Genomic DNA, 68,881 nt, shown 5'->3' on the forward strand with positions numbered 1-68,881 from the left:
CGATCAAGTGAGTGCCTCCCACCACCACCACCGGCTGTTAGGCCTATGGGCCCGGGCTCGTTAACGGATAGGCCTAACGGCGGTAGCACATCCTCGGAGCAGTCCACGTCCACGCGCACAATCGCCCAGTCGAGCGCACGAACGTTAAAAATGCACACCAGCACGGAAAAACGTGTACAGCAGACGACACGCGGCACGAACGGCAGGTTCAGATCGCAGAAATGAGCGCCTCGAGCACCACACTGGCCCCAGCTGCCCCGAATTCCGTTCTCGTACATTCGATGGCGCTTGTTTCGACCGGGAACGGCTGCCTTAACGTACAACTAGCACATGATAAAATATAGCACACACATGAGGTCATCCTTAATTCTAATTAACTCTACCTTTGACGCGTCATGGAGCTTCCCGCTTTCGCCGGCACCCCACCACCACCACCACCGGCTGTTAGGCCTATGGGCCCGGGCTCGTTAACGGATAGGCCTAACGGCGGTAGCACATCCTCGGAGCAGTCCACGTCCACGCGCACAATCGCCCAGTCGAGCGCACGAACGTTAAAAATTGCACACCAGCACGGAAAAACGTGTACAGCAGACGACACGCGGCACGAACGGCAGGTTCAGATCGCAGAAATGAGCGCCTCGAGCACCACACTGGCCCCAGCTGCCCCGAATTCCGTTCTCGTACATTCGATGGCGCTTGTTTCGACCGGGAACGGCTGCCTTAACGTACAACTAGCACATGATAAAATATAGCACACACATGAGGTCATCCTTAATTCTAATTAACTCTACCTTTGACGCGTCATGGAGCTTCCCGCTTTCGCCGGCACCCCACCACCACCACCACCGGCTGTTAGGCCTATGGGCCCGGGCTCGTTAACGGATAGGCCTAACGGCGGTAGCACATCCTCGGAGCAGTCCACGTCCACGCGCACAATCGCCCAGTCGAGCGCACGAACGTTAAAAATGCACACCAGCACGGAAAAACGTGTACAGCAGACGACACGCGGCACGAACGGCAGGTTCAGATCGCAGAAATGAGCGCCTCGAGCACCACACTGGCCCCAGCTGCCCCGAATTCCCGAATGGGGCGCTCGCGCGTGGGCTTCTGGGTAGTCACCGCCGTCGGGCAGCGCTCTCCGGGCTCGTTGACGACGCGAATAGAGCATTCTTGGCGGCGACGTGCAATGTTCGCGCTCGTCGCTACGAGTGCACAAAAATTGAGAAAGCTGCCACGCGCCACCGACCTGTGCGCACCCGAACTCGTATGGACCAAGAAAACGCAACCTACGTATCCATCCGTGGATCGCGCCGTGTTTATTTACTTTTTTTTTTCTGCTGTGGCTTGGAATCGGGAAGAAATCTGGCCCCGCCAGGTACCGACGCCGGTATTTCCAGAGAGGGGAGGTTAGCGTATCAGATGTCTTTTGAAACCCCCCTCCCCCCCGCCCTTTCCCTTTGTTTTCCCGCCCTAAATTTTTACACATGCACAAATCAAGAGGTAGTCAGAACATCTAGACAAACCTCCCCGTTCCCCCCCCCCCCCCCCCCCCCCCCCCTTACCCCTCTTAATCCGCCACTGGGCCCCGCGAACGGCTCGCTTATCCTTTTGAGATCGCGTGAAAGCTTTCTCGAGAGGCCGTTGGCTGTGTTTTTCGTGAAAACCCAGGGAGATGCAGACGCGCATTTTTCGGTCCTGTTCAGACGGCGCATTCATTTCACGAAACTCGTTTCGCGAGTCAAGTTGCGCCAGAAAAATGCATCGTGTGAAAGGGCCTCTAAACAACACACAATGGTTGCACTATACTTGAGTCTGCCCGAAAAGAGCTGGATTGTCTTCTGCTTCCCCATAGTACCCTCAACTTTTGAGTATTCGCCAGATTGAGCGAAAAGTTCGTACTTTGTGATTGGTTTTTCACTGATGTAATATTTGTTGTTCGAGAGCGTCGGGATTTTGTACAAAAACCAGCCCCAAAACGTCTTGGACCCATTATAACGACCTCTTCCACGACGGGAAACCCGTTGGTGCCAGAGCCGGGACTGAGCGGGACGGGGGAAACGCCGGCTGCGTCAATGGCGGCCGATCTCCCGCAGACGGGTGGACGGATGGGAGTATTTTCAACTCCCATTTCGTCTTGCGGAGGGTTGTCATACGAGAACTCCAGTTTAAAATGGGAGTGAAATCAGGTGTTGTCGCTTTTATACCTCGTCTCTTAGCGACCAGAGTAAAGTGGTGGTTTCTAGTTTTTATACTCCCATGTGCGGGAGTGAATGCTTTAGGCTTGGGAGTTTAATCGGTATCTTATTCTTTAAAACCCCCATCCGGGCTACTTTTCGTGGGTATACTTCGGTATCCGGCCCGGAATCCGCCTTCAAAACGGGGACCCTCCCTAATGAGGGGGAGAGGGAGTGAGTCTCACGCTGATTGCAGCGATAACGTGGGGAGCTTTTGGTGGGTGGGGTGGTCCGCTCCGTATGCTAAGAAGGCTGCGGTCATTATGGTAGAGAGGAAGGGGGAACGGACGGGTTATTATGGTAGAGAGGAAGGGGGAACGGACGGGTCTCGGGAATGTGTGGAAGGGTTGGAGGGGACAGGTGGGGTGGGAGTGATACGACCTCGGGCGACCTCGTCAAGCGCTGTTAGCGACCGAAAAGTAAACTTCAAGGCGTCTTGGCTTGACTACGCCAAATGGTTTAGCTCGGCTAGGAGAAAAATACATCGGCTAGAGTGACGGCGGAGAGCCGCGAGGGCGGCGGATGGCGCTTTCGACTTCTTCATGTCGGGTCGGATCTTGTTGGCTATTCGAAAGTGACGGCGCTGTTCCCACGACCGACAAACCGCGCTGTCAACGCGAACACGACATCGGCGATTGTGTGCATTTTATGCGAAAATTGTATTGTGTTAATTCCGTTCCAGTTTCACAAGTAATGTTTCTTTGTGCGTGTGTGTGTGTGGACGTGCTAGGGCTTGTGCATTAAACAACCCAGACTCCGGTTGAATGCGTATCGTCCCGTCGACCGTTTCACCCCGCGATCGCGTCGGCCGCTTTTATCATCATCCTCCGTGATCATCCGCGCGAAGCTCGCCTTGCACCGGTAGACGTGCTCAGTCGCCCACTTTGCCGATGGTGGTGACGTACAAAACCACCGATGAACGCACGTATGGTTGTCACGCAGCGCTCAGTTCCGCGCAGCCCATACATTTTACCAATGATCCAAACTCGAATACGAATACCCCAGAACCGCGCGAGACGGCAAAGCCCGCCGAGGAGCCTCTTTGCTCTCCTACTTCTGCGTGTTTTCTCGTACTATGTCGGCTTTGCGGAGTAAGAAAAACAAGGGGAAAATAAAAAAATAAAAGTGAAGGGCAACCACACGCGCGTCTCTTCGTTTTATTATTTGTGTCCCCGTCTCGGATTAATAATGAGTCGTTCTCCGTCTATACTCAGTTTCACCTTATGTTGTACCGTAGAGAAGGCCAGAAGCGCGAGCTCATAGCGTTGGCAGCTGCCCTTGTTGCACGAGAACTTGTACCGTCGAGCTGTGCTCTAGAGCAAGGAGCTCGCGCTTGTAGCCTTTCCTGCGGTACAACACTAGGTGAAACAGAGTATAGCCTGCGTTTTTGACACGAGTTTGTGACGTGTAAGCAACGCAACTCTTCACACTGCTTTTATTTATTTATTTTTTTCCGCTGCGGATTTTTTCAATTTTTATTTGTGCCTGGTTCTGCTACTCTTCTGCTCTCGCCTCCCCTCCCCTCCATAAAAGAACGGCCCACACAATAACGTGTTCCAGTAGCCTGAAGCAAGTCACTCTCCTATTCTTCACCGTTGAAATATTTTAGGCTGTACAACAGTAATGTGTGCACACTGAAAAGTAACTTCTTGCTGCAATGTTTGTCGTTGAATATTGGATCACCAGCACAAATATTACTTACCGATGAGTGCCCAGGACAGCTTAAGAGAGACCAGTGCACCCTTCAATGGTTCAAACCACTGCTTCATGCACCACACAGGTGACTGTGGCATAGTGACAAGCACAACCAGGGTGCTTGCTGTTTAATGTCAGAAACACTTTGGAAAATGCAGTTACCACATGACCCTGAAGTCCTAGAGAACCTTAAACCTTGGTGCCATGCAAAATAACTAAGCTAAAGAAACCGCCAAGGAAGAGTCACAACAGGTGCAACCCACAGGTTATCGTGACTCCACATACCGGGCCGGGCAGCTGTAAATCAGCGAGCAGGTGTCATAGAGTAGCTGCCACTGCAAGCGGTGCAGTGTCTCATAAAAAGGAACGGTTGCTGGAGAAAGCTCCCATGAATGCAAAGTCTGTGGTGAGCTTGGAGTAGTGATGGTGATCCTGAAGCAAAAAGGATTCAAGCCAAGACTGTTCCTGTGTTCCATGACATATGGCATCCTCCCCTTACCAGAATTCCTGGCTGTTATTTTCCTTCCTTACGTGTGCGTGCCCCCATCAGCAGCAGTAGTAATAATTGCACGTTGCTTCGACAGGACGTGCTGATGTGGAGGGGCCTGGTGGCAGAGTGTGTTAGCCCACTGCAGCTCGCAGTGTGTGGAGCGAAAACTTGCACTGATCGCCCCTGCCCGTTTTGACCTGGATGAGCACTGCACCTACACATGGGCGTGCATTACTGCTATATGAATCATTTTAAAGACTTTGGGCTATCGGTTGTACCCGCACTAGTCAAATTTCTCACATAGAGCGTGACAAAGTGTCACCATGCGCTGCCAGAACGACCTTCCTTCTTCTCGACAAATAATGTCCAATTTTCTTTGTTCCTGCTAATTTGGCAGTCGAGTAAAAGAGAAAAAAAAAAGAACTACTTTTGTGTGTGATGGGAAACGTATAAACCTCTCCATATACCAGGTTTACCTACAGCCACCTGAAAACATTGCACCTCTTCAAGTGTGAAAGAGGGTAGGCCTGCATGCAATCCACTACACTCTGTTTCACATTAATTTGGGAAACTGTAGAAACTGCGGCGTCTGTGCAAGCCGGAGGAGTCTGCTGTGAAATTAGCACACTTGGGAAGAACATACCCCATGTACCTAAAGACATTAGATGGTTTTAAAAAGGCATTCATACTTCCAGTCGGCTTGCAAACTCTAGCAAAAATGTTGGTTTGTACCATAGAAGTTTCAATTTCCCCTGCTTGAACTACTAGGAAAATAACTTCAAATTCACAATAGTGCTGAACGCAACTAAAACACATGGCGGAACGGTGGCCCGAGTCGGCTAGCACGTCTCAGCTCCGGGCATGTGGAGCGAAAGCTTGCGCTGCAGAACCTGGGATCGTGGGCTAAATCCCAGCACTTGCTCATTTCGATCTGGACAAGGATCATACCAGTAGGCGTTTGTGTAATCACTACTACATGATGCACGTTAAAGATCCCAGGCTTTCGGTCATACTGCCCTGGCTAAATTCCTCATCTACAGCGGCAACTTGGCACCATTCGAGGCAGGCCGACCTTTCGCTGTCTAAACATCCTCAACACAATGCTACTTTTTTTTTTTAACTGAAACACGTACAAAAGAAAACATGCCTATGACCTTGTACAGTAATGCATCGAACTGTTTGTGAATGCTTGTGATACACAAACGGGCAAAAGGCAAGAACAAGAGCATGCACATTCACACTGTGGCAGCAAATACACCACAGCAGCCTCCTTTGCCGTTGTTGCCATGGCGGATGGAAGAGCAGGGCAGCGAATGCCGATATGACTGAAAACATTGTAAAAGTTATTGCTTTGCTTTTAATAACAGTTCAAAAAAATTTAGATTAATAGCTTTTCAAAACAAAGCCACGGTAGCAGTACTTTTTGGCGCAGATGGAACAGTCTGCCGCGATGGTGAGGAAATGCTGTAGCCGTTGCCTTTTGCAAAGTTATGGAGAAACACAGCACAGATCATTCCACTCGGAGAGAAGACGCACCCATGAACCAGAGCACTCAGACGGGACTGTTCCTCGGTGCGTCGTCTGCGTCAAGAAACGAGCTGTACAAATGATTCGTTAGCATGCAACATGGTTCCAAATCTCACATTTAAGCTATTTCAGGTGCAAATTTAGAAGTGGGGGTTAGCAAGCAATGCCATACTTGATGAAGAGATTAACAGGGCACAATTGTGCAACCATCTCCTGTGCAAAGGAAACAGAAAACTGAAAACAAGCACATAAACAATGTGCACAGTCAGTCTGCTCTGGCAACAAAACAAAAAAAGCTTTACACCAATTTGGATCGGAACTCATTGAACCCCCTAGATTATGCATATTCAAGGCATTTCGTCGACGAAAAACAAATCCGCCGCCTCAAACCCAGTGCTTGCTAAGCCTTCCAAAAAAAAAAAAACAAGGGTGCTTACATTATTGTTGATATTTGTGGCAGCGTTATACACCAACTCATGTTTACAAACAAACCGGAGCGCCCCTAGCGGACGCCACCGGCGCCGCGCATGCACGATGGAGTGTGGGCAAGAAGCTTGCCGTCGCCCATAAACAAACCATTGAAATGCGATGTTGTTGGCGTTGGTGTGAGTCCCCCTGCCCTTTTTCGCGTTTGAATCGTTGATTCTACGTCTTCCTGGCAATGTCTGACTACTTGAGCGGCCTCAACGAAATTACCGGGGCTCGTTACACCGCAAAACTTTGCGTGAATAATGCGACATGCAGCGATTCATTCCGCGCGGACGCCGCAGAATGCATGCTTAAGCCTGATTCGCATGATAAGATTTTGCTCGCAATTTTCAGTTGCAACGTCGCTGGGGCTGCAAAAGCATGAACCATAACTGAAATGGTCGACGTCAATACTGAAAATCGCAAGCACAATCAGACCAAGTGAACCAGGCATAACAAGTCAGTGACGCCCACTGGTAACAATGATCAACATCTCCTTGTACCTACTGTCTATATCGAGCCTGCTTAACAACCTTCAGACTTCAGTCTCTTGAGGCCTGCACTTCTTATCACAAGTACCAGGCCAACATTCGGTCTACGGGCCGGTGTCGTCTAAAAGAGGAGATGACAAGCAGAAACGTTTGAAAGAGCACACAACAGTGCGAACGATCAGGCGGCCGCTTAACCTGAAGACGCACTCAGCGTAGTCCGCAGGTGATTCGTACAACTTGACGGTTTTCTGGCGTTCATGTTCATCAAATAAATCTGATGACCACAAGTATCCGTGAACTCAACCCAGAGTGCTTCCCGCCCAAGCAATCGTGGTCCGGCGGCGTCTGGTTTTCCCTCTCAACGGCACATATCCACGTTCTCGGACGAACCGAGCACAAGAATACTGATTTTCAAAGCTTTCTCGACTCTTTTGGTACAGGCCCAGTCGCAGAGTTCTGACGAGAGAGCAGGTTTTTGTCCGGTTCCTTTCAAAACAATGCAGGAATACACGTCTCACATGGGGTACTTTCGCCCACAGCCCCAGACCGAAAGTGCGCCCCACACGCCACCACCGCGGTGTGACGTAACAGAGCCGAGTTTGTGTATACAGAAGAGAGGGCGGGGGGACATATAAGTCACATACCTGCCTTTTAGATGTGGCACATGGGACAGAACGCTTGGTACGTTCAGAAGTAAGTTGGATGTGATCAATTATATCCGTAAATAACAATCGCACATTTGTAATTCGAGTGGATGGCCATATTTTTTGCTCCAAAAAACCCACCCTGGCAGGCGCTCGACAAGTTGCAGTCGGAGAAGAGTTCATTTGTTACGTCGCTTGCTTCGTATCCCACAGACCACAGGCCACGCTACTTCCAGGCTGGCGCGATTATTGGCTTTGCCACTTGGCGATGCCAGCACGTCACTACTTGGCCCTCTGAGACGCCCCAGGACCGGCCATGACAGCCACGGCTTCGCAGTTGCGTTCAGGTGGACGCGCCAAACTTCCATGGAGCGGCACTGCTCTAGATTGGCATTTATCTGGTGGTCTCATTGCCTATGCTCCATCCCACAAGTTGTCTGCAGCAGGTGCAAAGGCACGAGCACGTTGCTTTCAAACGTGCCATTCTTGCGCAAGTGCTCATGCAAACAAAGCTCACTGCAGTCCTATGCCCCCGTGCCCTCGCCTTCGTCTTTGCTGCGCACACCCTGCGAGACCGAGTATAGTCGACATCTATGGCTGGTATCAGCACAATTGAAAGCGCGATAAATCTTAAGCTGTCTCTAGGTTCGTATGTAAGAACAATCGTGCATTTGCGTCAAGGATCGAGGGAACCAACTATGAGTTTTGCAAAGTATGAAATCGGAACCATATTAGTCTCTCGTGCAATAGACGTAGTAGCCGGAGGCAGTGCCGCCAGTAGGTGAAATTTCTCTGGACGTAATAATGGAATACCTATGCTAGGTGATTAACGCATGAAAGGAGCAGCAGACAACATACCGAGCCCAAAACAGCCATTCATGCGCTGCACAAACGAACAGCATCACACAAGCAGTAAGGAGGGGGCCGCTAGATGTTTAGTACAGCCCACCACAAGGTACAGCTGAAAATGGCGAAATGCCCGCACTTGGCTCGTGCCCTCTCCTTCGTTCGCCCTGCCGAATTCCGTGAAATTGCCCAGATGCACATAGACAGCACGGCAATCGGACAACATGACGCCACCCTGAAAGCCCCAAGTTGAATGATGTATAGCCATTGACAGGTGTCACCACAAAAATAAGAGTTGCAGCTGCTTGCTTTGGCTTCAATGGTACAAGCTGTGCCAACAGCTCCATCGACCTACTTTGCACAGCTAATACAACCAATGCTAGACAATGATACAATTAGATAGCCAAAGCGGTGCAAGTGACAGCACTCCTAAGCCCCATATTTATTGCTGTAGCAGACACATGGGCCATAGTCGCTTGCTGTGTTCGCTATAGTTAGTAATAGCACCCGAACGGCAGCATGGCCTTGCAGTTGTCCCATCTATGGCACAAGCTTATTGCCTTCAAGAATGCTTTGGAATCTCGTAAGCTTGGAGCATGATGGGGCCTAAAGCCTGTGCAGCCAAAGCACAACGGGAGGTGACGAGCGGGTGCTGGAGGCCTGCCTGCTTACCTACAGTGACACGGGACAGGTTTATGAACCTCCGAAAGGATGAGTTCACATGAAATTCACAACCGTTGCATTGTGGATATCGCATTATTTTTGTGTCTGCACGCAAGGGCAACATTTGAGACGCCACGCAGAGTGCTCGCTCATTGCCCGGCAACATCAACATGACTTTTGAGGCGGTTCGCTAGCTTCCGAGCGGCAGGTCACAGCTGCTGTATTATATTGAGTGGTGCCATCTACCCGAAGTCAATGAAAGTGTTCCCTCCCCGCTTCCCACTTTGCTGTTGGCCGGCGACTGACGAGCCTGACCTTCGACGCCCAAGTCGGTTTTCTCCGGTTTCCCCAATGTGCCCTCATGGCACATCATAAATCGAGCGATCCAAAGGCGGTGTACAGCTGAGGAGCAGAACAACTGCCGGAGTTATTTGGCCGAAGTCCGAAAATCGTTTCGTGGCCACTTTAAAGACCAGCTTTGCTACGCACAAGCAATCGAAAGGATACAAACGTTTAGATATGCCCAACTACCTCGCATAAGGGTGGGTCCAGGAGCCGCCACTGAGAGCAGAATGGTCGACATCCCGCAGGCCAGCTAGGCTTGATGTTTACAAGATCACGGCCAGTCAATCCGGTTTTGGTGGCGTGTCGTCATGTACACAATTTTGTGCTGCACACACGACTGGTTGGATTGTTTTCATCACTACAGAGCATCGCTCGTTAGAGAAATCGAATGGCTCTTCTTAGTGCTTGTACAGTCGGGGACAAGAGTCCCCAGGACGGGTGAGCTGTGACTGAAACGCATTGCTGTGCCATCTGCCGGCTGGTTGGCTGGTTTCGAGATTACACAAAAGCGCATGCGCGTCCTACTGTGCCTGCAAACATGTGTGTTTTCCCGCTGGTCTGCGGCGCGGCGCCTAACTCGGAATCAGGCGCGTGGTAGGGGCTCGGAGATAGCGCTTACTGACACGGCACCTATAAAGCAAGAAGTCACGGCAGCTCAACTGAGCGATAAACTCGACTGGTTATAAAGCAAGGTGAGCTGACATGGCGAAATGCGGCGCAATGTCGCAGGCGGTATCTCCAGTTTCGGAATGTGCAGCAGATGCTCGTCAGCCGCAAGCGCCATCTCCGAGGCAGTACCACGCGCCCAATTCCGAGTTAGGCGCCCTGCCACAAAATAGCGGGAAAACACACGTTTGCGGGCACAGTAGAACGCGCATGCGCCTTTGTGTGATCTCAAAACCAGGCGACCCGCCGGCAGATGGCAGAGCAATGCGTTTCAGTCGCAGCTCGCGCATCCTGGGGACTTTTGTACCCGGCTGTACAACTCACCGCAGGCAGGTTAACTTTACCCTGACGAAACATCCATGAAACCTATATGGCAGTTTTTTTGCATTAGCAAACCAACACACCAATCTGACTGGATTTCGCAAGCAACAAAAGTCTGGCTCCTCTACGAGATGATGATCATCCTTTTGGTGCTCACGGCTTTCAGTGGTGGATAATTGTACGCACTCAAAGATCTGTACACCTTTGATGACTCGCATGTAACGAAACTGGTCTTAAAGACTGGAGATCAGGTGGTCGTGGATATCCGTCGACTCGCAGCCACAGCTCACTGTCTTGGACATGTCACCACTCCCAAACAGACCTCCAACAACATTCTAACTCCCCTTGCAACAGTAGTGGAAACCCCAGCACAAGCACACCGGAGGAGCACTTTCAAGTACAGCACCTTCCACAGGAATACAAGGAAGGCACGCAACCAAACAAAACAACAAAGCACCTCGGTGATGGCTCGCTACCCTTCCTGGAAGAAACAGATTAGTTGCAGGCAGTATGACAGGCACGCCCGTAAGAGACCATGTTGGAATCTAGGCTTCATCACTTTGCTTATGGTGAATTCCCCTCACAGTTCTCAAGCGCTCCCAAAGCGCTCCATTTTGAGCGCACATATTCCGCTTGCAGATCTGGCTGGACTTGGTCATCTTCCGCTCATAGATCTCTGGCAGCTCCCGCTCATTGGAGCGCCTCCAACTCCACCGAACTAGATCTACAGGATTTCAGAGATCTACATGCAAGTTGACAGAGCACGCTACGTCATTTCCCCTCCCTCGGCGGTGGCTCCACCGACGGCAATCGCTGTGCACGCCTTGCCGCTTCAAGGCGGCCGAAAGGTATGCGACGGTGCCGAATGCGGAAGTCTTCCTCGTTATTTGTGACATGGGCTCCGTGGTATGTATAATTTCGTCCGGCCTGTGTTGTGTGTTATTTCTGCAGCTAAGCAGTGACAGTTGTCACTGGTCATCGGAAAGATCAGTCAGCTGAGGCGTCGGTGGGCTTGTTAATTTCAAGCAGCGGCCATTTTGAACGGCCGAGGGGAGAGCAGGGGGGGGGGGGGGGGGGGGGGGAGGAGTCCCTCTAAAAAGGCGAGTTCATCTTCCCCTCGTCGTTCCGATGCGGGGCCCACAGAGCGGAATTTCGCCTCCCTCGCGGATTTTGGAAAGCACTCCAGATCTACGAGTGGAATTCACCATTAGTTTGAGAATCCAAAAAATAAACGAATGTGGACAAATGCAGTTTTGTTTTGCTCTTTGTATTTCCTTAAAATCCTCGTGACTAGGAATCGCAGTGAACAAACAGAAAAGAAGATAAGATAATTAGACGCAGGGTAATATGCAGCCTCTTATCTTCGACGATATCCGTCGTTCCGCTCTCGCTCCTCAATAGATTGCCGGCAGCTTCCCCGGAGGCGACGCTGACGCTTTCCGGACATGCGGGAAGTAAAACATTTGATCAAAGCGGGGCTCTTTGACAAGGCTGAGTCACATGTTCCTTGCAAAACGAACTTCACTTACTGACGATGTTCTCGAATGCCGACGTCAGAGCGCGCTTTCAAAGCAACAAGCGCACACCTTTTGTGGTGTTACGCGGACAGCAAGAACGCGCGCTGCCCCAACAAGCAGTCTCGACAACGCAACCGTTTGTTTCGTTGTGGGATACGACAACAGATTACATAAAAGCATACCTCCGCAGGCACGATTTCAGCTACAGCTACAAATCGTGCCAGGTGCGCAGAGAAAGAAACGAACGAGAAGACGTTTCGAGCAAGAGTTTTTTGAAGAAAGCGATTGTTATTTCTGCATCCTTAAATACTTCTTACTGTACTAATATAGAGATTGCCTGGAAATGCTCGAAAGTTGACCATGGAAGTGAAAGCGAACGTACCGACTCATCTCGCAGCACAAAAGTCGCCATCTTGACATTCCGATTTGGATTTGGATTGGATCGATGAATGGATGATAACGGCTGGTGACCAGTGTTGCCGAGATGCTCGCTTCTTTTCTTTTTTTTTTTTTTTTTCTGATTGCAATCCAATTTAACATTTTTTTCAAGATTTTCTAGATTCCGCCGGGGCAATTTCTTAACTTACTGGTAGCCTTTTTAAAACGTGTTAAAATTATTTGTGAAAATTTAAGTGAAAAGTAAACCAGATCATGGCTAATCAACACCTCGCTTGCCTTTACGATTTTTGTCCTTGTGATCCGGAGTTTGAGCTTTCCTTCTGTTCGTTTTGAACGAAATCATAAGGCTGGAAATGCCCGAAAAACAATTTACGCAGGTTAACAAACCTTCTAATCTCTGTTATTCCCCGACACGTCGTCAAAATCCCGGGCCCTGGGATTTGGAAGATTCGTTAGGCCTAAGGATTGTTGGCCCGTCGGTCACTGGGATAATGGCTTAATGTGCCATATCAGCGGAGTCAGCATGTTTTCTGATGGGCTTAAGCGGCTAAAGCCAAGGTGCCATGCTGGTTGCCGCACCGCGGCATTCAGGCAGTTGTGGAATACGGGAGAATGAATTTCGAGCGAACGCGTTTGTTTCATCGATACGTCTTCCCACGTTTTGGGGACATTTCTTTTGTTGCGACGTTGCCATGAATATGCATGGCACCCTTGGTTTGAGATAAATAGGTCTGGTTGCGACAACGTGTACGCCGCTACGTTTAGGTAGTTTAGTGACACCGGGTTCTGCGTACTGCGAAGACTTGTCCCGATGACTCTTGTTGCTGTCTATCCAATCACTCTGATCCAACGCAAGTGTGGTGACTGTGCTAGCCCGCGTATTTGATGTTGTTCTGTCATAGCAAAACTCCCTTCACCAGCAAGCTCACTGGAGCAAAGGCTACGGACCATACAGAGTTCACTGGAGCTAAGGCTTTCGGCAAACCGTTTCCAAATCAAGGATTTGTTAGAAATAACATAAATAGCACAGACGTTCGGTAAAACCGAGACTTTGTCTTCGTCTCGGGTGTACCAAAGTGTTGAAAAATTTTGTTTTCTCATTTGTAAGGGCTGTTACTTTTCTCCTGTGCTTTGGATATCTAGATGGTAGTAGTGTGTCCGTGATAGTTTGTAGCACCACACTTGCGTTGGATCAGAGTGATTGGATAGGCAGCAACGAGAGTCATCGGGACAAGTCTTCGCAGTACGCAGAACCCGGTGTCACTAAACTACCTAAACGTAGCGGCGTACACGTTGTCGCAACCAGACCTATTTATCTCAAACCAAGGGTGCCATGCATATTCATGGCAACGTCGCAACAAAAGAAATGTCCCCAAAACGTGGGAAGACGTATCGATGAAACAAACGCGTTCGCTCGAAATTCATTCTCCCGTATTCCACAACTGCCTGAATGCCGCGGTGCGGCAACCAGCATGGCACCTTGGCTTTAGCCGCTTAAGCCCATCAGAAAACATGCTGACTCCGCTGATATGGCACATTAAGCCATTATCCCAGTGACCGACGGGCCAACAATCCTTAGGCCTAACGAATCTTCCAAATCCCAGGGCCCGGGATTTTGACGACGTGTCGGGGAATAACAGAGATTAGAAGGTTTGTTAACCTGCGTAAATTGTTTTTCGGGCATTTCCAGCCTTATGATTTCGTTCAAAACGAACAGAAGGAAAGCTCAAACTCCGGATCACAAGGACAAAAATCGTAAAGGCAAGCGAGGTGTTGATTAGCCATGATCTGGTTTACTTTTCACTTAAATTTTCACAAATAATTTTAACACGTTTTAAAAAGGCTACCAGTAAGTTAAGAATTTCCCCGGCGGAATCTAGAAAATCTTGAAAAAAATGTTAAATTGGATTGCAATCAGAAAAAAAAAAAAAAGAAAAGAAGCGAGCATCTCGGCAACACTGGTCACCAGCCGTTATCATCCATTCATCGATCCAATCCAAATCCAAATCGGAATGTCAAGATGGCGACTTTTGTGCTGCGAGATGAGTCGGTACGTTCACTTTCACTTCCATGGTCAACTTTCGAGCATTTCCAGGCAATCTCTATATTAGTACAGTAAGAAGTATTTAAGGATGCAGAAATAACAATCGCTTTCTTCAAAAAACTCTTGCTCGAAACGTCTTCTCGTTCGTTTCTTTCTCTGCGCACCTGGCACGATTTGTAGCTGTAGCTGAAATCGTGCCTGCGGAGGTATGCTTTTATGTAATCTGTTGTCGTATCCCACAACGAAACAAACGGTTGCGTTGTCGAGACTGCTTGTTGGGGCAGCGCGCGTTCTTGCTGTCCGCGTAACACCACAAAAGGTGTGCGCTTGTTGCTTTGAAAGCGCGCTCTGACGTCGGCATTCGAGAACATCGTCAGTAAGTGAAGTTCGTTTTGCAAGGAACATGTGACTCAGCCTTGTCAAAGAGCCCCGCTTTGATCAAATGTTTTACTTCCCGCATGTCCGGAAAGCGTCAGCGTCGCCTCCGGGGAAGCTGCCGGCAATCTATTGAGGAGCGAGAGCGGAACGACGGATATCGTCGAAGATAAGAGGCTGCATATTACCCTGCGTCTAATTATCTTATCTTCTTTTCTGTTTGTTCACTGCGATTCCTAGTCACGAGGATTTTAAGGAAATACAAAGAGCAAAACAAAACTGCATTTGTCCACATTCGTTTATTTTTTGGATTCTCAAACTAATGGTGAATTCCACTCGTAGATCTGGAGTGCTTTCCAAAATCCGCGAGGGAGGCGAAATTCCGCTCTGTGGGCCCCGCATCGGAACGACGAGGGGAAGATGAACTCGCCTTTTTAGAGGGACTCCTCCCCCCCCCCCCCCCCCCTGCTCTCCCCTCGGCCGTTCAAAATGGCCGCTGCTTGAAATTAACAAGCCCACCGACGCCTCAGCTGACTGATCTTTCCGATGACCAGTGACAACTGTCACTGCTTAGCTGCAGAAATAACACACAACACAGGCCGGACGAAATTATACATACCACGGAGCCCATGTCACAAATAACGAGGAAGACTTCCGCATTCGGCACCGTCGCATACCTTTCGGCCGCCTTGAAGCGGCAAGGCGTGCACAGCGATTGCCGTCGGTGGAGCCACCGCCGAGGGAGGGGAAATGACGTAGCGTGCTCTGTCAACTTGCATGTAGATCTCTGAAATCCTGTAGATCTAGTTCGGTGGAGTTGGAGGCGCTCCAATGAGCGGGAGCTGCCAGAGATCTATGAGCGGAAGATGACCAAGTCCAGCCAGATCTGCAAGCGGAATATGTGCGCTCAAAATGGAGCGCTTTGGGAGCGCTTGAGAACTGTGAGGGGAATTCACCATAAGCAAAGTGATGAAGCCTAGATTCCAACATGGTCTCTTACGGGCGTGCCTGTCATACTGCCTGCAACTAATCTGTTTCTTCCAGGAAGGGTAGCGAGCCATCACCGAGGTGCTTTGTTGTTTTGTTTTGTTGCGTGCCTTCCTTGTATTCCTGTGGAAGGTGCTGTACTTGAAAGTGCTCCTCCGGTGTGCTTGTGCTGGGGTTTCCACTACTGTTGCAAGGGGAGTTAGAATGTTGTTGGAGGTCTGTTTGGGAGTGGTGACATGTCCAAGACAGTGAGCTGTGGCTGCGAGTCGACGGATATCCACGACCACCTGATCTCCAGTCTTTAAGACCAGTTTCGTTACATGCGAGTCATCAAAGGTGTACAGATCTTTGAGTGCGTACAATTATCCACCACTGAAAGCCGTGAGCACCAAAAGGATGATCATCATCTCGTAGAGGAGCCAGACTTTTGTTGCTTGCGAAATCCAGTCAGATTGGTGTGTTGGTTTGCTAATGCAAAAAAACTGCCATATAGGTTTCATGGATGTTTCGTCAGGGTAAAGTTAACCTGCCTGCGGTGAGTTGTACAGCCGGGTACAAAAGTCCCCAGGATGCGCGAGCTGCGACTGAAACGCATTGCTCTGCCATCTGCCGGCGGGTCGCCTGGTTTTGAGATCACACAAAGGCGCATGCGCGTTCTACTGTGCCCGCAAACGTGTGTTTTCCCGCTATTTTGTGGCAGGGCGCCTAACTCGGAATTGGGCGCGTGGTACTGCCTCGGAGATGGCGCTTGCGGCTGACGAGCATCTGCTGCACATTCCGAAACTGGAGATACCGCCTGCGACATTGCGCCGCATTTCGCCATGTCAGCTCACCTTGCTTTATAACCAGTCGAGTTTATCGCTCAGTTGAGCTGCCGTGACTTCTTGCTTTATAGGTGCCGTGTCAGTAAGCGCTATCTCCGAGCCCCTACCACGCGCCTGATTCCGAGTTAGGCGCCGCGCCGCAGACCAGCGGGAAAACACACATGTTTGCAGGCACAGTAGGACGCGCATGCGCTTTTGTGTAATCTCGAAACCAGCCAACCAGCCGGCAGATGGCACAGCAATGCGTTTCAGTCACAGCTCACCCGTCCTGGGGACTCTTGTCCCCGACTGTACAAGCACTAAGAAGAGCCATTCGATTTCTCTAACGAGCGATGCTCTGTAGTGATGAAAACAATCCAACCAGTCGTGTGTGCAGCACAAAATTGTGTACATGACGACACGCCACCAAAACCGGATTGACTGGCCGTGATCTTGTAAACATCAAGCCTAGCTGGCCTGCGGGATGTCGACCATTCTGCTCTCAGTGGCGGCTCCTGGACCCACCCTTATGCGAGGTAGTTGGGCATATCTAAACGTTTGTATCCTTTCGATTGCTTGTGCGTAGCAAAGCTGGTCTTTAAAGGGATACTGAAGCGAAACTTGAAATACACCTATTATGGTCAGAAATAGGTTCAATATGATCAATGATATTCATAAATCATAATCGCGCGTTTGTATTTTGAACGGATGGCTATATTTTTCACCCTGATGGGCTCGATTGGGCGCGCGCTCAAAAATCGGCCATCGGAGAGCGCGATGCGTCTTGGGATATTGGGCGCATTCGTGACGTCACTTGTGCCGGTCGGGAAAGGCTACGGCGTGAATGTTGTGGTTATGAGCGTTGCCACTTGGTGGCGCGTCGACGATTTACGACCTGTGACAACGTGGCCGTTTGAGATGTGCAAGGGCTGCACGCACGCTGCACCACGGGACCACGGCAAGTCGGCAACCACGGCAGCACTGACAAAACCAGCTCCGAGGCCGGATTCTCAAAGTGAATTCACGACGAAAAAAGTGCGTACAACAAATTTGAGAGAAAACCCGTGCTCTCGAAACGAAATTGTCGTAACCTTTGCGCAGGTTACGACAGAATCCTACGACAGCTCCGAAGCTGTCTTACGCACTTTTTACGATCAAATCAACAAGGCCGACAGCGTCGCTCAGTTACTTGGTATCGGCCACCAACGGACATTTATTTTTCTTCGTGCTCTTCTCGTGCGTCCCGACTTCAACCAGCAAGAAAAAAGGAAGGACTACTTAAAACAGACCACGACGATCAAGAACGCAGGATCCACAAACACACGAGAAGAGCTACAACAGCCACGATTCTGCCGACCGAGCGAGCTCGGCAGAATATAGTAGGCCTAGGAGCAACATCAACTCGGCGCACCGTTGCTCCGGCGGTCCTTGGCCAAGACCGTCTGTCCATGACCGGCTGGCCTGCTGAATGGAATATGCCCGCGCGACCCTTGTGGACCCTTACCGGATGAGTAGTTTGATCCCTGAACTAAATTTCAGAGGTGACGAACGCTGTCGTCGAAAAGGGACTCTCATTGATTCTATCTCCTTGTTTTGTGTGATATAGAGCTCAAATAAACGCCATACGGATTACCTTGGCAACTCGGTATGTACACTCTGTTATTAGTATGCCATTTTTATTCTGACTCGACGCTACGTCAGTGTCGAGCTATAGCAGTTCGTGGGAGCTACGCGATGTGGGTCTAACCTTTCTTTGCCGAGTGTCATGTCAGCATCGAGTTGCAATCGTAAAAGATCGGTCCAGAAGCGCTTACCGAAACGAGGTCTAACAGAGCGAATCCAGCACTTCGATCAAACGCGCGTGTCCGCTCCGAGTGTGAACAGGTATTTGGCATTTGCGTGGCTCTTGCTGACACCCTCGTAGTTCAAACATATCCTTTTTAACGTCGGCTTGCAGCTCGCGACTCGCAGCAACGGCCGTGCCAGAAGCATGCTCGGGCCGTGTCGTGCAAAGAGCCGCAACGAGAACGAGCTCACTGTGGCCAACTACGCTTTGGCTTTCTCCGCCAAGGCTTTACAAACGCGTTCAGGCCTAGGCGAATTCTGCCGGCACGCCGTATTGCCGCAGAACGGCGCTGCTATTTTGGCACAAGTGATGTCACGAGAACTTCCCCCCATCCACCAGATGAGAATTTGAAATCGTTTAATTATGTTTAAAATTAGTTCTCCTGTGTTTTACAGCGCAATATTTATATTTCCGAGGTGGTGCCTGTCCCTAGCCCATATTTATGCAACAAGATCGGCGCTAAAATTTCGTTTCACTACCCCTTTAAAGGGGCCACGAAACGATTTTCGGACTTCGGCCAAATAACTCCGGCAGTTGTTCTGCTCCTCAGCTGTACACCGCCTTTGGATCGCTCGATTTATGATGTGCCATGAGGGCACATTGGGGAAACCGGAGAAAACCGACTTGGGCGTCGAAGGTCAGGCTCGTCAGTCGCCGGCCAACAGCAAAGATGGAAGCGGGGAGGGAACACTTTCATTGACTTCGGGTAGATGGCACCACTCAATATAATACAGCAGCTGTGACCTGCCGCTCGGAAGCTAGCGAACCGCCTCAAAAGTCATGTTGATGTTGCCGGGCAATGAGCGAGCACTCTGCGTGGCGTCTCAAATGTTGCCCTTGCGTGCAGACACAAAAATAATGCGATATCCACAATGCAACGGTTGTGAATTTCATGTGAACTCATCCTTTCGGAGGTTCATAAACCTGTCCCGTGTCACTGTAGGTAAGCAGGCAGGCCTCCAGCACCCGCTCGTCACCTCCCGTTGTGCTTTGGCTGCACAGGCTCTAGGCCCCATCATGCTCCAAGCTTACGAGATTCCAAAGCATTCTTGAAGGCAATAAGCTTGTGCCATAGATGGGACAACTGCAAGGCCATGCTGCCGTTCGGGTGCTATTACTAACTATAGCGAACACAGCAAGCGACTATGGCCCATGTGTCTGCTACAGCAATAAATATGGGGCTTAGGAGTGCTGTCACTTGCACCGCTTTGGCTATCTAATTGTATCATTGTCTAGCATTGGTTGTATTAGCTGTGCAAAGTAGGTCGATGGAGCTGTTGGCACAGCTTGTACCATTGAAGCCAAAGCAAGCAGCTGCAACTCTTATTTTTGTGGTGACACCTGTCAATGGCTATACATCATTCAACTTGGGGCTTTCAGGGTGGCGTCATGTTGTCCGATTGCCGTGCTGTCTATGTGCATCTGGGCAATTTCACGGAATTCGGCAGGGCGAACGAAGGAGAGGGCACGAGCCAAGTGCGGGCATTTCGCCATTTTCAGCTGTACCTTGTGGTGGGCTGTACTAAACATCTAGCGGCCCCCTCCTTACTGCTTGTGTGATGCTGTTCGTTTGTGCAGCGCATGAATGGCTGTTTTGGGCTCGGTATGTTGTCTGCTGCTCCTTTCATGCGTTAATCACCTAGCATAGGTATTCCATTATTACGTCCAGAGAAATTTCACCTACTGGCGGCACTGCCTCCGGCTACTACGTCTATTGCACGAGAGACTAATATGGTTCCGATTTCATACTTTGCAAAACTCATAGTTGGTTCCCTCGATCCTTGACGCAAATGCACGATTGTTCTTACATACGAACCTAGAGACAGCTTAAGATTTATCGCGCTTTCAATTGTGCTGATACCAGCCATAGATGTCGACTATACTCGGTCTCGCAGGGTGTGCGCAGCAAAGACGAAGGCGAGGGCACGGGGGCATAGGACTGCAGTGAGCTTTGTTTGCATGAGCACTTGCGCAAGAATGGCACGTTTGAAAGCAACGTGCTCGTGCCTTTGCACCTGCTGCAGACAACTTGTGGGATGGAGCATAGGCAATGAGACCACCAGATAAATGCCAATCTAGAGCAGTGCCGCTCCATGGAAGTTTGGCGCGTCCACCTGAACGCAACTGCGAAGCCGTGGCTGTCATGGCCGGTCCTGGGGCGTCTCAGAGGGCCAAGTAGTGACGTGCTGGCATCGCCGAGTGGCAAAGCCAATAATCGCGCCAGCCTGGAAGTAGCGTGGCCTGTGGTCTGTGGGATACGAAGCAAGCGACGTAACAAATGAACTCTTCTCCGACTGCAACTTGTCAAGCGCCTGCCAGGGTGGGTTTTTTGGAGCAAAAAATATGGCCATCCACTCGAATTACAAATGTGCGATTGTTATTTACGGATATAATTGATCACATCCAACTTACTTCTGAACGTACCAAGCGTTCTGTCCCATGTGCCACATCTAAAAGGCAGGTATGTGACTTATATGTCCCCCCGCCCTCTCTTCTGTATACACAAACTCGGCTCTGTTACGTCACACCGCGGTGGTGGCGTGTGGGGCGCACTTTCGGTCTGGGGCTGTGGGCGAAAGTACCCCATGTGAGACGTGTATTCCTGCATTGTTTTGAAAGGAACCGGACAAAAACCTGCTCTCTCGTCAGAACTCTGCGACTGGGCCTGTACCAAAAGAGTCGAGAAAGCTTTGAAAATCAGTATTCTTGTGCTCGGTTCGTCCGAGAACGTGGATATGTGCCGTTGAGAGGGAAAACCAGACGCCGCCGGACCACGATTGCTTGGGCGGGAAGCACTCTGGGTTGAGTTCACGGATACTTGTGGTCATCAGATTTATTTGATGAACATGAACGCCAGAAAACCGTCAAGTTGTACGAATCACCTGCGGACTACGCTGAGTGCGTCTTCAGGTTAAGCGGCCGCCTGATCGTTCGCACTGTTGTGTGCTCTTTCAAACGTTTCTGCTTGTCATCTCCTCTTTTAGACGACACCGGCCCGTAGACCGAATGTTGGCCTGGTACTTGTGATAAGAAGTGCAGGCCTCAAGAGACTGAAGTCTGAAGGTTGTTAAGCAGGCTCGATATAGACAGTAGGTACAAGGAGATGTTGATCATTGTTACCAGTGGGCGTCACTGACTTGTTATGCCTGGTTCACTTGGTCTGATTGTGCTTGCGATTTTCAGTATTGACGTCGACCATTTCAGTTATGGTTCATGCTTTTGCAGCCCCAGCGACGTTGCAACTGAAAATTGCGAGCAAAATCTTATCATGCGAATCAGGCTTAAGCATGCATTCTGCGGCGTCCGCGCGGAATGAATCGCTGCATGTCGCATTATTCACGCAAAGTTTTGCGGTGTAACGAGCCCCGGTAATTTCGTTGAGGCCGCTCAAGTAGTCAGACATTGCCAGGAAGACGTAGAATCAACGATTCAAACGCGAAAAAGGGCAGGGGGACTCACACCGACGCCAACAACATCGCATTTCAATGGTTTGTTTATGGGCGACGGCAAGCTTCTTGCCCACACTCCATCGTGCATGCGCGGCGCCGGTGGCGTCCGCTAAGGGCGCTCCGGTTCGTTTGTAAACATGAGTTGGTGTATAACGCTGCCACAAATATCAACAATAATGTAAGCACCCTTGTTTTTTTTTTCTGGAAGGCTTAGCAAGCACTGGGTTTGAGGCGGCGGATTTGTTTTTCGTCGACGAAATGCCTTGAATATGCATAATCTAGGGGGTTCAATGAGTTCCGATCCAAATTGGTGTAAAGCTTTTTTTGTTTTGTTGCTAGAGCAGACTGACTGTGCACATTGTTTATGTGCTTGTTTTCAGTTTTCTGTTTCCTTTGCACAGGAGATGGTTGCACAATTGTGCCCTGTTAATCTCTTCATCAAGTATGGCATTGCATGCTAACCCCCACTTCTAAATTTGCACCTGAAATAGCTTAAATGTGAGATTTGGAACCATGTTGCATGCTAACGAATCATTTGTACAGCTCGTTTCTTGACGCAGACGACGCACCGAGGAAAAGTCCCGTCTGAGTGCTCTGGTTCATGGGTGCGTCTTCTCTCCGAGTGGAATGATCTGTGCTGTGTTTCTCCATAACTTGGCAAAAGGCAACGGCTACAGCATTTCCTCACCATCGCGGCAGACTGTTCCATCTGCGCCAAAAAGTACTGCTACCGTGGCTTTGTTTTGAAAAGCTATTAATCTAAATTTTTTTGAACTGTTATTAAAAGCAAAGCAATAACTTTTACAATGTTTTCAGTCATATCGGCATTCGCTGCCCTGCTCTTCCATCCGCCATGGCAACAACGGCAAAGGAGGCTGCTGTGGTGTATTTGCTGCCACAGTGTGAATGTGCATGCTCTTGTTCTTGCCTTTTGCCCGTTTGTGTATCACAAGCATTCACAAACAGTTCGATGCATTACTGTACAAGGTCATAGGCATGTTTTCTTTTGTACGTGTTTCAGTTAAAAAAAAAAAGTAGCATTGTGTTGAGGATGTTTAGACAGCGAAAGGTCGGCCTGCCTCGAATGGTGCCAAGCTTGCCGCTGTAGATGAGGAATTTAGCCAGGGCAGTATGACCGAAAGCCTGGGATCTTTAACGTGCATCATGTAGTAGTGATTACACAAACGCCTACTGGTATGATCCTTGTCCAGATCGAAATGAGCAAGTGCTGGGATTTAGCCCACGATCCCAGGTTCTGCAGCGCAAGCTTTTGCTCCACATGCCCGGAGCTGAGACGTGCTAGCCGACTCGGGCCACCGTTCCGCCATGTGTTTTAGTTGCGTTCAGCACTATTGTGAATTTGAAGTTATTTTCCTAGTAGTTCAAGCAGGGGAAATTGAAACTTCTATGGTACAAACCAACATTTTTGCTAGAGTTTGCAAGCCGACTGAAAGTATGCTTTTTAAAACCATCTAATGTCTTTAGGTACATGGGGTATGTTCTTCCCAAGTGTGCTAATTTCACAGCAGACTCCTCCGGCTTGCACAGACGCCGCAGTTTCTACAGTTTCCCAAATTAATGTGAAACAGAGTGTAGTGGATTGCGTGCAGGCCTACCCTCTTTCACACTTGAAGAGGTGCAATGTTTTCAGGTGGCTGTAGGTAAACCTGGTATATGGAGAGGTTTATACGTTTCCCATCACACACAAAAGTAGTTCTTTTTTTTTTTCTCTTTTACTCGACTGCCAAATTAGCAGGAACAAAGAAAATTGGACATTATTTGTCGAGAAGAAGGAAGGTCGTTCTGGCAGCGCATGGTGACACTTTGTCACGCTCTATGTGAGAAATTTGACTAGTGCGGGTACAACCGATAGCCCAAAGTCTTTAAAATGATTCATATAGCAGTAATGCACGCCCATGTGTAGGTGCAGTGCTCATCCAGGTCAAAACGGGCAGGGGCGATCAGTGCAAGTTTTCGCTCCACACACTGCGAGCTGCAGTGGGCTAACACACTCTGCCACCAGGCCCCTCCACATCAGCACGTCCTGTCGAAGCAACGTGCAATTATTACTACTGCTGCTGATGGGGGCACGCACACGTAAGGAAGGAAAATAACAGCCAGGAATTCTGGTAAGGGGAGGATGCCATACGTCATGGAACACAGGAACAGGCTTGGCTTGAATCCTTTTTGCTTCAGGATCACTATCACTACTCCAAGCTCACCACAGACTTTGCATTCATGGGAGCTTTCTCCAGCAACCGTTTCTTTTTATGAGACACTGCACCGCTTGCAGTGGCAGCTACTCTACGACACCTGCTCGCTGATTTACAGCTGCCCGGCCCGGTATGTGGAGTCGCGATAACCTGTGGGTTGCACCTGTTGTGACTCTTCCTTGGCGGTTTCTTTAGCTTAGTTATTTTGCATGGCACCAAGGTTTAAGGTTCTCTAGGACTTCAGGGTCATGTGGTAACTGCATTTTCCAAAGTGTTTCTGACATTAAACAGCAAGCACCCTGGTTGTGCTTGTCACTATGCCACAGTCACCTGTGTGGTGCATGAAGCAGTGGTTTGAACCATTGAAGGGTGCACTGGTGTCTCTTAAGCTGTCCTGGGCACTCATCGGTAAGTAATATTTGTGCTGGTGATCCAATATTCAATGACAAACATTGCAGCAAGAAGTTACTTTTCAGTGTGCACACATTACTGTTGTACAGCCTAAAATATTTCAACGGTGAAGAATAGGAGAGTGACTTGCTTCAGGCTACTGGAACACGTTATTGTGTGGGCCTTTCTTTTATGGAGGGGAGGGGAGGCGAGAGCAGAAGAGTAGCAGAACCAGGCACAAATAAAAATTGAAAAAATCCGCAGCGGAAAAAAATAAATAAATAAAAGCAGTGTGAAGAGTTGCGTTGCTTACACGTCACAAACTCGTGTCAAAAACGCAGGCTATACTCTGTTTCACCTAGTGTTGTACCGCAGGAAAGGCTACAAGCGCGAGCTCCTTGCTCTAGAGCACAGCTCGACGGTACAAGTTCTCGTGCAACAAGGGCAGCTGCCAACGCTATGAGCTCGCGCTTCTGGCCTTCTCTACGGTACAACATAAGGTGAAACTGAGTATAGACGGAGAACGACTCATTATTAATCCGAGACGGGGACACAAATAATAAAACGAAGAGACGCGCGTGTGGTTGCCCTTCACTTTTATTTTTTTATTTTCCCCTTGTTTTTCTTACTCCGCAAAGCCGACATAGTACGAGAAAACACGCAGAAGTAGGAGAGCAAAGAGGCTCCTCGGCGGGCTTTGCCGTCTCGCGCGGTTCTGGGGTATTCGTATTCGAGTTTGGGATCATTGGTAAAATGTATGGGCTGCGCGGAACTGAGCGCTGCGTGACAACCATACGTGCGTTCATCGGTGGTTTTGTACGTCACCACCATCGGCAAAGTGGGCGACTGAGCACGTCTACCGGTGCAAGGCGAGCTTCGCGCGGATGATCACGGAGGATGATGATAAAAGCGGCCGACGCGATCGCGGGGTGAAACGGTCGACGGGACGATACGCATTCAACCGGAGTCTGGGTTGTTTAATGCACAAGCCCTAGCACGTCCACACACACACGCACAAAGAAACATTACTTGTGAAACTGGAACGGAATTAACACAATACAATTTTCGCATAAAATGCACACAATCGCCGATGTCGTGTTCGCGTTGACAGCGCGGTTTGTCGGTCGTGGGAACAGCGCCGTCACTTTCGAATAGCCAACAAGATCCGACCCGACATGAAGAAGTCGAAAGCGCCATCCGCCGCCCTCGCGGCTCTCCGCCGTCACTCTAGCCGATGTATTTTTCTCCTAGCCGAGCTAAACCATTTGGCGTAGTCAAGCCAAGACGCCTTGAAGTTTACTTTTCGGCCGCTAACAGCGCTTGACGAGGTCGCCCGAGGTCGTATCACTCCCACCCCACCTGTCCCCTCCAACCCTTCCACACATTCCCGAGACCCGTCCGTTCCCCCTTCCTCTCTACCATAATGACCCGTCCGTTCCCCCTTCCTCTCTACCATAATGACCGCACCCTTCTTAGCATACGGAGCGGACCACCCCACCCACCAAAAGCTCCCCACGTTATCGCTGCAATCAGCGTGAGACTCACTCCCTCTCCCCCTCATTAGGGAGGGTCCCCGTTTTGAAGGCGGATTCCGGGCCGGATTCCGAACTATACCCCTTTTCGTTTACAGGGTAACGAAGGCACCAATTTCGCATAATTGTCCTTTTTCTAATCTTCATGGCGTCCGTCCAATTTGTGAGTTTTGCCATCACAATTGCATCGCATTCCTGTAAAGAAAGAAAATTTCAACGCTGGTTTTATAACAATAAAAATGCACACACCAGCGTGTAAACACATCGTCGTTTTTAGTTTTTTTTTTTTTCAATTGCACTGCATTTATTGTGTAATAAAATACGTGATGAAAGATTCACCCCAAAACAGGCACTAAAATGTACTTTTTTTTAAATAAAATTTGGGTGCTTGGGAGGATATTTCGTTTAGTTACCCGAACGAAGAGGTAAACATTTAGTCCCTTGAATATTTTATCACGGGTGCCGTGCCACTATTTCTGGGCTTTCACTAAATATCGCGCTGCATTATTCTATGGCGGTCTCAACCTACGATACATGGGTTACATTATGCTTAGGATTCCGTGTTTTCGGAGTTTACTTTTCGTGAAACTAGGAGGGTGTTTTTCAGACTTTATTTTTCGGAAAGGGTTCGGAGTTTATCGAAGTTTACTCTCGTTAGATTCCCAGGTTTTTTGTTTTTTTTTTTAGGTTTATTTTACTCGTAGAACTTAAAAATTCAAAAACAAAATAAATAATGACCGGGTACCATGACCCGTTGTCGCCAAGGAACTTCGACATGGTAAAAAGCTATCCCCTTTTTGTTAGTAGTTCCAAATTTCGAAGAAAACTGAAGTGAAATCTCCTCAAGACCACAGACCTTGTGCTCTTATAAAGTTTAGCGGTAAAATTCCGTCTTTTTTATTGTTTCTTTTGTCACTGTGACCTTGAAATTCGGAGTTTTTTGGAGAAATCCTAATTGACGGGACATTTACCGGCGAATGTTTTTCGGATTTTTTTCGGATTTATCCTAAAATACGGAACCCTAATGGCACACACAACCAAATCAGAGAAAAGAGTGGCGTTAACATTCTCAAGTTAAAGGCAGAACGGGCAGCCACATGATCTCGAGCCAGTTATGTGCCGCCCAACGTTGATCACAGTCGTGCACTGAAGTTGGCAACCACATCGCACGTGCTAAGCTGCAGACAGGGTTAGGAGTCGGCTGTTAGCGTCGCTGCAGCGATTTGGCTGGCGTCACCAACCGAATACTTGTTCACGCATTGATTGTCACGAGGCCAAGCCGTTTGCTCCCGCAGTACCCGTGTGCAATCTATAGGAGCTGCATTGGAATATATTTATTACAAGATAGTCCCGCGACTACGACAACGACACGACACCCGCTACTACGTTATTATGTTTGGCGAAGGGGAAGTTGGAAGAAGTTCACACGTATCATGGACTTTACACAACGGCAAAGACGCTTCATGGTCAGTGGCGTTGCGAGCAGGCATACTAGGATAGCACAAGTGCCAGTATGTTTGTGTAAAAAGAAAAACGTCCCAACCTAATGTCGTTCATTTGGAGGTCAGTGCGTTGGTGTAGCGTAAAGTCTTGAGAGAGAATGAAGACCCTAACAGAACACGAACAGCACATTCGTAAAAAAGGTACTTTATGTATTCTGTCCCTATATAGTTTTTTTCCCTATCGTTCCAAGGTATTTTAAATATCAATATTAGTACGTAATTGCTACTGTGACTAATGTTGATACCACTGCTAATACCCCTGCTGTTATTCCTGCATCTATTTTTGACAAATATACAATCACATTTACTAATAATATTATGTAAAAAAATTGAACGAAGACACTTATTTGACACTGCTGACGTGTAGGAATGCGAAATAATTCTTACACGTAGCTCAATACCAACAATTTATGAGACGTTTCGTCTCCTATGCGGGAGACATCATCAGTGCGGCCTGGGGACACCCTACTAGCTACCAGCAATCCCTCCTTCCCGCATAGGAGACGAAACGTCTGATAAATTGTTGGTATTGTTAAGCAAGTCGGAGGTATTTGTTTTTAATCATGAATTCCGGCTTTCGGACTATTTTTGCATACACGGAGCGCATTGCTACAAGCAGCGCGCCACGTCTTCCTTTTTCACACGGCGCTCCGGCAGTGACGTCACGCTCCCTCATTGCGCAGGCGCGGCACCCCCGCCGGCACCACGGCTTCCGTGACGACGCATCTGCGTTGCTGTGCTCTTCTTTGTGTTTCTTTGTTTTTTTGTTTTTTCTGAGGCGGCGTCCGCTTGGCAGTTAATGGGACTTTATGTACCGTTTCGGTCAGCCGATGGATATTTAGGTGTTTCGCTCAACGAAAGGGTATTGAGGTGTCGTTTTTCGCAGCTACAGACATGAGATATCGCCGGCTTCGTTCCATGCGGCAGTTACTGCTTTCGCAGTTATATTTTGATATTTTAATAATTCTTGCAGAAAAGCTACTGGGAGCACCGGTTGCAAATATTAAGCAGGAATGTGCCTCATCCCCAGGCTGAACGACGGACGGTATTGCACGTGGCCATTGCCTCCGCATTTATGTCCACCAGTCATGGTCAAGATGGTTGTTTGCCTAAACGCAACATTAGGAGGTTATAGGAACTTTAGATGGATCGTTAGTTTTCTGTTTCCTCCAGCCCCTTTACTAGTAGACTTGATCATGAGAAGTTAGGTGTAAATATAAGAGGCGTTTTCCATTTTATAAAACAACTGTCAACAATGTTATGCAGCTGTTGCACGTTAAAAATGTTTCGTGCTATGTGCCGTCAGTGCACTGGATATAGGAAAATATCTGATTATCTGATTATGCATTACAGGGATGACTGACTACCTTCCTCAGGAGGATTCGATAGTAAGACGCATGGTCTTGCAAATGTAAAAAATGGTTCGCGAACTGGCTCTGCAGATAGTAAACAGAGAGAAAATAAGTGCCAGTTGTGTTTTGTCTAAACAGCAGAATTATGGCTTGATTTTTGTAAAGCAAAATTGAATGATAAATGACTTTTTGAAAAATCTGTAAAAGAGGGCAACTGTCATTAATATTCGCAAAATAAAAAGAAAAAAGTGGGAAGGCAGCGAGAACATTATCTCGTGACTTACCCCAAAGCCACCTTGGGGGCAAACTGACTCTGGCAACCGCACCTTCGGGCCATTGCATCCGACCATGCAGTCGTAAGGAGTCCAAGAAAGACTTTCCTGCTGTAGATCGGGTATAATGTCACAAATCAGAATCAAAATAAAGCTATGCCCAATGAAGAGTAAACAAACAAAACAATTTAAAGGGTGATTATAAAGACCTGCCCTCAAGCAGGGAAAAGGAACCCGATCCTCACTTCCTTGTCGGCAACCCTCCCACAACATAAAGGCATTGAATCACCTCTCGTTTTCTCCTCGACATTTTCTGAATTTGTTTTTTTTTTTTTGACCGCCTGCTTTATATTTTTGTAGAACTTTGGGGTGGGTACAATGACAGTTTAAAATGAAATCCAAATAAATTAAAAATTGACTATTGGTCTTTTTTTTTTTTTGCCGTGCCTTTCATTTACAAAACCCAAACGTTATTTCTACAGTCAGTGGGAACCTCACAAATAAAGACAAGATTAATCATGGCTAAGCCCGGTCCGAAGGCGTATCCGATTTACGAGAAGCCCGTCAGGTTTTCTAGGCGTCCGCGACACAGGAGCACGGCGTCCTGCGAAGAGAGGGAGCTCCTCAAGGACAGCAGGTTGCGGGCGGACGGAGATTCCCTGAGGGGAACTGATAGCGAGTTCGTTCACACGCACTGGCACCGTTCGAGTTCTCTCCCAGAATGCATCGCACTCGCCGCGTGTTGCACAGAGAACTGTACTTGAACGAACTCGCCAAATGATCCGAGTGCAGAAGACTGATGCTGCCGCCATCTATGTTGTAGAAAAGTTACCGACCTCAAACCGAAACTAGCGCCTTTCTGTTCGGAGTGATCGATGGGAATGCGAGAGTGTAGTCGCTACCAACGTTTATCTACAAACGTTGGTCGCTGCAACCTGTAGTTTATAGATGCGATGACTTCAAGCAACTCGGCTGTCGAAGAGATAATTACACACGGCGTAAATTTCCGCAACCAGCTGTCTACAAAGCAGCTGGTTGCGATCTTTCAATTTTTATAACCGTTTACACTGAAGAAAACTGATGATGCTGTCCGAGCAGAAGCTTGATCGGTTTGAGCATGGTATTATGCGTGAACCACTAAAAGGGCACGGCTTGAAACTAGTCTGTTGGAATATCCAGCAAAACTTTTCGTGGGACTTTCGATTTCGATCGTGTGGATCAGACTTTAGCCTTGGCGAGGGCGTGGACAACGAGAGCTTTCTCGAACAAAATACGACGGGGCAAGTTAGCTGACGAAGGTAAATGTTAAACATGATGTTGCTGCCCAAGCCTGGAGTAAAGTCACTATGTTTAGCTTTCTTTGATGCTTATTGGCCAGTCAGAGGTTTCTGCTGGGGGAGTTTCTTCGACAAATGTTCAATTTTTCACCCGCACACTCATGGCGATAATAATAATAATAATAATAATAATTTTTATTTTTCACGAGAAAGGTTGCCCACTCAGCGGCGTGCAAGGCTAGACAGAAAGGTTAGTACCCTTACGCATGTGCGCCTGCTAGCCCGTCGCTGAATAGGTGTAAACATAAACAAACAGTAGTCGTAAGTACAAGATAACATGTATACACGTATAAAAAAACCAATAATCATAACCCAGAGGGGAAGATAAGAAACCTCGCTGTGCCCCACGCCACCCCCACGCAGACCACGGCGGAGGCCCCAACCATAAGCCCAAACCCGCTGTGTGTGGTGCACCCCGCGCAGCCGAGCCCGCAACCGCGGCCTTCGGCACGCCCAGGGTGACACGGAGCACGCGCGAAGACCCTTGGGCGAACCTCTTACGGGCCATCAACTTGTGAACAGATGCTGGCCGTGTCCTCTGCATAGCTCATGGGATTCCTCCCTGCCCCGCGGAAGGGGCTTGGGCTCCCTCAGCGGAACAGAGAGAAGCTCACGTACGCCTGGAGGGATCGCGGACAGGCCATGCCTTACAGTCCTGGCATGCAGTGGCTCAGGCTTGCCAGTACGTCTATTCACACGCACTGCCGTTGATAGGTACGACCCGGTCAGTGAGCCGTCCAGAGTGCGGCAAACCAGGCGCACGCGAGCCATTCCCCACTGATGCGTTTATTCTGAGCATTTCTTTACACACTGGTATATTCCAGCGTTTGTACGGCAACAGAACGACTAATTAAAACCTCAAAATAAAGTGCGGTTTGTCAATTGCTTCCTTCATGAAATATCAGACGCTCACAATTCAAGCTCGCGTTTGATATTTTTAAATGTAAAACACAAGCTTATTTGATTCCGTTGCCCTCGTCCCACGGGCAACGGAATCAAATGTGTCACTAACTTGGTACATTGTGAGCGTTTTCTAAAATGTTACTGGTGTTCACGTCAAACAGAGGTCTTTGCATTATACAAAAAAAAAAAAAAAATCTAGAAGGCTGCTTTGGATTATCTAAAAAATATCTGATTTGTGTTTGATTCTTCGCAATACTTACATAATATCCATTGATTCTGCAGAATATACTTCCGCCATCCATAACAGCCTTGAAGCAATCAAGATCATCATAAGCCCTCGACAAAGACTCATCATCCCCAAACGAAAACCCTTCTGAAAAAAAAAATGTAATGAAGGTGCAGCCAAGAAAGGATATTATTGTGAGTTTTAGAATCGCGTACTCGAGCAAGCGCACGCACTAATAATAATCCTTGGAGAGGGGGAACAAGGGGGACAAAGGACCAACACAAATCCCCACACACAGCAAATCTCCAAAACACAGTTTGGGGGTTTGTGTTTTTCCTTTGTCCCCTTGTTCCCCATCTACAGAAATTACTATCATTATTTTTGCCCTGTTTGCTTGCACCTGTGCATTAATTGCATTATCATAGCATGAACTGTGCCCATCCGTTAGCATTGCGTAAAATGCTGGTAGCTTTCTAAGATTGTAGGGAGAAGTTCGCCTAATTAAAATTTGATATTAAGTTCTTTTGTCAATCAATTTTATTCGTAAAATTAATCATTTTAAGTTATCCACCAAAGCATTTTAATACGGGATTTGAAAATTGGGCCATCTGCACAAAACATCCGACGTTATCGATAAACATCATCATCAGTTATTTTTAGCACTACACAATAGCTGAATTTTTAGTAACTGATTGCTTAACCCCCTCAACAGCTTCCAAAAGCGCATTAACCCGGCAAGTCGCGACCACTTCATTTGCGATGTCAAGATTCTACAATTTCTTGAACACATGTCTAGACGAAAGATATCAGTTCAACACTGTAGCCTGTGTGAGACTCATGAAGGTGACCTGAAGCAGTTTCTGAAATCACCTAAATATTGCGATACCTCACTCTGCTGGTTGTGAAAATCCTAGAAATTTCTCAATCATTACGATACGCGTCCGATTTCCCAATTAAAAGTGAAATAAAAAATGAAAGCCGCTTACAACTCCCTGTAACGCCGAATTAGAGCGCAGCTCTTGAGGAGGAGGAGGGAAGGGCACTGGGGGGGGGGGGGTTAAACTAACCAGGGGGGGTCACGTGACCTTGGGGGTCACGTGACCCCCAATGCCGATGATGTCATCACTGACGTCACTGATGACGTCATCAGTGACGATGACGATGCGGGTACCGATGACGTCATTAGTGACGTCACTGATGACTTCACCAGTGATGATGACGATGACGATGCGAATGTCGGTGACGTCATCAATGACGTCACTGATGACGTCATCAGTGATGATGACGATGACGATGCGGATGTCGGTAACGTCATCAGTGATGATGACGATGCGGATGCCGGTGACGTCATCAGTGATGATGACGATGACGATGCGGATGCCGGTGACGTCATCAGTGACGATGACGATGACGATGTGGATGCCGGTGACGACATCAGTGACGTCACTGATGACGTCATCAGTGATGATGACGATGACGATGCGGATGTCGGTAACGTCATCAGTGATGATGACGATGCGGATGCCGGTGACGTCATCAGTGAAGATGACGATGACGATGTGGATGCCGGTGACGTCATCAGTGATGATGACGATGACGATGTGGATGCCGGTGACGTCATCAATGATGATGACGTCATCAGTGATGATGACGATGTGGATGCCGGTGACGTCATCAGTGACGATAACGTCATTGGGGGGTCACGCAACATCGGCGGGGGTCACGTGACCTCAGGGGAGTCACGTGACCGGGGGGTCACGTGACCTCGGGGGGGTCACGTGCCCCCTACGAGGTCACGTGACCCCGGTGGGGGGCTCGCGCGGTGCATTATGGAACATTTCCCATGATGCACCGGGGTCACGTGACCTCGGGGGGGTCACGTGCCCCCCACGAGGTCACGTGACCCCGGTGGGGGGCTCGCGCGGTGCATTATGGGACATTTCCCATGATGCACCGCGCGGTTACGCCGACGCCGACGCCGACGCCGCTCAAGCCGGAAACGGGCCCCTAAGAGCTGCGCTCTAAAAATCGCGACACACAGAGTTTGTCTCCGGCGGTGGGAAGAGCATGGTCCGAAACCAGGACCGCTGTCAGCCAATAGCGAGCGAAGGATCCTGGCGCCTCCGACCGGCGGAATCGCGGAGTGATAGCTTCAATGCACGCGCCACGTTGCCCATTCAGTCCGCACTACGATTCAAACCTGCGAGCACTCGCTCGCGGGCTGACGACCGAACACATCACTTTTGCGAAAAATAAAAAAAAAAACATGGTGCGCTGTTTTTGAGACGAATATTGCAATAATATGTTCTTTCTTGGCGAAAAGCTAACATTTTTCGACTACACTTATTTGGTTTTATCATCTAAAAATGCATACATATTTTGTAGTATCAGCGTTTGCAATCTCAACGAAATTTCAATTTTTCATTGGTCACATATCGTCCTTGCTGTCGGAACAATGCTCCACCCCGCCGGAGGTAACTTCTGTGCCCTCGATTTTTTATTGCTTTGCCAATAGAAAAATCGGCTGCGCATCGTTATGATTTATGAATTTATAGGATGCTTAGAGCCCGCACAGGGAGTTATCGCCGTATTTAGGCGATCTCAGAAACCTCCCTAGAGCACCTTTAAATGGCGTGCGATGCACTGACTTCTATTTGGTCAACCTCTTCAGACACCTGACGTTGATTGGCATTGTTTGCAATACCAAACGACGATCAGAGAGCACCGGTGGTATCCAATCACAGGTATTTCTTAAAGAAGGAAACCTGGCAAAGTGTATTTAGAAAGAAAGCAGAAAAAATGTTATAATTGCTAAACATTTATATCTTTATACGACTTACCTTGAAATGCAGGTAGAATAAGCACCACGGCGAAAAGTACGAGCAGCATGTTCATTATATTGCAATATAAAATCACAGTCTAACGGGAACCACCTCCTAAAAGAGAAACAATAAAATAAATATAGTGGCGAAACTCGACAGCTCAATTCTTTTTCTCGGAATGTAAAGGTAACTTTTTTAAAAGAGACTTTCTGCGAAACATTAATGGTCATATATTTTTATGAAACCTTCGGCGTACATAAGGTTGCGAAATATATAATCAACAAACCATTTTCTTTTGACAAAAAATTTTTTTTTGAAGTTTACGCGTCTCAATCTCTAACTGCGCCTCTTCTGGCAACACTGAGCAGCGGCGGCGTTGATTGTGACGTCAAATGTTGTATGCAAGAGTAGACCCTTCCTCCTCGTTGTCCGTTGTAGTAGCTCATCGCAATAGCAATTTGTATTGAGCGGGACCAGACAGGCATGGGCTTTCTGTGTAGCAGCCAGCCTTAGTTTCTAAGCTTGGCTTACCTTAGCACAGCGCTACGTTCAGGTCTGAACTCGGCGCTAACTTTTCAACAGGAGACCTCGAACTTGAGAACACAGGTGCCCTCCATGCACTGGCGAAAACCGTCGCGATCATCTATATTCCAGAACGTCTACTCAATTCGCCGGCAAGCGAAGAACAATTCAATAATAAGAGGAGTGAAAAACACGTCTCCCGTAAATTTCATCAACTACTGGCCATGATGAACGATGAATTGTAGTGATTTCCAGACCGCCTAGAACACGAACGCTTTGCACAGGCATTTTCCAGAGCAGATACAAGAAAAACATGGAGTCGTGTTGTCACCGTTGCCACTTACAACTGCGAGACACACCATTGAAAGTAAGCTCCATTACTCTAACTTCGCTACTTTTTTTCTGAACGTAACTGTAACTGTAACGAATTACATTTTGAAAGTAACTTACCCAAGACTGATTTAGAGACAAAATTGCTTTTATATATATATTGATGGAAGCAAATATTACCCAAAATGGCAGGAACAGCATTAAAACGTAGCTGAAAATATCTACGTACAACAGACTGGTATTTAAACGTACGGTATTATGAATTCTATTTCACGAGCACACATTGAACTCGTGGGGCCTCTAACAGCACTGCATTGCGGCAAAAACTAATACAAAAGTGTAGCAATTTCGAAGAGAACTTACGTAATGCTTTCTGGCTTCAAGGAACTTGATGGGGCGATTGCTCGTCTGAGGTGTGGAAGGTTTACTGCCTTATTTATATCCCAGTTTGTGGGTGTGTTCCTCGCAACGGGCGGTTCCATGAGAATTTTCCCGCCAATGGTAGCTTTGGAAGCAGGCGGGAGGAGACTAAGACTCCACCTGTAAACATTGCCCTCACACTAGGATTGGGGGGCATTGTTTCGCCCTTAGAATAAATGCAGTAAACAATCTGCGTATAAAAATATATTTTTATTTCTTTTTTCTTTTACCGATGGTTTGCACTTGAGTAATTCTCTTTCTTACGCCTTGTTTAGTTCTTCGAGTATTTTTTTTTTAAAGAGCTCTATCAGCTTCTAAAGCTTTATATTCTACGCTGTGTGCACTTTCTACCGGAGCACACTCTGCAGAGATTTGAGAAGTGTTTTGTTATTGCCAGAAAGACACTAGGTTCTCTTCGAGGGAACGCCGTATCACGCAGCGCAGTGTAGTCCGTTTGAATTCGAGTCCCACCACAGACTCTACAAAAAAAAAAAAAGCGGTTCGTATCATATGTAATACTGAGTATAATAGTCATACTAGTCCATTATTTATTATATTGAATATTGTACAGATTCCTAATCAGTATTATAAACTTTTTCTTGCATTTAAAGTATCTTTTTTGCCAAAAAGAAAAAAATATTCATATCTATTTCCAACCCTAGGATGAGGGAGGTTACCTATGAAACTAGGTCTGCAGACGCATGGTTAGATCCGCACTCCAGAACAAACTACGGAAATCAGACATTGAAATATATAGTACCTCGTTTTTTAAATCGCCTGAGCGAGTTGAATGTAGAAGTTTTTAATGAAACCATAAAAAATGTACGTTCCATGTTTGTGAGAGAGTGCCCCTGGAATTTGTAAACTTGGCTAAATCGATTACTTTTCCCCCTTCTCACATCTAATGTTGTTTATTTTTGTGCTATAGGTGTGATGGTGAAAACAACATTTGTATGTACATGCTGTCCTCTTTCGCTGCTTTGGGGAGCCAGAGGCTCGTGAAGCAACAACTGAGTTGCTTTTTTCTCTGTTTCCCCTCTCCAAACGGAAAGAAATAGAGAGTTTGAGTTTGAGACTGCGCTACAACCCTATAGAGAGCCAACCAAGCAGCTCCGAAAGTGCATCGTCACGGCGATAATCGTTCTTAAGCGTTTCTTTGTAGCGAACAAAACCAATCACGCACAGAGAATGCGTCGCAACTGATCTCCTGCGCTGAAGCTTTGAAGGTACCATGGCGCCCTTTGGTGGCGGTTATAGAGTGTATAAGCAGTGTTGCTTGTTTAGAGGTTTTCCCCCTAAAATTCACAATCTTCTTAGTCGTCTACTTAAAAAAAAAAAAAAGAAAAATAGCCGTTTGGCAGACTGTTTTGATTTTAAGCGATTTCAAATCATATGTTAGCCTTCTTTCAGCGGATCTAAAATTTCCTCGAGCTTCCATTTGTGCATAATAAATAACTCAATTTCTGTGGGAAGTTAGAGTCGCGGGGTCGCCATAATTGCTTACTTTCACTCTTTTGTCAAAGAAATAAAAAATCTGCCAAAGGCGTAGTGGGCACATCTTCACGACTACAAAGTTGAGCCGCCTTGTTCATGCACCCAAGAACGACTTAGTATATATGCAAGTTCTTAAAGGGGAGCTCCGGCGAAATATTGATAGTCATTGGTTTCTATCAAATTTTCACTGCTTATCAAATATACACCCGTGATTCTGTCTACGAAATATTGAATAAAAATAAAAGTATACGCATATATATATATTATTTAGAGAAAGTGATTTTTAAAGTGCGTGTACACCTTCGAATCACTTTCTGCCGCTCTACTGGCAAAAACGAGCAGGGGCACCCTTGACGTCAAATGTTGCATCCAAGAGCAGACGACGCCTACTCCATGGCGTTGTGCGTTGCAGTGATAGTGAACGTTTGTGGTTCTTTGAGTATGGTTCTGGATTAGGCTGTTCGCGGCATGCGATGGAGGGGGAGGGGGGAATCCGTGATGAACTGTGGGGTGCACAAACACCACGAAGGAATACAAGAGAGTGATATCCTATTGGTGTCCGACCGAGAGGTCTCTGCGAAGGAAGGGGGGCCGAGCAGTCTGGCACGAATGCTGAGTCCTAGAGTTCGCGTCGTGCTAGAAAACGGTTCCCACCTTGCAAGCAAATAAAACCTTCCATGCCATTCTTCTTCGACGTGGCATATGGGTCTATACATGTAGCCGGATTGCGAGTGCGCCGACATGTAGACTTCAAGGGGGCCTCAGGGAAGGTTCCCCGGAAGGCGATGCAGGCGGATCGAATGCGAGAAGCAAATCGTTTGAAATCTCGTGCTGAAAGTTCTAAAACATTTCCTCGTCAATGCTTCATGAATCGTAGTTCACTATTTCGCACGGAAAATCGCGACTGCCTTCAGATTGCTTCTGACGTCGGACGAAACAGGCTCAAGCTGCCCGTGGGCTGATGGTTACACAACATCTGACGTCACAAAAAGATGGCGAACCAGTAAAGTTGCATGTTGGTTTCGGTTTCTGTTACGTCTTTTTTTAGAGCCCTGCATATCCGAGGATATTCTCGGATATCCGACAATACCGTCATTTTATTGCCGGCCTATCTTTGGCCTATTCCACTTGTTGGGTAATCGCCAAGCTGAGGGCAAGCGCAAAGAGATACTCTTCCCGACAGAGTATGTTACGAAAAACCAAAACGAAGGAAACTTTCGTTCTGTACGCTGTACACTGTGGGCACCCTGGCGGCTCCGCAGCTCAGCTGCCCGACTGCGGGGAACAGGCGGTGCATGAACTTTCCCGCGTGGCGGCGGAATAGAGCCGGCCACGCGCACATCGCGTGCGCCGTCTTGATAAGGCGGATCAGAGGCGACGCACAGGCAATCGCTGGCTTGACTCAAGCGCCGCCGCTGCTCGTTGGTTTTCTATTAGTATTCTTCATTGTCTCGTCCATGTCCAATTAAATGTAGTTTCTTGTTGTTCAAACCGTTGGCTCGGTGTTATTCCTGCGGGTCGGGTATGCAGCGAGGCAAACCGACCGCAACAAACACCTCGGCATAGTGGGCCGTATTTGGGGGTTTTGAGTTTCCGCTTTTAGTTTCGACTGAATTCGTGGCAATCGGTCGTAGTTCCCGAATAATCAATGCAATCGGCCTTCTGCTCCGTCTCACTTTAAGTCCAACCGCATGCCAAAGCTACGATGGAATAGAGACACTTAAGCGGCGCTGATAATGTCACGGCAATCGACGTCTATGTGCGTTTTCTTTCACGGTTAAACTCATAACACGCAAAAGAAAAAAAAAAGTCCTTCACACGTGGCATATTTTCTCAGCAACTTGACTCCTCAACACCAGCAACATGGTTCGCCAGCGTTCACTCGTAGCAATCGAATTTCCGCGATGTGCCGTCATCATCGTTGAAATTTAATTTTCGCGTACTATTTCGACACATAGTTACGCGTTATAAATGTGTTTTTATAGATTTAAATGGCGTTGAGAACACTGACTCATTTTTTCTGAAACGATTTATTTCAAACAGACGATCTATTTCAATCCAGAAAGAAGACTAGCTGGCATTATCACCGTCAACGGCGCTGTGATGCGGAAATATCGCTTCTCTGATTGGCTGCTGCCGCTTCAAACCTCTCCGAGTTGTCCGGGTTGCTCAGCCGTTCAGCGCCGAACTCGATCCCAGCATTTCGTGTTCCAGCGCGAGGATCTAGGGAAAGCTAGGGAACAATTAACTCGCCAGCAACACCGAATTTGCTAAGGAAATTGCCCGGTCTGAAGCGGGCCTAAGCCCGCTTCAGACGCCGCCATTTCTCTCGGCAACTTCATTTAGCATCTACGGAAAGCTAGGGAACAACTCGCCAGCAACAATAAAATTGCTGGTAAAGTCGCCGAATAGCAAGGCTGAAAATAAGGTAACCTAAAAAAAATAAGAAAACAGCATGCGATGTGAGAATGAACGTGACGTAAGCACGCGACACGTCAGGCTCAGGGGGATAGCACAGACTCAAATTATTAGGCCCTTCCCCTCCTTCTTCCTTTTTCGAAATCCAGCCGACCCTGTATTGTACGCATGCATTCGCTCCGGGCTGCGGTGCGCTAACACTCACGGCCACCGATCCCTCCATGTCATACATACTGGTCATGTCCAAGTTATAGCGCCTAGCGAGGAAAACAATCGAGCACGAAGCACGACATCTGAATATTAAAGATAGGTCCAGGATGACCTCCATTCTGGATTTCGTACGAACGTAAAAAAGAGAAGTTTATTGCTGAAATGAGTAGAAATTTGTCTACCCCTCTGCCGTCCTTATGTTCACTTCATATTTCAAAAGAGAACAATCTCAAGCCTTCCATGTATGCGGGAAGCCGCCATAATTGTAATTATAACGGCAACTTTGGTTGAAGTCATAAGTGAAATTTTTGATGAAGTCCTGCACCTTAAATGTCATGTGGGGAGACATAAAAATAAGTCATATGAATGCAAAATGATTGTACTCTAACAATAACTAACACCTTGGAGCAAAACCGAGCAGGCACAAAACGCCCAAGTGAGACCCATACAATTGCCAACCTTTTTGCAAAGTTAGGTGTTTCTCAAGCGCGCGTCCTTGTGTAACCGATCCCTAACTATCATCATTTTTCTAGGGTGTCAAATGTGCTATCACGGAAACCTCCTATAGACGCCGTGGTCGTTGCTTAGTCGCATGTTTCAAATTCTAAAATATCTGTGTGCCATTGGATTTTTTACTCTACATATTTATACTTTTTACACGAAGAACTAACAACAGGCTGGGATTTATAAAACACATCAAGGCAAGCAAGAACAGTTGCATTTTATTATTGCCCTGAGATTTACCGCATCCAAAGAAACCACTTGCAGGTTGACGATAAATAATGAACTGAAAAAAAGGTTTAATCGGTGAACTTGTGAGCAATGAGCAATGATTATTGCAAAAACAACTGCGGTGCAAAAACCTCGAGCAGTAGCTGGCAAGCATGACGTGTCGTAAGCATTGACGTAAATGCAGTGCCCCTTATGACCTTGTTGCGTGCATTGTCTCTTTCTTGGTTTCTCTTATTTTATATTGAAAGGAATGTTCTCAATATACAAAAACTCTTTGTCCGAGCAAAATGCGCTGTTCTTCAGTAGAAGCGCAGCACCTCTTTTCGCATCTGCAATGTAAACTCTTTGTAATTTACCTCGCTGATTGTTCGCTCGCTCGCATAAGATACTAAAGATATTGCACGTTGTTTACTGCAAAACTTTCTCGCTTCCATTGTGTTCTCGTTACATAGACTCTTATTGTACTTCCAAAAGAAACAATTTTAAAATAACAAAAATCAACTTTTGTCAACTGTTATTTTGTTTAGATAGAAGGGACGGGCTCTAAAGCTGCGTTCCGCAAATCTCTCGCAGGTGTTCTGCAGCGGCTCCCACAGTTCAAGCGCTGCATATCAATGCAAGACGCCGGATATTTTTAAGCTCAGCGACTTCCTCATTGTTTTTCTACTCTCCCAACTGACCACATGTGTGCTGGTCAGCCATGTTTATTGCGGGGGCTTTCGTAACCGCGCTGCCGCAACCGGCAGCCCGGGGGCCAACTGAAACACCTGCAATAGCATAGTGTAACATCCCCCTTCTTTCCGCATTGTGGGATTATCAGTTTTTTTAAGGTACATAGTCCTTCAGATACCGTATTTACTCGAGTAATAGCCGCACTGTTTATGGAGAAAATCTTAGGGTTCGCTTCTCCGCGGAGCACGCGGATCGCCAATTGTCACGATCGACAGCGTGATTCCAGCTGTTTACAGGACAGAAATAACGGAAGGTTGCATTTGTATGGAGACTCGTGTTCCTGATCTAGTTATTCGCCATGTCATTTCAGTGCAACGTGATGATTGGCTATATATGTGCTTTGCGGGAAAGTAGACACAAGGGTCTTGTTCATAAATAGTGCCGCTATTACCCGAGTAAATACGGTAGTTTGGTACTGGGCCTTCACGAACTCGTCAGATATTTAGGCTGCTTGGGCCCTTTGAATTTGCCTTCAGAAGACATTTTGCAGACACAGCTGTCTCCTGCTGGGCCTTCTTCCTGATGATGGCTTTCGGCCTGGTCGTTGTCCACCTCGTTTTCTTCTTAACCACTCCACGTTGGGACTAGCACCTTGCATGACGGCTCTCATTCGCCGAAGTACAAACATTTCTATTCGTTTCAACATCATACGATCTGTTCTTTGCCCTCTGCACGACTAATTTTTGCCCCGTGTGCGTTTTCCTGTGGGTTGGACTCTCACAGAGTCTCCTTGGAGTAGTGGAGGTAGATCTTCCTCTTTTTCATTGTAATTGTTTACCATTATGTTCCTCAGTGCTTGTTTTTGGCGCTTGTAGTTGATTTGTGGAAGTAGCCGCATGGTCGTGGGAAAGAGAGTGCTTCGGGTTCCTTTCCTAATAAGTAGCTGGGGAGGGATGGCATTGAGTTCTTGTCTCGTTGTGCACCGATACTCCAGTAGTGCTGGGTACGGGCCACTTCCATCCATCATTGCTCGCTGTATCTTCTTCGCTGTTTTTACAGCAGTTTCAGCCATGCAGTTGGGCTGCGAATGGCCTGGCCTTGATATCACGTTTTTGAAACCCCATTCTCGTCTAAAATTCACAAGCTCTTTACTTGAAATTTGAGGACCGTTGTCGCTGACAAGAGCTGATGGACGGCCATCTCTTGCAAAGTTCGCTTTCATTTTCCCGATGACCGCGGCTAATGTAGTCCATCGCAGTTGGTTAGCTTGAAAGAATCCATTGTAGTAGTCCACGATCTCAAGAAATGTTTTTGCTTTGCATTACATGAGGTCTGCCCACGCTCTCTCCCATGGTTGGCTTGTCATTAAACTTCATCGTTTCTTTTTTGTCTGTGAGAGTGAGTTTGGCATATCTCGCATGTCGTGTGTAGTTTGTAAATTCCGAGTTCATCTGTGGCCAGAATGCACTATCTCGTTTTCTTTGAAGTGTGGTTTTCATGTCCATGTGCAATTTACAAAGAGTCTAGCGTTGCGTTCGACGTAACCCTTGCTCGGCACTCGGTAACGATCCCCCACTTTTTACCAAGCACTTTGTGGACGTGCTGGGCCGTGCCACGGCAGTGCTTCGGTTAATACAAATAGCGATCACTCTCGCGCCCAAAACGTTTAACCGCATAATTAGTTAGCCACATGAGCACTGTGTTCGCATTTCGAAGTTAGGCAAGCCGCGCGACACGGAACTCACATCTAGCCGAGCAACCGTAACGACATACGGGCGTTTACGACCAAACACAAAACAGTAGATGACCTCGCTGTGCCAATGTAGAAACATATCACTGAATGCTGCTAAAAAAACGATAAATGAGAAAGCCCTTGACATACTAAGCTTAGGAACGCGGGCAGACGGACGGCAACACGCTACGCGGTGGAAGACGAGACAGCAAACATAACTCCCGCGGCGCCATGTGGATGCTAGCGCTTCTTACGATGTGAGGTCATGTGAATAGCCCCTATAAAACAAGTTAACCCTTAATAATGACACCCGCTGAACCTGAAATTGCAACGTAACCCACAACACCATTGATTTAAAAGTTAGTTTGCAGATTTTAGTTAGCTTCTTATAATTTTGTGTCGGTTATTCTCCTATTAATAACTTAATAAGTGCAAGGCGATTGGGCCTGCAGATATTAGCAAACATTTAGTCAAGGCGACTTCCGCTTAACTGTCACTCCCCTTTTCTAATTAGGGTAAAAGCCCCCGTGTGTTGCACCGATGTCACCGGAAAAACAAACCTTAATCACTGATAAACTACATAAAAAGTTCACCTTCGCAATTTCTTTTGTGGCATCTTCCGAAGTAGGTTTCTTGGAGCTCGGCACTAAAAAGGAGCTCAGCGAACTTTGTCGCTTTTGCGGCATCTTCAGAGTCAAGTTGAAAGCCACAGGCACAATGAGCCGAAAACGTTTCTCGGCTGGTTGCAATGCATTGTTGGCGGCACTTCCGTGGATGCGTGCAGGTGTGAAATGATCGATGTGGGTGAACGAAATTGTTCAAGCAGGAAGGTAGGCGTCTTCATATGAACGTTGGTGCTCAGAAGTTCGTCCCAAACGTGTAAGTAAACAAACTGTAGGGCCAACGGTTTGGATATGGCTTGACTAAAACGGTACCGGAGACCAAAACTTGATATACCACGGAAGCATCCAAAGGCACGGAAAGAGGATCATCCTGTGCCGTCTGCTTCCTTGCAGCGGAAGCAGACGGAAGGGTGAAGGCCGTACCTGAGAAGGAAGGCCGTACCTGAGGATGCTGTATTGTCGGCGACAAGTGAGGAACGCGCACGTTAGCTTCCGCCATGTTTGGTTGCGCGTGCGCGCTCGTGCTATCAAGGGAAGCAAACTCATTATCCCAGGACCGACGATAGCAACCACTCTGAGACATGAAAATATTACTTCGCTGAGCTTCATCAAATAGTACTTGCACCGGTGACGTTGTGTTCTTACAATGTTCCGGAATAAAACAACGGGAATTGAGAATTTTACATATATGAATGAAAGGAACGTTAATTTTTTTGTTTACTCGCAAGATGTGGTAAATGGGGAGGTTGAGAATTGCTTCGAAGCGCCGGTTAAAGCCGACCCTTTCGGGCGATGCTTTCGACCTTCAAAAGCGCCCGATCACTGTCGTGGTATTACAAAACTCTCAAGATGCGTTTATACGCCCAGTACTTTGCAGCTAGGCCGGACGATTGCTGACCAGCATCGAGCTGCGCGATCCTCATCTCTTGCAGGGACTGCCCCTTCTGTACGCATCCAAGGAAAGACCAGATGCCTCAGTCATGCGCATTGGATGTTTGTCTGAATATAATCAGATATGACAACTGATATAACTCAGCTAAGGAAAACGGCGATACGCTGAATATAAAGATGACACAGATCTGGCCGAGGAAGACCTTCTATGACCGATCTGTGGAATGATAACACGCTCGTCGGGAACATGCATGGCAGACAACAGCAGACGAAGCACATGAGGGAGGTAAAGCCTGAAGTTGTTCACTACTTTGATGTGTGGCACGTATCGAAAAGTAAGTTTAATAATCCTTTTCTCCTTAGCCTAATCAAAAGGAAACCACGAAAGCACCTCATCTGACAGAAAGTCGGAATCAGCGATGACTAGTACTTCGTTGTCACTGCAGCTTGTTCGGACATGCCAGCCCGCGGTGGTTGACAAAGAAAGAACGGGCACATATAAGAATACTGCCTGCTTACTGAGCGATCGAAGCACTTGTTTCAAATACGAGAAGAAGCTGCATGAGCAAACGTTGTACGAGTTTTATATCCCCAACCGTGATTGCTGGCTACAAGTCCCATGGAACCGTAGGGTCGCACATCGATGTAGTCCTGGTTGTGCTCACGTTTTTGGTGTTGTTTGGAAGGGGTCAGTTGGCCTCCATCAATGAGCACCATTTTGTAGTGAACAGTGATGTGGTTGCTGCGCTATTCGGGCCTAACCGTGACAAAGTGCATAACCTGCTAAATCTTGCTGCATTTTACAAAAATATAAGGAATTCGCGCCAACTTTGCGCCCAAACTTGATTTCAAGTTAGTAATGCTGAAAATATAATAGCTTAGGCCTCGCAAATGGGCCCGATTGTTGCTATACGAATGTGTGAGTTTTCAGAACTTTAGATTATCGCGTCAAATAACGCACTATTTGATCTGATTTCGCATCAAGCACTCGCAGCACTGAAGTTCCTCAATAATTCTTATGTTTGTGTTCTGTTCTGACGGGTTAGTTAGTTTCGTTGAGTGAGTTCTCACCGAAAATTGGTGTACTGCTCTGAAGCGGCAACCACGGAGTTGGCATCGTGATTTTGTGTGTTGCTTTGCTGCAGCGAACCTTTGTGTTAAGGGGAAAGCATTCCTCCAAAGCGAGACGGGACAATTTTTGAATAAAACTGCGCCTTGTGTATATGATCCACTTACTCTGGTATCCTGGCGGTACCTTTTTTCCAATGCTATACTTGTCAAGTATACCTCTCTACTGCAGAAACGTTTTATATGGATTTCTTTAAGTTCATTTTATGCCAACTTTTTTGTTAAGTCATCACTTTTACATAGGAATGAGTAAGTTATTACTAAATTAGCAGAAGTATTGAATGAAAGCTTGGAAAAAACTACAACGAGTTAGGCGGAATTGTTTTTAAGGAGTTGTATCAATCGTTCACAATACAATTGTTGTTATGAAGTTCTAGATATAATAAACGAAATGTAGCCCAAGAGCCTAGATATAATAAACGAAAAGTAGCACAAGGCCACGGTACAAAGAAGACAGGGACTTCTGTTTTTTGTTTGCTATGTTTAATTAATCAGTCTATTAAATAATTTTAGTTCTATATATAAAATATATTTGTCGTTTCACAATAAAATTATCTTTCTTTTTTTTTCTGAATTAAAAATTTCAGTTTTATCACATCCCCTAGAACTTCTAACATTATTTCACTGGGATTCCGTACCTAAAATAACCATTCACCGCAGTTCGTGCTGTCCGTCATCAGTCGTCTTGTTACCGTGTCTGGTGCCTCTATATGCAACTAAGCAGCTAGTTTTGTGCTTGAGGAAATCGATCCTGCTGTGCAATCGATGATAACAAAAGGTTGCACATAAGTGAGAAGCCAAAGTAGACACTGCCTAGTTGGACATGTCAACACATGTGGACATGTCAACACATGGGTCTTAGTGTAATATTTGCAGCGTTATCAATGAAAATGAAGTGTGCACTCATGCACCAAAAGTTCTTTTTGCTGCTACAAAATGGAGTTTTGGCTGCTCCAAGAGCTGCTCCAAAACGACATAGACCTATCACATCACTGAGTGATGTATTTCACTCCAGGTATAAAGGAAGCTATCACAGCGGCAAGCAAGGCCCCTGGGTGCACCGCACTCGATGTCTGGGTCCAGGCAGCTGCAAACCACATGCTTTGGTGTGCCGCAGCAAGCAGGGGCAATGGGGACCTGCTCGTGGAAGCATGGGCAAGCATGGCACGCCACGTTGCTAATATCGACAATGGCCATGGCGGTCTGTAGGCTACGTGGCTCCACGGACACCTGGACGACGTAGAGTGGCTTTCTCCAGGTGAAGAAAAAAAGCCTATATACCCCTTAAGGTATATGCTGGCATGCCTTATTGTGGTACAGCAGTGCACTGCAAAGAAGCTATGTGACAATCGTTGTTCATGACATATCTCAAGTTCTTAAATCTTACTTGAAACGGACAGTTTAAGACAGCTGTCTCAGCAGTACAAGCACTGTGAGCCAGCCATACCTCTTTTCCTACCTATAGTAAGCTGCAGGTCCAGACGGTAGGGTGAAGAAAGGTAAAGCTGGAAAGGAGGAAGCAAACGGAAGGCTAGAGAGGAGAGGAGGAAACCTCTGTCAAGCGTTCGGTCTGCTTCCTCCTCCCCAGTCTCTCTTTCCATCACCCTATCTTCTTAAACTGTAACTTACTTTAGTAGTGAAAGTGCTTGTGAGATGCAGAAACCTTCAGTGGTGCAACTTTTTGTAGTTGAAGTATATCATGGGCAGATCTCATTTGGACTTTACCCTCTTTTTAGGGATGCCTACTCACGACAAGTTTGCCGCCATCGTGACCTCGAAACGCCTCTTGAAGGACTTGCGCGAGTTGTCACCCGACACCCAGACATTTTCGCTGGAATAATTTCATAACGTCTTAAATTGGTTTGCTCCAAAGTCGACACCATTCTCGTCAGAGGGCAAGCTTGCCAGGTTGGTATATATATATATATAGAGAGAGAGAGAACGAAGAGGGGAGAAGGTGATTATTGAATTTATTGCATTAAAGTTAGGGACAGGGAAAGGGAAAGAGAGCTGGCGAAAAATTGGGCCAGGAGCGGGGATTGAACCCGCAACCTTCGCCTGACCGGGGCGACGCCTTAACCGATTAGACCATCCTGGCCACTGGTTTCGGCGGACTCAATTTCTGACCAGTCTCTGTGTACTGTTTAGTTTCGAATTCGCTTAACTGGGTAGACGACAACCGTTGCTGATTTAAGGCCCGCGCTATTTCCGACATGCGGCAGTGACGTGGCACGTCATCTCAGCTTGCAAATGTCGGAAAGGGCCCGTCTTCCAGGATATCTAGGGAACCACTCCTCCCCATAGGGACAGGATGCACCGTATATATATAATGGGATTGAGTGAAGATTGACAAGTGCAGCCGTAGTAATATTGAGAACGAAGAGGGGAGAAGGTGATTATTGAATTTAGTGCATTAAAGTTAGGGACAGGGAAAGGGAAAGAGAGCTGGCGAAAAATTGGGCCAGGAGCGGGGATTGAACCCGCAACCTTCGCCTGACCGGGGCGACGCCTTAACCGATTAGACCATCCTGGCCACTGGTTTCGGCGGACTCAATTTCTGACCAGTCTCTGTGTACTGTTTAGTTTCGAATTCGCTTAACTGGGTAGCCCAATTTTTCGCCAGCTCTCTTTCCCTTTCCCTGTCCCTAACTTTAATGCAATAAATTCAATAATCACCTTCTCCCCTCTTCGTTCTCAATATTACTACGGCTGCACTTGTCAATCTTCACTCAATCCCATTATATATATACGGTGCAGCCTGTCCCTATGGGGAGGAGTGGTTCCCTAGATATCCTGGAAGACGGGCCCTTTCCGACATTTGCAAGCTGAGATGACGTGCCACGTCACTGCCGCATGTCGGAAATAGCGCGGGCCTTAAATCAGCAACGGTTGTCGTCTACCCAGTTAAGCGAATATATATATATATATATATATATATATATATATATATATATATATATATATATATATATATATATATATATATATATATATATACATACGTGACATGGCGAAAGTTTTAGATCAACATAATGTCTCTTACAATACCAAAGTCTGAAAATTTTGTCTGCGTATCCAGGGTAATGTGACTATGTGACCCACCTATACACTAACGCAAGGCTGCTATATCACGCCGTGATTGACACAACAATGACTTACATGATGTGATCATTAGTATCCAATGATGTTCCGATCAAGATGAAAGCACATCACTACCGTTTGATGCGGCAGTGATTGGCGTAGAGCATAAGCTTGTGCTGCGAAACTCGGGAGCCGTGGGTTCAACACTCATCCCGGCACATTTCAATCTGAAGGAGCGTTGTACCGGCATGCGGCCCTGTGTTACTACTGAGCCCAGACGAGCGGCCTTTAATGTGCACATACTACACTCTCTAAATTTCTCATCTACAGCAAGTAACAATGTTCATAAAACCTCTTGCAGACTAACTGACCGCTGTAGAAGCACCAAACAACAAATTTGACAGCTGACTCTTGATGGTTCGGAAAGAAATCTCTATTTGCCCCACAAGGAACTCATCCCCCCGACCTCTAGCTCGGAAACTGTTTTTGCGGGTTTAGAGATAAGGCTATCAAAGTCACAACACGCGCAGCAGCCTGCAGATTAAACAAAATTGCTTAGCCAATTGGGGATTACCCAAAGGGCAGTCCTTTCATTTGGCCATTTGTATAGGCATCTCCCTCCGTAAAAGCTAGAGAGCACTTTTAAATGAGAAAACAAGGCACACTGAGCATTAATTTCTAGTTTTTTTCAATGCTGAGGCTGCATCTGAAATACAATCATAAAAAGACTATCCCAGAAATCTTTATAAGTCTCTTTCATTGCACGCTTTGGTTGCTTTCGTTGGGAAAAAAGAAGGACGGGAGGGAGGAGCGGCACGATAAACTGAAAGTCATGCCAAACAAATGGAATGCTGTGGTTTGTCGTAATACCTGGCCTTTGCACACCATGTAGGACTCGCCTGGCAGCGCTACACTTTAAGGTGAACGCGGAACGTGAACAAGCGATCACGACAGATCGAGATCATCAATAGAAAGTGAAGACACCGAAGGCAAGGAAGGGGCACCATGTAGTGTGTCCGATGAAGACAGAGATAACACATGGTAGCTTTGCACGTATGTTACATCACCCTTTCAGACAATGTTAGTGATGTGATTGGCTTCAGTCATTTTGGAGCACCTTTTGGAACATCCAAAACTTTTGGAGCGTATAGGCACACACCTCATTTGCATTCCTACCACTGCATATCTGTGAAGTTTCCTGTGTTGGCCAGCCTAACTGCAAGACGCTGTCTATTTTGTCTTCCGCCCTCCGTGCAACGTTTTATTGACATCAATTGTATGGCAGGTTTGATTCACTCAAAAAAAAAAAAAGAACTAGATGTTTACTTCAAAATAGAAACACCAGGCACAATAACAACAACGTGCTGACTGATGAAGGAAAGTCTAAACTGTCATGAATGGTTCTTTAGGTATGCAGTCAAAGGTAAACCAAAGTGATGTTAGAATAGAATAATATTAGGTACCTGAATTGACATTTCATCCAACTTTTAAAATTGTAATAAAACTGTAATTTATTTTATTAAGAGAAAAACAAAGCTTTTTCATTTGATTATGACCACCAGTGACATTTAATATGTAGATCTTTGTGATAGCAAAAATCGACATGTCAACGATAAGCATCCTTAAAACCCAGCCGACCTGATTAAAGTTATTAGAGTTTCCACCCCCTGCGCCAGCCAGTTAGGTTTAATTTACTCTAATCACTGTGTCATCGCAAAGATGGAAGCAATATAAAGGTGATAACTATACAAGAAAACCGACAAAAATAAACGTTGAGCACAGTTCATATACAAAACTAACCCGCCTGGACAGAGCACGAACATGAGAAATATTGCGAGTATTGGCAGTGTTTGACAGAGATATTAAATCGAGTAATCGATTTGATATCTGTGTTCGAAATGGCCTCGAATAATCGAGAATTATTCGAGGCCATAATCAAAGTGCATTTGGCGCTGCTTGATTAGCGCTATCGGGTTGCAATGTCTAAAGCGAAACGAAGCATAGTTAAATATTTACGAAACTCTTGCACGCTAAATAAACTTTGAACAGGCCAAGAATCTCGAGAACGAGCAACACCATCAGGGCACCGGACTGAAACAGTGATCATTGCAATGGCTAACGCTGGCTTGCAGACAGCACAGTGCTTTAGTCATTTGTCGCCATAGTATGCAAGCTATGGAAAGCCAGTTTTCGCATAGTGACTATGGGTGCTCGCGCTAGTGCTCACACTGCATACGGTCCCAGAACTGCGGGAACTGGAGAGGTTCAGGAATCTCCACATGGCTCGGTTAGGACTGCCCACATCACACGTCACACAGAGCACACGCAGTGAAATGTCCGCACAAAGCTTGATTAAGTCAAAAACAAACTTCTTCGGCTCGTCTCCGTTGATCTATGCGCCCGTGTAGTGGTATGCTACGACTTGCTTCCAGAGCGAGTTGATCCCTCCCACCATAAAAACGAGAGCATTGTTTGCACGATGGTCACTCTTGGGCAGCGTCGTTTTGCCAAGCAAAGTGTCATTGCCACGGTCCAACACAACGCCTTTTCGAATTTTAATTTCATCAACAAAAAGGAAGCAATCCTTTTCAATGTCTGACATTGCAGCGACTTTCGTTTCCATCGCACGATATATTTCAGTTAGCACACCGGGCTTAAATGACAGGTGTTGCAGTCTCCAGTACAGCGTCCTTCTCGTTGGGAGGGGGTTGCCCTGCTCAAGCAAGTCATACCCTGTGGAGCCACAGGCAAACTTGAGCTGTAGTCCCTTCCGTATGGTGTCAGCACTCCAAGCACAGCCCCCTCTGTTCAGTTTTTCGAGAACACGTTCTTGGTCTTCGTTTAGAAATGTCAAATTCCTGGTCAAGGTAAAAAGTTTTGTTTCTAGCTGCCTTGTTTTTATTACAGCTCTCTTTAACTTCTTCTTTGCAGCTGACAGGCTTTCTTTCTACTCGCAGTTTTTCATTTTTGTGTCTTGCAAAGTTTTCTGCAGTTCACTTGTATGCAGTGTCGCGATATCAACTGTATCGTCCAGGCGGTCGTGAACATTTTCTTCTGAAATAGGGTTTGCCTGAGTGACCTCCGTGCCAGAATCTTCCTAGTCCGAGACTCCTGCCGCAGAAATTGACGAAGGCCCTGCAGTGGTGGCACCTCCACGATCAGCCGGAGGAGCTCGCGGTGCAGGGGGCTTTCTTCGCTTCGGCTGCGCTGCGCAGAAAAGGGAGAGACAGCACAGATTGAAACACAAGATAACATTGTACGCCAATGTAATAGTACCTCATATAGTAATAGTAACACTTACATCTGAAATCAAACAACGTAGGTACAGCTGTCCACTTGAGAAGTCGCCGCCCATCTTGTCGGTTCATCTCGTACTGGTCTTCTTCGAAGTGGCGCTTAAATAAACAAGAAATGAGAGTGTTATTTATGTGCACATTGGAAGGCACAAAACTGAGTGTAAACAAAAATTGAAGAAAATATATGCATAATATCTCACGTCAAAACAATCCTGAATATATTTTCAAAATGTTACCGTAAAATGCGTTTTATTTTATTTAATTATTCGACCTTTCACGAAGGGAGCTATGTGAAGTACTGATCAAAAAGGGACAATGTCATGTCATTTCGTCAAGCACGTCGAGCTGTGCGACATGACCATATAATGTATTACACGCCGACTACCGAGATATGTCGCAATCTGTGCATTGGCGAGTATCGTCTCGGAAACATATATTGATCATGCTCGAGATTCACCATCAACGATTATTTTCATACACACACAAAAAGAATGCAACTAAGAAAAGAAAATTTGGTGTCCAGTCGCGAATCAAGGCTATTGATCGAAAGGCGAAGATATCATGCAGTCACTGAACTACCGCAACTTGGTTTACGTGCGCGCGACAATATTCCGCGCTTATCATATCGTTTCAGGGTCTTCGAATAGTAAAATAAGCACTAAAAGTTATCACAAAGTTGTGCACGAGCGAGAAACTCGCACGCTGAAGAGCTACCGCCTCAACCTATATTAATCGGGGAAGTCTAATTAGTGAATATGCCCTAATAGCAGAAAAGGGGTATCGATATTGGTACTACCATTAAAACTCGGGATGGGATGCTTTAGAAAATTAATTCCTTACGTCACAACTCCGATTGATCGCTCGATCCGACCGGTGAGACAAAGCGAGGGCTGATTTTGAGTCGAGCAACTCCGATTATGAAGCAATCGATCGGAGCTGCTAAGACAATTTCTGAATACTGCCAAATATCGTAATAAAGTGGTTGTGCTTTTGTAACTTACCTCTCAGATCCTCGAGGTGTGACTTGCCTTCCAGGAATCGCGCTTGACGCAGGACTCCCATTTCCTTCTTCGCGCCTTTTCTTGCGGAAAGCGGAAGCATCTGACTTCCTTTGCCGACGAAGCGGCACACAGCGGTACAGAACAGTCGGTCATGCTTTTCTGCTCGGACGACTGCTGTTGAGATAAGTAAGGCCCACCGATCTCTATGAGATCAGTGGTAAGAACAAAGACCTTTTCCGCGCACAGTCCGACCCACGGTGAAAGATAGTCGCGCCGCACGTCCAACCTAGAGTCACTAAATAAGCTACGTCCAACCGCTCGCACCGCACGCATACCCCGCATACTCCGTCGTTTGAACCAAGATGGCGTCGTGGCGAGGAGGTGGCGGCGTGGCGCGGGTCAAAGGATGTCCTCACCCTGCAAGGCGGCGCCGACATCGAGGCACCCTACGTTAAGGGCAGGGGGGTAAAGGAGGGTGAGGAGGAGTGGCAAATCCCGTGCGCCGACACCCGGGGTCCCGAGTGAACGATCGCAAAAGAGAGCGACAGAACACGAGAGAAAGAAAGCAACGTTGCCATGGTAAACGCGAAGAGTGAAAACTCTCAGCAATATAAACAGTGATAATTTAACGTTGTAAACTAAATTCTGAGCTATTCTAACGCTTATAAAAAGCAATAAAGTCATTACGCTGCATTAACTTCCCTTCTGTCGAAATCTCGGAAATCTGGTGGTTGCGCAGTTTCGTATTCCTCAACCGCGCCCACCCGTGCCCCACCGGCGAAGCTGGGTATATGGTTTAGTTTAGCGTTAACGCGAGGCCGTACATCTGCACGCTAGGCAAAAAGAAAGCTTCGTAAGGAACGCGAATATCTTTCCACCGGTAAGTTCGTGGAATGTTGAAGTTCACGAAACTGCTCTGATGATGTAACCGTGTTTGGGACCCCGAGGGTCTGCCTGCATGATCTGCCGCTTGCGGCAGCCAGAATGCATGGGAAAATGGCGGACCTTTTCCTCTAGAGTTAGTATGTACGATCTCTATGGTTAAGGGAATCCGCAGCGCCATCTCTGGATAAGGCAAAGAAACATGGCCGTCGTTCGGTGTCTCCCCGACAGCTGCCGCTCCGCTGTTGAAAAAAATCAGTTCTTATTATTTATTTTTTTTACTCAAAGTTCCGACTTGAAATTTTAGCACAACAACGTGACCAGTTAAACATATTTTGGAGAAACGTTGCTACAATATCCGTCAAGACCTTGATTTTTGCGAACCATTTTAGCGTGTAGTTGTTTTTTTTTTGTATTTTGTGACACCCTGTATATTAGTTTCTCAGCAACTATTTTGTTTTGTGGAAATGAATTGAAACCAAATCCTCACTGAATATTTATCTGGAATCGAAGTTTACTTTTTAACACGTTTCTGAGTTTTGGAACTAATTCTATAACCTGTCTGTTTCTAACAATCTCCATCATTTCTCCGTACACGGCATTGTTCATTACCTTAAAGAAATCGTTTTTCAAAGGCATTTTTTCTATGACTTTGCGCTTTTGTGTTTCGGTCAATGTAGTAATCCTTAATAAAAAAGTTTCTCCTTGAATCTAAGTATCTGTGTATCTTGGCTGTTTTTATTCCAGGATTAATGTATTTCTTTAAGGCCATGTAAAGAACGATGTTTTTGTGCGTTTTGTTTTTCTAAGGTTCAGAGAAGTTTTTTTGTTGAGTTAGCTGAGGCCAATAGAAAATCATTATGTTTATCGTTTAATTCTTCGGGATATTTAAGATCGACTTCGAGTATGTAACCATATTCTTTTGATAAGTACTCAAAATGATCTATAAACTCGATATCATCATATGTAAACAATTGGCATAAGGCCCACCTATATAGGCCTGTTTGCATCTAATTACATGGTTTGGTTGGATCGTATTTTGGTATATTTTTATCAATTGCTTCCGCATATCTGTGTGTTACATCGGTCGTTCCACCTCTTATTTCTTTTTTTTTATCATAAGGAAGATAATTATACTTGTAAACTTCTAAATTTTAAACTTTAACATAGCGTCTCATTCTAAACCCAGAGTTGTATAGTACAAACATGGGTCTAATTTATATGTGAGAAACATCTTAGAAGTTTTCGAATGCATCAGCTAGTAATAAAACAGCTTGTTTGAAATACAGGTCAGAGTAGTCTCCTAATGTTTTGCAATAAATGTTTATGAACTATTAATTTCCTTTCATACTCTTCGCCTTTTATTTCATCTCTTGTCATCTTACTTTAAAGTTTATCTTTTGAAAAAAGTTCGGTTTCACAACATTTAAAAAAAAAAATCGGTGTAATCATGTGGAAATACAACTTGTTGTAACGGGATGTCGTCAATCAGATATCTGGAGGCCTCTTTTAACTGTTTCTTTGATACATTTTAAACAATTAAGCTCATTCAAACTTTTGTGTATAAATCTAAAGCTATCTAGAAATCACAATTAAATTTTCCCTTTACTATTTTTGAGAATTACATGTATTTTTCTTCGTTGTTTGGAAGAAGCTTCCAATCCGGTTTGTCATATCCTAGTTTTTTTTTAAATAAATAAATGACAGTTTTCGTATAGTTTATGAAATTAAGCTGGAATAAATCTGGAGGCATGATAATTGACATTACAACTGTTACAGGCCTGGACTCTATATTTTCCAGTCGAATGATCGTGATCGTATACCTTGTTATCCTTGAATGTTGGCGAAATTACCGCAAAGGCAAGGATGGAAGAACGTAGAGACAGGAAAGAGCGCTACTTACAACTGGCGTTTTACACGAAGTGAGAAAAAGACAGAAAAGTACTGACATTTAAAATATAAAAAAGAAAGATACGTATAAAACATGAGAAATTGTCAGTGAATGCATCAATGCCAGATTGAGAGAGCATGACCTCGCGCTCAAGGCTTCACCAGCGGAACATCTATAGCGGTGCACGTTCGGGACTGTCAATGCACCCCATTGTTCAAAAGCACTAAAGTGCTAAAACGTTTCAGAGAAAAAAGAAGTAGAGAAATCTAGCAAGCGCACATGATTATAAAAAGGAGGTGTGTGCATCAGTGCGCCCTCAGTGGCCCTATCGGAGAAAGAATGGAGATACCTTGATCCGTGTCCCTGACGTCAAAATCCGGCTGCGTGTTGGATGTGGCCCAGGGGACAAAATGCAAAGAGCTGTTGACATGGTCCCCCGGAAAAGTGTTCGCCACACAAATCATGAGCAAAGGTTTCCCTCGTGACCTGGAGGTCGCTGTTGTTTGGAACAACGTTGGTTTTGGACAGCGCGGTCAAGCATCGAACTTAAACCTTAATCCATTTTTTTCTCCGCCACTTTTTTTTCTCGTATTATTTTGTTATTTCTCTTTCGTTTCCGCACCCTCTTTCACTGAAACTTTCTCATGTTTTTATTCTTATCTTTCTTTTTTATATTTTAAATGTCAGTACTTCTTCTGTCTTTCTCTCACTTAGTATTAAAACGCCAGTTGTAAGTAGCGCTCTTTCCTGTCTACGTTCTTCCTTCCTTGTCTTTGCGGTAATTTTACCAAGATGTATAGCCAACTAGCCCATCAGATGAGTTTAATATCCTTGAATGGTTTTAGACATATGTATAGCATTTATGGGCATTATTGCGTATTTCTCGTTTTTTTTCTTTTAGAGGAATCATTTCTTTGTTTATCCTGGTAATTTATGAATTTATATAGAAATATTAGTAATCTTTTCACACAAAAGAAGATTTGCAGTATTTTTACCATGATAAACATACAGTGGAGCATTTATATTATTGTAAGCACTAATAACATAGATTCTAAAACTGGATGGTATGTGATTTTGGTATCTTGTTCCAGCATACTCATTCACTGGCTGAAGAACAGATTCGAACTCAGCACAGATAGCATACGGAAGTCTGAGTTTACGAAAATAATTATTGAAATCAGTATAACAGGGCTTTGGTAATACCGCTTTTTCAATCCCAGTATTTTGACTAATTTCTTTGTGATCATTCCAAATATCTTCCTTTGTGGTTTGATAAAGACATCGTTCGCATTCTATACTTTTCCATTGTGCTCTGAGTGGGAGACTAATCTGCTTATATTCTTTATTCAGCAATAATATTCTTTATAGAATGGGAAATATGCTCTACTTTTATAATCAGTTACCTTTCCATTATAGAGTACAGCAACGGTACCATCGAGGGCAAATATATTAATTTTTATTTTATTCTGTCTTTCCAACTTTGGGTAATCGTTGGCTTAAACCAGAAATGTAATGCCTTCAAAATTTTTGTGCATTCTGATAATCCTCATATTTGGATACTCCATCAACATGATCGTTTGCTAGGTGTAATTTTGAGAGTACAACCCACATAAAACATTTGTTGTCCATATTTTGAACATTGATCACAGCATTGTTAGCTTTTATGTCATCTGGTAGAGGTATGTAACTTGCCGCTTTCAATGGCTGAAATTTAGTGACTGCCATATTTATTCCAATTACTTTTCAAAAGTTCCAACGTGATCCTTCCAATTCACATTATTCAAATTTAATAAGAATCTCGTTATGAATCTCTTTTTTCTAATCTAGGCTGTCTATGATATCTATCCTCGGAAGGACTACCATACACAAGGATCTGGTCTTCTCTCTCTATTTCAACATCTAGACAAATATTTACACGAATTTTCGCCTGTAATGTTACTATTTCGAGTATCTTCGCAAGGCCTTGTTTATAATGGACTCGATAAATTTAATAATTATTAAGGGTTCATCGAATTTCGCATAGTATGTCATACACATTGCCTTCAAGGGCGCCGTCACTTAAAAATTGCAATCCCTTTTTGAATTCCCTTCATCAAGGGGGGGTGTACCCCGCGTCTGTTAACCTTTTTGATTGTCGTTCAAAACTGATTTTCATCTGGTGATTGCAACTTTTTTCCAGAGCCACACTTAGACATGTCAAGGCTATACCCCTCTTTACCAGTTTAGAGTGAGCACTTTCAAACAAAACCAGGCTTTTCTTAGTGCGCGGACAATACTGCCAACCAACATGTTCTTCAGAAAAAAGGATAAAAATGTCTAAAAACTGAATGCAGTTATTCACACTCAATTCCCAGGTAAAATTAAGTCCGCCTGACACCTCCCTAAACAGTTCAACCACCTTCACCAGCTTCTCTCCCAGCATGACCAGCTTGTCTCCCAGCTTGACTACATTCACTCCATGGAAAACCAGTTTGACCAGTTAGGACCAGACTGGCTCCCAGCTACACCAGATTGAATCTAAAACCAGATTCTAGTTAGACCATGCTGGTTTTTACATAAACCAGACTGACCAGCTTAAATTCTAGCTTGTCCAGCATAAACCATTTTGATTGCCAGTTAAACCAGTTAGATTACCACATTGACCAGTTTGACCAGCTTAGTTACCAGCTTGGCCAGTTTGATTTTCATGCTGGTTTTTCCCTATCGGTGGTTACCGTTTCTTAATTGGACTCATATATTTGATTCTGTCGGTAAACAAGGTGGTGGGAAAAGCACACCCAAGTTTTAAGGTAAATAGTAAGAAAAATATGATCCAAGGAAAACTGGACGCTTACAGCATTTTGCCTGGCCGGTCTTCTGCATGCTGGCTAAAAGGTGGGATGTGGAAAATCGAAAAAAAAAAGCTCATTAATAGTGGCATCTGGAAGTAATGTGATTCGTGTACCATTTGCGCCAAAGTGCTTACACTGCTGCATCTTGCTACATTGTACCAAAATCTGAGTAATTCAACTTAGTAACTTGCGGTTTGGCCATATTGCCACGCGCGTCGGCGACAGGGGTTTCCCCAGGAATTGAAATTAGGGGGGGGGGGGTGTCTAAATTTTTTTGGGGTGGTTAAAGGGGGGGGGGGGGGCATTGCGAATATAGGAGTCGTTGTGAATTAAGGGGGTGCCTTCGAAAAAACGAGGGGGGGGTCCTAACCCCCCCTAGGGGGGGTCTAGGGAAATCCCTGGTCGGCGAGCGAGCGCGTGCGTGACCGAGTGGTGACCGCGCTTGACTTTCGTGTGGAGGCCCAGGGTTTCATTCCTGGGAGTTCCGCGTTTTTTACTTATTCTTTCTGTTTAATGTTCAGGTAAATTCAAGAACCTTGTTGCTTGTTCGTGGTCCAATTGTTCCCCGCGCCGAAACTTCTACGCCGATTGTTCCAGAAGCAAACGTGTGTACATAAGGGGCTTCGCGTGGCGAGCCGCAGTCAGTCTCGCCCCAGCGTTCGATCCTGCTGTTTCGCCGCCATTGACGCCTGCGACGCTAGCCTTTCCCTCTTTTGTTTTGGTCACAAGTTTTCCCCATTAAACGTTTAGTTCGCTTCAGTTTTCGTCGCCTCATCAATTATCATTGTCATTCGTCATATTCTAGTGGAGGTGCTGGGTATTGCATTTTATGCCCGTGAAGCGTACCCCTCCGGAGACACCCCGGCCAAGTGAGGTGCTCATCCCGGAAGGGTACCCTTCGCTGAAGCCCGAACAAGCAGCCGTTCCAAAGGGGTTGTAAAAAGAACCACGACAAGCATATTGTGTTACCCGCCTTACCGCTTACTCATTGACACCTCGGCTCTAAATTTTAGGAAATTATAAGAAAATAAATTGGTTAACTAGGCTCAATGTATCTAAAACAAATACTGGCACCATTGTTTTCAAATACGTACAAGCGCTTCAATTTTTTTTTTTAGCATTTGATTTGTGTTGCGTGAACACCCGGTCTGTCATGGAGTCCCAGCTCCCACATCAAACATTTGTTCTCTGGATCACTTGACAGACACCAGGAGCTGGGGCTTCTGGCGCGTGTCAAGTGAATCCAGAAAACAAATGACTGGTTTGCGAGAAAAAAGCAAAATGGATGCGCTAAGAACAAACCTCTAGGCATCGAGAGTTTTTTTTTTTTCTTATATACCATATACATATAAATACCATGGCACAGCGTTTCGTCTCCGAGCCGGGAACGTGGTCGCTTTTTCACTTTCAAGGGTAGGCTTTTCTTCGCGCGAAAGAGCACGGCAGGGAAGGGGGTGGGTCAAGTGGAACAGCAATAATCGGGTTGCTCTAAATACCGCGTACCGATTTACTACAGAGTTACCGGAAACGAGGGCTATTGTGCATAAATATTTATAAGGACAATTATAGCTAAGTCAAATAAAATAAAAAGAATGTATTATGGATTTTTTTACGGATCAAGTGTTCTTTGGAATCTCGTTTACCTGAAACCATCAACTAGCATTGTGAACCATCGTGGCGTTTATTGTGGCAAATAAAAAAATGGGTAGAAGGAAGTCAATATTTGATTCATTTATCTGACACAAAACACACAAACTATCCGCCCCTCTGTGATGAATCTTAGCGCGATACGGTGTGAAGCCGATTTTTGCTCTCCGCTTAGACTGCGTTTCGTTCATTTAACCACCACAACGTGCCGCTTTATATTATTTTTTTTAATTGCAGTGTATTTATAGCTTCTTATTAGCAGTGCATTGCAAGTTGGTTACATGTCGGGACATTGCGGCGGTGCTGCTGGGGGTGGATTAACTGCATGCATTACAGAGAAACGACTACTGCAGGAAGGTGTTTTTCTGGGATTTTAACCTGAAATTTATCTGAACATCCCTCATTTTAGGCTTGTTGTATGAAAGGTGTGGAATGTCGTGCTCTCCGGCCCCGCTCTGGAGCATAGCACGCGCAGGAAGACGTTCAACGAAGTGAGCGGCCTTTTTAAATAGATTGGAGACTCAGCTCGCGTTTTTACTTTCATTGGCCGGCGAGCAGGAACTCTACATCTACGACCAATCAGTAGATGTGTGCGCTGCGCTACGCCGCGTTTGCTACGCTCAACGTTGAAGAGTAACAGAGCCTCATTTAGTGTAGAACGCTGTCAAAGCTGCTGGCGCGAATATGGAGTTTGATCTCGCAGACCATTTGCACGTGTTCTCGCGCTAAGGAAGCCATAGATAAAGCCAAGTGCTTGCGCCAGTAGCTTTGACAGTAGCTCTTCCTTAACCAATTGATAAAAAAACGTTTTGCTTCTAGTTCTTTCAGACAAATGTAGCGTTTTATCTGCAAAATCAGAACTCTGGAGACCGTAATTATGCGGCAATGGAGAGAAAACTGGCGAACCAAGATTCGAAGAACAGGCACTGGGTAAATAGAATCGCACCCCACAATCTTTTCTTCCGCCGCTTCTTCACAAAAATAAAGGTTCTTATCCGTGGAAATTTCGTTCGCTCCAGTTTTTTTTTTTTATCGAGATTGGGATATTCCTGACAGGGGGTGGTGTACGTGTGTGGTGTAAGCAATACTCTACGGCTACTATGGGGGCTTAGACAAGCTGCTCAAGTAACAGCTACGGATGATCTTGCGGTTCCAAAGCTTCTGATAGAAAATTCGCTGGGTTTCACTAGGCTTCACGAGCCGAGAGCGCAACCCGAGGCGCATCCATGGAACGAGTGTTCGTGTGATGGGAGACATGTTTTCTACAAAAATATGTTCAGCGCATGCACTAAAAAACGACTATGAAATTTAGACAGTGTTACGCAAAATAGTTCAGAATTATGTTGCGGTCAAGTTTCACCGCCGTTGAGGAGGAATTTTGCCACGGCAGTATTGCCACGAATATCTAAAATTGTTGGTATATCCTACACGAGGTAAATATTTGAACAGTCTACTTTTAATGGTCTACTTTTATGCGGAATTGTCCCTAAAATGGCATGTGTTTTGCACCCAGAATTGAATTATAGATTCTAACATAAGTTGGCCGGAAACACCTCTCAACTCGTGTTAATGCAAAAGCACTTTGTACTGACCATTATATGTTTTGGGGCACATCATGTGCCTAGGAAATCCGTTGATCCTGACTTTGAAATGACCTTAATAGGCCTATTGCTATATAATCTAAGCATCAAGGAGAATACAGAAATTGTTGTTCCACGTGCCACACGCGCACGCCTTCCCCGTATAAAAGATTCGAAGTAAATAACCAAGATAAAGCGTTGACGAACGCGCATGCAAGATGACATTTGTTTTAGGTATTTGCTTTAGAAAAGTTACTACTGCTGACTCCAGAACGTGCGGGGCGCACAAAACATGATGCGCCATTTTCGTTTCACACGTCCAACCACAAACACACACACACACACAAAAAAAAAAAAAAATAACAAGGAAACATTGTACCGTTGCCAGACTAAACGCTTTTGAAGTCAGTCTCAAAACTCCGCGAGTGAAAAGGCGCTCGACTTTACTATTCCGCGCGTCCGCGGACGAGGCGCGGATCCGAGGAATCAGTGACGTGTCGGTCACGTGGCGCACGGTCCGCGAACGAAATTAGCGATTCGGTCCGTCGTGTGAATCGGCTAGAAGCGAATCTCGTCCCCTTTCCGTCCTAGTTTTAAGGTATGTTAAGTGTGCTTCAATGTAAATATGTTCGCCAAGTGATCGTGACAATTTTGAGCTAGAATAATTCTGCTTAATCGTAGTTTTTCATTTAATGAAAGTATAAAGCGACCCGATCAACGAGGAGCCATGCTCGAAAACGATGTACGATGTTAATTTGTATACATGGGCGGCTTTAGAAAATAAAGCTATGGGTATGGCTGGATGCGAGACTCGTCCCCATGCAGTGGTAGGCGCTTAGAGCGCCTCTCTGAACCAAATGTAAACGATTTAGCGAGCGACGAGACAAGGCAAAGAACGGGAGATGGCGATGAGCGACAGAGATTTCACAATCTCGCTTGTGGCGTTTCTCGGATTTCGGATTTCTAGAAACGTTCGCTCATCGCCTTGGCGCTTTTTCCGTCGCTTTCATGCAGTGTGCCTCATCGAGCGACTGGCCGAGCGACAGCGGGTCCTCGTCGCCGTCGCTTGTCTCGTCGTTCGCCAAATCACTTACATGTGGTTTACACTTAGATCTTGACGGTGTTTGCTTCGACAAGATATCTGCGACTAACGCGAGAGTTCTCTAGGGCTCCTGATACTAGCATTTGTTTTAGAGCGGAGCTCCTAGGAGCCCGTTTCCGGCTTGAGCGGCGTCGCCGTCGCCGTCGGCGTAACCGCCAAAGAATCTCCTGAGGTATCTGAGCCTGACGAAATTTTTCTTCCTCAGGAAGCAGCCGTCGAGAATCTCAACAGATTCATTCAGTCAACAGAAATATCTCAACAGATTCATTCAGTCAACAGTAATATCATTTTTGGAAGCACGGACTTAGTTGAAATCGCATTCTCGGAAGCCTTACGCAGAGCGGAAGAGGGAGATCGAGAGCGTTCTCGTTAAAGGGGCCCTCCAACAGTATTTGAGCGTCGACTTTTTCTTGCGGTTTCTACACGCTAGTGGTCCCGGAAACCCAGCGGACAACGAAAGAGTTTGAAAATATTAGCGCATCATATTTTAATTTGACAACTCGGAAACACCTCCACCGACGGTGGCGTCGCGGGGTGCCGAATGCGCGCGCATAACGGCGCTCCCTTTCACTATACGTCACATTCTCTGGGTTTCGTGATTGGCGACAGCCGTCCCAGGAATTTTGAAGCGAAATAAAGTATATCACACGTTAACCGTCATTATTTCTCCAACAAGTCATTTTTACAGAGCTAATAAAGTTGCAAAGTAAAGTTCAAAAAGAGCGAAAACAACGCCTTGTCGCTCATGAGCGCCTCCCAGCGGCGTCCGCGACGTACCATCGTGAGCAGACGACAAGTGATCCGTGCACACAACGCGCATCGTATTTTCACTTGTGCGCCCCCGGTCCCGGTCAACTAAAAGCAGTAAGAGGAGCCAGGGGAACCCTTATTTTCTTTTAATGCTGTGACAGACTTTTCACTGTTCGAGTGAAGTGCGGCGACGGGATCCAGCTTTTGCCCAACGGGACCGCTCACCAGTTTGTAGCTCCTACTCGCCGAGGTGGCTCCGGTGGCGGAGTTGCGGGAGACGAGTCTTCCGCGGCAGTCGAAGCGGACTGAGGCAGAGACGCGTCGCGGCGCATGCGTGGAGTGTCCTCGTACGGCGCGACGCCCAGCTCCGCACTCAAAATCCGATAAGCCCGGTAAATTCATCGATGATGGCAACCCGATCCCAAAGCTACGATGGTTGCGGCTAGGCCTAATGGCCGACGAGCCGACCGGGCTGACGCTTTGCTCCAATCGCCCGGGCCGATGCTTTGCTCCCATTGGCCAACCGCTTTGCTCCAATCGCTAAACTGTTTCATTTTACGTCATGAAGCGCAATGTTTTGCTTATTTAAAGTTGTTTTCTGCAATATTTAGTTTTCTAATAACTCACAAAATATTGCGAATTTCTGTAATATTTTTTTTCCTCGGTGTTCCTGCTTTCATGGAGCTCCTTTTCAGCGCCAACTTCAAACCGGTCAAAAAAGTGTTGGTGGGCCCCTTTAAGAAAACTTGCTCAAGCCTTAGTGCAGCATATGGAGTCATTGATGAGCCTGGAGCCTCGGTACAAAGCTGCCACATGTGTCCGGAGTTAATCAGCAACCTGAGATATGCGTTCGATTCTTCTGATTCGTACCAAGAACGATGCCGTCTCCTGACCTTGCTCCCGAGGAATCTCTCCAAGCAACAGATCTAAAAGATGATTCCTTCAGCAACTCGCCACCTGATTCAAAAAGCAAGGAAAAACCAAAAGACACTCCGAGTGTGGTCAATGCCTGACACCTACACAAGAATGAGGCCGAGCCAAGAGGACACTAAAGATGAACTCAAGTGCTCCCAACAAAGCCCGAACAAGACGGAAGTTATTGGCATCATGTCAAAGGGACAAAAAGAATATGCGTCAAAACGTTTTATGACAAGGTCTATTCGTGAAACGTTCCGGTTGTTGAAGGCGGCTCACCCCGACACGGCCATTGGGCTCACCAAGTTCTACTCATTGAGGCCAAAGTGGGTGCAGTATACATCCTGGCACGAAGTTTGCGTCTGAACGTACTTCGCTAACATCAAACCAAGTGTTTGTGCCTTAAAAAAAGCCACTGGAATAATAAAAAGTGCTGAAGATATTCGTGACCTGACGATATGTGACATTCCATCTACGAAGTGTTTTCTCGGCCAGTGCAGCTCATGCACAACCGCTGAAACTCTTACTGCGCCTGGCCTAGGAGTTCCAGATGATAAAGTGTTGTACGCAGCCTGGGAGAAAGGACAGCTGATAAGAAAAGAACTGAGTCCTGCTATGTTTGTGGAACACCTTCGAGAGTGCTTGAGAAAATGGGTGCAGCATAAATACATTTGACACGAACAGGGCAAAACGATGAGTGAAGCAAAACAATTCCTAGAGGAAGGTGATGTCCTGCTCCATTTTGATTTCGCAGAAAACTGGACAGCCGTACTGCCTGAAGAAGTTCAGTCCTATCACTGACAAAAGACGCAAACTTCGATCTTCACATGCGTGGTGACACACCTGCGATGGGATTGGAGGCCTTGTGAAACACCATGAACTCTTTTCAATCTCCGAGGGCCTGCCACATCCGCTATTAAGTGTGCGTCAGATATGGTGAATTTCCTCAAGACAAAATCACCGAATGTTGCACTAATTCACCTTCCAAGGCCTGACGTGCAGGTCTTCAGGAAAAATAAAACGAGACACTGCGATTCCGCCCCGCCCCGCCGTGAATTCAATCCGGGCACTTCTGGCAGTGCACACCCGTCGACCCACAGCGGCACGAATTGCTGGTATCAAGAACGGGAGCGTCAACAAAGAAGTCACTTTAAAAATAAGACTCGCTTCCACCAGCGTCTGTGAGCAGCGTCGTGCAACGAGGCTACAACAAACATGAGAAAAATTTGATGACAAAGAATTATAATAAATTTTTACACACCGGGTACCCTTAAGTATTCATCTTTTTCTTCGCGTTTTACGGCCTGCGGGTACCTTTTCAAAAACGCAGTCCAACTACGTGGTGTGAAACGGCTCTGAGTTTTTATTATCCGACTGAAGGCGACTGCTCACGGAGGGAAGAAATTTGAACCTCGGGCACGGTCGGCGCGCCCCGCTGTTTCCACGAACGCGCGCCAGAGATCCAGGTGGAGCGCGCTAGGATGCCTCAACGTCTGAGATAAACATGTGTTAAGCGGAGCCACTTCGGTCGTTTCCTTTATGTGGCGTACACAAAAATCTTACATGCCGGCTTTCGAAAACAGGCCCTGCGAAGCATGCCGCATGAGAGTGTTTCTTGATCGCCCCGGACAGCCACGGATTTTCTGCGACTCTTATACATAAACGCACATAGAATATTCACTTTAAAACCACCGTCCGCCTATGTGCCGTCAGTTTGTTCCTTTTTGACCACCCTCGTGCATTATTACACTTTGTAAAATTAATTAATTATTCATCTATGGGTATCTACACATTTCATTCACGGTGCTGCGGTAGCCTCAATTCGGTCATATTTCTAGCTTTCTAGCTTAAAAAACAGAAACATAATGCAGTATGTTTTTGCGGATTCTGTTAGTACCTATCATTGGCCTTAATGTGGAAGAGTTTCAAAAAATATGAAAATGTCCTTTTTTTAAATTTAGTTTCAAGTAACTCGTAATTATTAAAATGACCCAATTTAAGCGTTTATCATAATGTATTTCGCTGCCGAGGTCAACCATATTTAGCACCAATATTGACAAGATGCAGGATAACATGCTGGAAAAGTTTGAAAGTTCTGATGTTTACAGATGCGGAGAAAACAATTAATAAAGTGTAAGTATTTTTGCGGATTGTGCCATGTTTGCGTTTTTGTTTTTTTTTTGTTCTAGAAATTAGAAACCTCGATACTTAATGAAAACTATTTTGAGTCAATGCTCCTTATACATAGTTTACTAGACACTATTTCTGAACCTGTGGCCATGACCCATTTTTTGGAAGAGGTGCCCAAAATACCGACTTCGCGCAATTCGCAGCAAGCGCTTCGCTCTGAGAGTGTGCTTCGAATTTTTTTCCGCGAGAACAAACTTTTTTTTTTCGCAAAACAAGCTTTCTTTTTGTTTTGATAAGCATTGAGACTACAAAATATATTTTTTTCGTAAAATTTGAAAAAATGGTCACCGGACGTGGTCCGTAGAACTTGTCTGCAAACACCCAACACTTAACCAACGGCTCTCGCAAGAATGCGGGGCTGAAGCACTGTGGGAGCCACTCTAGCCTTGACAATGCAGCACAAAATAGTCGACGCCGACTATAGCTAGGTTTGAGAGCCCGTGTTACCAAAAGCTATGCCAAAACAGATCTGCCTTCTTATACGTAGTGCGCAAGAGCCTCGCTTGCCTAACCTGGAGAAGGACGCTTTCTTCCTTAGGCAAGTTTTAATGCGAGAGCATTAACTGTCTCATGCAGCGGGCTGACGTTATCAGTTTGAAGCGCAAAAACGGCGCATAGTTTCTCCGATCCTTTGGTTCCATTGGCTGGCGCGCGTCCACGGGGCTCCCATTGGCCTTTGCGCTCGTCAAAGTCATTTATAGCATTCATACAGATGCTTGTAAAATAATGACATTGTCGAGGTCATGTGCTCAGCTCGAATAATTGCTGGGCACAAGCTTGTAGTGGTGCGACAAGCAGCAATCATCCCGGTTGAAGAGCCGCAGTGTCTACCTCGACATGCAGCTCAAGACTAGGCCTGGGCCCCACTCAGAAACGTCAATCCTTCGTTTCTCTTTAAGCTGGACTACTCTTGGCGGTACAAGTTGTTGTAGCGAAAACAGCGTCACACGTGATTATAACCTCGACGCAACGTGGCGTCCAACTACAAGGCTACATGGCTTGATTTTTGCACTGAATTCGCAACGATGGCTTGAAGCATCCGCCGAGGTAAACTTTAAGCTGAGATATTTAAAAAAAAAAATGCTTCCGGTTTTCAGTGCTGGCCGCCAAGGTTAAATTGGCGATATAGTGCTGCATTGAAATGTCATTGATTCATGACAGTACAACCCAATGAATTCATGCTTGCTATTCAACTTTCTATTTGCAGAGGAATCCTTTATTTCCACTAGCAGCTGCTTCTGGGGTTTCATGGCATGAAGCACCTTGTGGCTGCAAGCTCCGACCGGATATTGTACTGTGGTCTCTGCAGTTCTCGTCTGTAGAGGGGCAATCCGAGAGCACCACCAGAGTTCTCTGCCCGTGGTCGCTACGGCTAAATTTCTATTTTGTAATTATTCACCCTTTTTGTCTTTCCCTTTGTGGCCCTCGGACGTTTCCGTTTCATTGTCGCCGATTCGCGTCAAATTGTGTTAAAGGGATCCTGAACCGAAATTTGGATTTTGTAAGATAAGGTGGCAGAAGCGTTGAACGGGACGCTACGAACCCCAGAACATCACTCGTACATCGATATCTCAAACGGATGGCCGTACTTTTGGAAAAGAAGAGCGCGATTCAGGCGAGTTTTTTTACGTCATTGTCCTCGGGGAGAATTTGAGAATGAGGGGAAGCGGCCTCGCATCTCTTCTCCTCGCTTCGGTTCACCAGCTCGACGGGACGTAGCGAGGAGGAGAGGGAATGGGAATTTTGACGTCGCATGCCTCGTTGGCCGTATTCAATCGCGCACTTATTTTCCAAGATACGACGATCCGTTCGAGATATCGCTGTATGAGTGATGTTTTTGGGTTTTACAGCGTCCCGCCTATCTGTCCAGCCTTGTTTTGTGAGCTCGAAATTTCGGTTCAGTATCCCTTTAAGCACACGAATAGACGTGGCAAAGTTTCGTCGAGGTAACTTCTCTCTGCCAAAGTTACATAATTTTTATGAAGGTCATTGTTCGTGTTTTAAAAAAAATATATTTGAAAGTCTCCACATCAATAGTGAGCCATTGGCAAGCACAAGTTCACTACTTGAACTTGTACTCAACTGATTGCAAGAAGTTTGGTAATGGGAAATGAATGCCGTGAAACCTGCTTTTGGTACATGTGTTCAGCAGCGGATATACGCGTAGTTTCTACTGCGTGCTCA

The 68,881-nt window shown here is 46.3% G+C and overlaps 2 non-coding genes and 1 pseudogene across 2 annotated transcripts; all 3 read right to left on the reverse strand.

The window, feature by feature from the left end:
* Positions 1 to 47,555: 47,555 nt before the first annotated feature.
* Positions 47,556 to 47,629, reverse strand: Trnat-ggu. Its single transcript has one exon. It is a non-coding gene; the product is annotated as a tRNA-Thr (tRNA).
* A 361-nt stretch (positions 47,630 to 47,990) lies between these two features.
* Trnat-ggu lies at positions 47,991 to 48,064 on the reverse strand. The gene has a single exon. It is a non-coding gene; the product is annotated as a tRNA-Thr (tRNA).
* Positions 48,065 to 51,004: 2,940 nt separating this feature from the next.
* On the reverse strand, positions 51,005 to 51,967 carry LOC121834040 (annotated as a pseudogene).
* Positions 51,968 to 68,881: the final 16,914 nt, after the last annotated feature.

This window comes from Ixodes scapularis, unplaced genomic scaffold, assembly GCF_016920785.2.
Source record: "Ixodes scapularis isolate PalLabHiFi unplaced genomic scaffold, ASM1692078v2 ptg000312l_1___fragment_2___debris__unscaffolded, whole genome shotgun sequence".
Classification (NCBI taxonomy): Eukaryota; Metazoa; Arthropoda; class Arachnida; order Ixodida; family Ixodidae; genus Ixodes; species Ixodes scapularis.